The sequence below is a fragment of the Dendrobates tinctorius genome, unplaced genomic scaffold (assembly GCF_039654945.1).
Source record: "Dendrobates tinctorius isolate UK_male_01 unplaced genomic scaffold, ASM3965494v1 ptg000037l, whole genome shotgun sequence".
NCBI lineage: Eukaryota > Metazoa > Chordata > Amphibia > Anura > Dendrobatidae > Dendrobates > Dendrobates tinctorius.
The window spans coordinates 30788617-30858262 of NW_027361705.1; the positions used below are offsets into that span (position 1 = coordinate 30788617).

General features: G+C 45.5%; 1 long non-coding RNA gene across 1 annotated transcript; it reads right to left on the minus strand.

The window, feature by feature from the left end:
* Positions 1-5427: 5427 nt before the first annotated feature.
* Positions 5428-47870, minus strand: LOC141088142 (uncharacterized). The gene is made up of 3 exons (XR_012231847.1): positions 47607-47870; positions 18477-18599; positions 5428-5564 (listed from the first exon to the last, which is right to left on the minus strand). It is a non-coding gene; the product is annotated as an uncharacterized lncRNA (long non-coding RNA).
* Between the last annotated feature and the right edge of the window lie 21776 nt (positions 47871-69646).

Sequence of the window (69646 nt, forward strand, 5' to 3'; positions counted from 1 at the left end):
GGATATGGTGTTGAACTCCTTTTGCCTTCCCAAAGTCTAGGGGGTGTTTACTGAATACCCGCTCATACTCCTGAGTCACTCGGTAAACCCCACTCTTTTGGTATGAAGGGGTGGAGTCAGTTCCCACATGCAGCTGCTGACACCACTCCTCTATCTGCTTTACAGAGCCATTGTCATCCACCTGGTCGGATAAGACCAAGAGCTCTGCTGCCTGAATTGCGTTGTTACTGACAGTAAGCAGCTTAGCAACTGTGGCATACCGAGGTATTGTGGCCTCCTCCCCACAATTCAAGAGGCGTACAGGTACTCTCCCTTTGCGGACATCAACTACCCCTCTGGCTGTTAGGACAGTGGGCCGGCTATCAGAGTACACTGGCTCTACCAATGCTTGGTAATCTTTTCCTCTGAGGCCTATAGCTGCCCGACACAAAATTAATATTTCGCATCTGGGGGGTATCGCAATGGGGAAAGAATCACTCACTATGACGCTGCCAATTTCTCCGCCAGACAGTTCTACCTGCTGTCTTTGCATCAGGGCCTTGATCTCCTTCGGCAGGACTCGTTGTTCACTGGAACCAGCAGTCTCAGCCACCTGTTGCAACAAAACAATAACCTCCGCAAGACAATTTTCAATCACATTAGTACCTAAGGTCATCATTGGGTTACATTCTCGTCGATCAATGTCTACAACTATCAGATCTTGAGATTTTAACTCTACTTGCTCCACTTTAATGGTAATCACTTTACATCCTACTTGCGGCAAAGACTGACAATTGCTGGCAACTACTGTCAGTTCATCACTTGGGCCGCGAGTAAGTTCAGAGTCAGCCCAATACCGCTTGTAAAAGAAATATGGTATAGTTGTCACCTGAAAGCCAGTGTCCAGCAAAGTGTTCATGGGGATGCCGTCAATCACCACTGGGAGGACCGGTCGCCCTCCAACATACTTGGCTCGCCAGTTCTTTGGGCCTTGTGGTCCTAATCCTGGGGGTTGGCCCTCTGCCCCAGGGGTTGCTCGTTTAAATAACAGAACCTTGCGATGTGGCCTGCCTTGTGACAGTGACGACAGATGGGACGTCCGTTCTGGTCATAGCGATCATTGTCTCTACCTCGGCGTGGCGGGATCCTCTTCTTCTGTAGCCACGGGACATCCTCTGGACTGATGACACCTGCATGGATTGCACAGTTTTAGCAAGTGCAGCCATATTTTTGGTTAGCTCTTGGACCTGAAGGTGCAATTCTGTATATGGATCATTATCCAGAGTCTGTGCATCAGCCCCCACAGGGCTGGGAGGGAAAGATGCTGCTTCTTGGTGGTATGTGATCTCTGGGCGCCTAGGGGGCGCTGGACGGCTGACATTTGGTTCATGCAGCACCCGAATAGCCCTGTCTTTGAAGTCTGCAAAGTCTAGATCAGGGTTTTGTAGGGCTATGATGCGCAGCTGTGCTCTGTGGGTACTGGATTGGAGTCCCTCAATAAATTGCTCCTTTAACAGTCTGTCTCCATCTTTCACACTGTCTGGGTCGATCTGCTTTATGGCTCGCAGCGCCTCCTGCAGGTTAAGAGCATAGTCCTGGATACTGTCCTGCGCTCTCTGCTTACACCCAGAGAATCTCATTTTATTTTCAGCTGCAGGGCGAGTGTCAAAGGTGCTTCTTAGCTTAGCCAGAATCTTTTTAACACTCTCTTTATCAGTCTCCTGCCAGGCTTTTACTTCCCTTTGTGCTGCACCAGTTAGCTGCCCAATAAGGATGTTCACTTTTTGTTTTTCAGACAGAGGATACACCTCAAACAAACTGCACAGTCTCTCTTTAAATTCACTCAGGGTATGTGACTCCCCTGAGTACTGCGGTAGCCAAGCTGTTCCCGGTATATAGGGCATGGACAGCGGCATTATGGGGACTGCTGCAGTGGGCGCTGATTCTTGTGGTGCTCTGGAGGCAGCGCTGGCTGCTGGATTCTGCGGTGCCATTGGAGCCGCAGCTGCGCTGGCCCCTGCATCTTGCGGCGCTGTGGGGGGTGCGGTGGCGTCCACCGCTGCATCTGCTCTTGCCTCGGACTAGACTTGCTTCTCCTCCCCCCTAGTTAACGTTGGCCAGGCCCTGGGTTGCGCTGGCTTACCGGTTACCACTTTGCAGGCTGGATGATCGGGGGGACGCCGGGACTGCAGGCCTCTGCTTCTCATTTCCCACGCGCTGGCCTCTTCCCACGCAGCACTTCACTTTTTCGCGCTTTTTGGCTGGCTCCGCCCACGATTGCCCTCCCCTTTGGCTTCCCGCGCGCGCCAAGCGGCGGGGTAATGGCAGCAACTGCGCAGATAGTCTATGGCACACAACACAGTCTCTGGCACACAGGACCCGGGGACAATGGGCTCCGTAAATCCTGTTCGTGACGCCAAAATGGATCGCCCGCCAGGGCAGTGGGGTACTCGGTACCGGGCCGGTATCTCAGAGGGAAGTGTCACAGTAGCGGTGACCCGGTCCGTGGCCCTGGGCGTCCATGTAAAAGGGGTTAAGAGTGGCTGGTTAAAGTTTATAAGTGGATGATACGTGACGCCACCTGTGGTGCTCGGCAATATAGGGGTTAAGCCGACGCTGCAAACAGATCCTTTGGGACAGATGGTGTGGTGCAGCAATGATGTTGTAGCCCTCCACATGTAGGGCTGCAGGCCCAGGGCAGAGTAGATGAAGAGGATAGGTGTTGAGGAAGAGGGTGTAGTGTCTGGCACAGAGATGTAGCAGTGCTGGAGAGCTTGCAGGAAGAAGGCAAGGACACAATAGGGTGCAGTTTCTTTTACCTTTACTTTGCTTGGTAAATGCAGTCCAGAATTCCAGATTACAGATGGAACAGAGGCTGGCCGGCCTGGAAGCAACTTAGGAATCTCTCTATGCAGATGGGTTGTGTAGTCTCCTTTCTAGCGCTTATTTGAGGTACTTGCAGTACTGTGTTACACTGAAGTTCCACTTGCTTGTTCTCTTTTAGAACTCCCTCGTATGGCAGACAGCTGTAGCCTTCTACAGTATCTCTTCTGGCTCACACGTTGCTGTTGTGCCTCCGAGTCTTAAGTGGGAACAGAGCATTTACAGCTTCCTATTCCTCTGGTTTCTGCTGCAGGAACATCAGTATCCATACAACCTTGGAGACAGGGCTCCAGATCATGCACTATAGCTAGAAGTGAGCTCACAACTTTGCTCAATCTTCCAGCTCCTCTCCTCCACGTCCACACACGTTGCCCTCCTCACACAAGCTAACTAATTTCCCCTTCCTGGCCCCCAGAGAGCAGCTCTTCCCCCAGTTTTGGTTCAGAGCTCCCTCTGCTGGCCTGGAGTGGGAACTGTGCTGTGTGTTGTATTTAACTGATAGAGAGACCCTTCATTGCTTCCAAGCATGACATCACACTCCCTAGGAGGAAGGTAATGCCACTGTGGCGACCATACTCGTGGGGGCGCCACAAGTGGACCTCCTGGACCTCTGTGTGTGCACCAATGATATGTCCGCCCCTGGGTGGCAGCATCTTGGCGGGGTGGTTTCACTGTTGCTATACCACGTGTCCTCCCGGTACAGGGCAAAGACAGGTACATCCACAGGAAACACTCCATGTAGCTTCCCTCTCCGACACTGATCCTAAACTCAGCTATAGGTATAAGCTTTAAACAAGTCTTCTAAGTAGGTCACACCTAACGCGACATCAGACTGCACAAGAGAGTACAAGACCTATGCCTCCATGTCATGTGGCTGACACATGGCTTTTACCATTCTTTAATGGTTCTTGTCACCATCTTTTGAGACCAATAATTTTAAAAAATGTTAATGACCATTTTTTGGGGTACATATAATTTTTTTATCTCTTTTAAATTTTTTTTTGGGGAGAAGTGCTGTGACCAAAAAAAATGGAACTTCTTCATTTCTTTTTTTCTCTCTTACAGAGTTTACTTCACAGTTAGATTTTGCTAGATTGGATTTTTGCAGGCTTGGAAATACTAAATCTTAAAAATATGGCAATTGGCAATATCACAGTATTGCAATATATAGTCATGGTCTCCTATGAAGGCCAGCCTGTGATTAAGACTATTTTCTGCGAAGGGGGTCTTCTGCAGACACCTGGTATAACGTGATCGCGTCACTAGCTAGCTCTGATCGATGTTGTTAGAGGCAGATGCCGGCTGTGTAGCACCGCCATCATCTGCCATGTTAGAGAGATTACGGATTAAACAATACGAGTATTATATATAAGTTATTATAAGTGTATAAAGTGAGTATGGCTGACCCCACATTGATAATGCTCAGGGTAGTGGGGGGTCACAAACTTTTTGTTTTTGAAAGGGAACCTGTCATGTAGAAAATAATATAGAATGTGAAAGAGTAGGAGGAGTTGATCAGATTCATATACAATTCTATAGGAAAAGTTTCAGTAAAACTTTTGTTTGTATGCATGAGTCCAATGGGCAGTCCTATGACAGTGCATGGACCGCCCACTAGACTCCTACATACAAACACCAGGGATTTTAATGAATAAAATACAAGTTTTATTGAATCTTTTCCTACAAACCTATGTAATTCTGATCAGCTTTTCCTCCTCTGTATTGTCCTGTCCACAGATTGAACTACACATGACAGGATCACTTTAAAACTGGCTTCTTTCAGTGTCTGTAAATCATTGCACAGAGAATTATTATGATTTATGCCATAATGATAGAGACATACACAGAACTACGATACCACAATCATTTCCCACCCAATCTTCATATAGTCTATGCCCCCCAGAGTGGTCAGAATAAAATACTGATTAATTGATAGATTATATCATTTATGTCATATAGCGTAGAGTGGAAGGTTGAGGAGCAGACAAGAATCGTGGTGATAGAGGACAAGGGGGAAGAGGAGGACGAGGTGGAAAAGGCACCGTAAGTACATAGGACAAATAGGATTGAATTTACACTACACCACTTGGAAGGGGGTCACATACTTTTCTGCTTTGCGCGCCCTCTAATTCACTGTCAACCTAATTTGACACAAGACAATCTCAGTGTAAAAGACCTGATAGACTGATGCACTAGTGAGATTGAGCTGATCTGATCACAATGCAGATGGTGGAGACCCCACGAAAAAGAACATGAGACTGAGAGCTTTTGATCTACCTGAAGCTGCCACTAGGGGGAGCTCACTGCACAGGGATGTATACAACTCAGCTCCCACTGCACCTGATGTATGCAGTATGCAGTGAACTCCTCCAAGTGGCAGCAGAAATAATTTTTGTATTATTATTTAACCCATTTAGGACCGGGCCATTTTTCCCTACTCCTGACCAGGCACCCTTTTGGGTCTTACTATACATGGAAGTCACAACTCAAGATATGTCTATGAGAGCCAGAACAAGGCCAGTACAAGGCTCTGGTAGATTGACATTGAGAGCTCGTGACTGTTACCTTTGACTTCCAGTCAGTCAGATGTTGCCGTTACAAGATGGCAGATCATGACCGGAGCGGCGTCGGGAAAAGCTGAAGACGGCACTTCAGTATTATACAAGAGTCAAGGAACATAGATTAGCTGAAACACTCCAGCGCTGAAATAAACAAAAAAAATGCTTTAAGAAAAATAGAAAATTTGTCTCTATTTTTACATTATTTTATTTTTATTTATTTTATATGACCACAAAACATTTTAAATTATTATCCCCTTTTCATATAAATTATTTTTATATATTATACTTAGAGATATTTTTTTCAACTGGTTGAAGCTAGAAATAATGATTTTGTTTGGCAGTGTTTCTTTTTTTTAAATGTTGCCTTATTTATTTTATTTGCTTTTTTAAATATTTATTTTCTCATTTGTTGTACACACTGTGCCCACATATGGTCTTAAAAGACTTATGGGCGAATTTTAAAATACATTATTTTTATTGCTGATTTCTCTTGGAATTTGGGGTTGGTATGATATCTCCAGTTACAGGGAAAATTCAGCCTCCTGCCTCTATAGCGGAGCTGACTTTGTGTCCTAAGACCCAGCAGTTCCTATTCTCTCCTTTTATCCAGCTATCAAATGATCACTGGGTCTAGAGAAGGAGGCACTGTCAGTGCATCCTAATCTGTATATACTGTACATTCCTGGTGCTGATGAGGTTCACCCTACTTTTCTTGGGTTGCCTTTGGCCTTGGGTGAATGATCAGAAACACAGCCGTAGTATAATTCAAAATACAAAACTTTGCACTCGGAACTTCGCAACACATCCAGATCCAGTACAGCATTTACAGCAGTATTCACATCATACAACACTTCTTCCTTCCCTTCCTTTCTTGCTCTGTTACATGGCTCGAGATCGATTCTGCCGTTCTGGACGTTTTCTCGGTACCATCCCTGTGCAGCCCGGCTTCCTTTAAGAGTTCCCCCGGCCGTTTGGCCCCGGCCCTGAGGGCATCTGCCCATGCTAGGAACTGCCACATGTTGAGTGAACTGCCCGTCTGTCCTGCCGTGTACTCAGTGTAGTTTTCTCTCTAGAAAACGTCTGTAGCTATAGTTTTGTTACTTGTACTTCAGCTGTAACTTTACTGCTTCTTTGTTATGCGAGGCTTAGGTCGAAGGAGGCTGACAAAACCCGGGCCCCTGCGGAGTCCCTCAAACTAGGGAAAACCCTGTCTGACCCTCAACCCAGGGTTTTTGCTAAAGGTGCAAATGCCTGAGCCTCCAGCCTCTCCTTATCTCCTGCTCAGCCCTAAGCTGAACCCTCCACCCTCCACCCAGTGAGTTGTCAAACCACCAAAACCCACACAGTAATGACAGACAGGGAGAACTCAAACCACACCGCGCCGCAACCACACAGGACAATACTATAATGTGAACAGGGCAAAACAAAGCACAAATATAGGAAGACGAAAAGGTAACAACGGATCATACGACACCAGCTATGAATTTCTCTCTCCAACACCTCCACTCCAGACCGGAACCACTTGGCACAAAACACAAGCTATAATCGGCGACGCCCACAGGCCAGCACAACTATTTAAAGACCGTGGGCGTGACCAAACATCCCACCTGATTTCCAGCTAGATTAACCCCAGATAACCTGAGTAAAATCAAGCCGGCGCCACTGAGGCTATAGTGGACGGAGATGGAACTACCGCTGCCTGCCGGACGCTGTGGTGTGAACAGCGTCCGACATGACATTCTTGCTCTGGCTGTAGTGATGCTGTTCCCCACGTTCTGGATGACTGGGCTCTCACTTTAGATAACGTTGCGGGGTATCTAACTTGCCCGGGCCAGAGGCCACCCGAGCTCTATGGGCGTCCTCGCCCTCACTGTCCCTAACCAGGAAGCTCCCTTCCCTTAGGCTAAGTGACCCCTCCTAAATTAGCTATCTACATTCCCACTAAACCCTTTGTGGAAGTATGTACACTTCAGTGTCCCATCTAGTGGCCCATTAACAATATTTCATTAAATAACCTGTTATACACATACAAGACACAGCATAATAATGAAATTACGTAGCAACGAAATACACATGCATATTTACAGCAATTAGCAGAATAGGGAACTTAAAGGGGTAAAACTCAACCCTACCTTTCCCTATCAGTCTGGTGCTCCCAAAAACAAATCTCCCTGACAGAACCTCTCCCTCTAAATGCTTTACCCCCTTAAAGCCCTAATTTCTTACTGCCTCTTTACTTTAGTGCTTTCTTCATTTAGCTCCTCTTCCTCTTATTGCTTCTTCATTTTATTGGCTCTTAGGTGTCATTCAGATGATTTTATTTGTACACTAGTTCTGTGTTATTATACCCTACTCACCAGGCTGGTGTTATTATATCCTACTCACCAGGCCTGTATTATACCCTACTTACAGGCCTGTGCTATTATACCCTACTCACCAGGCCTGTGTTTTTATACCCTACTCACCAGGCTTGTGTTTTTATACCCGACTCACCAGGCCTGTGCTATTACATCCATCTCACTAGGTCTGTGTTATTATACTCTACTCACCAGGCCTGTGTTATTATACCCTACTCACCAGGCCTGTGTTATTATACCCTACTTACCAGGCTTGCGTTTTTATACCCTACTCACCAGGCCTGTGTTATTATATGCTACTCACCAGGCCTGTGTTATTATACCCTACTTACCAGGCTTGTGTTTTTATACCCTACTCACCAGGCCTGTGTTATTACATCCATCTCACTAGGTTTGTGTTATTATACCCTAGTCACCAGACCTGTGTTATTATACCCTACTTACAGGCCTGTGTTATTATACCCTACTCACCAGGCCTGTGTTATTATACCCTACTCACCAGACCTGTGTTATTATATCCCACTCACCAGGCCTGTGTTATTATACCCTACTTGCCAGGCTTGTGTTTTCATACCTTACTCACCAGGCCTGTGTTATTATATCCTTTGTGGGAGGAACGGCCCCCGTCGAGTGTCCGGGCCGGAACCAAAGGAGCCGTCATCCGGGTTCCGGGGGAAACTGTTCCCGGGGGACAGAATTCGAGGACAGACATATGGGCTGGGGGAGGGACCAGTATAAAGGAGGCGGGGATTCCCTGGACGATGAGCCAGCAGACCGGGACAGAGACTGCAGGAGAGCGTGGGAGCGACGGGGAGCTAGAGCGACTAACCAGTGCGAGAAAGGACGCTCACTGAGGACTCCAGAGGGACGGTGCCAAGGGGATCGTCCAAGACTCGCTGCCCTGCTCCAGCCCGCGGCCGTTGCCACCTCCTCTCAGCCCGCGGCTGCGGCCTGTTCCCCGCCACCCGCAGCCGCCCCGTGCTCGCCCGTGGCCGCATCAAGTACCGTGCCTTCGGTGGTCACCACCGTCCCGCTCAGGCCCGCAGCAGGAGCCGGGCCTCTGCTGACTGCGGACTCCCCGTCGCAGCCGTTAGCTGCGCAGGTGGCCTGTCATCCGCCACCGCACATCGCCGCCGCTGGCCCCAGTCCCGGGGCTGCAGTCCACCCGTTCAAGGACTTCGTCGGGCCCTGCGGGGCCCCAGTGTTGCCTGCGCGCTGGAGGGTGAGAAGACTCCGACAACGCCTCAGCAACTGGGCCCAGCAACTACTACGCCGAAAGACCACCAACCCGAACGGCGAGGGACGTCTGGACAGCAGCTAAGTTGACTTTCCAATTAAGGACCCGTAGTTGGCCAAACCGCGGCCCTATAATGACTGGCTATTGCCGGAAATAGTCATGTTCAACTCTTTGGTGTTTGCTTGTCTAGAGCCCCTGCGAGCCCCTTTATCAGGAGAGCATATAAGAATACAGTTATCACTTTGGCTAGTGCTCACATATAGTGTTGAGCGACTTTTGTTTTTTTAGGGTCGAGTTTCGTTTCATGAAACCCGACTTTTCCAAAAGTCAGGTCGAGCAAAATCGGCCGACTATAGGGAAAAGTCGGGGTCGTCCCGAAACACGAAACCCAATGTAAGTCAATGGAGAATTAAAGTCGGCAGTGAGAGGAGGAGAGGAAACACACCAACAGTGCCCATTTGAATGCCAAAAGCATAAATTCTTGTTACTGAAGCTTGTCAACCTTAATTAACTTCATAATACTAGTTACGCACTGAAAAATGGGGGTTATTTGGCTACAGTTGTGGGGGGGGGAGGGCTGGCTCCAGGTTGGCCTAGGGCCGCGGGCTGGAGCAGGGCAGCGAGTCTTGGACGATCCCCTTGGCACCGTCCCTCTGGAGTCCTCAGTGAGCGTCCTTTCTCGCACTGGTTAGTCGCTCTAGCTCCCTGTCGCTCCCACGCTCTCCTGCAGTCTCTGTCCCGGTCTGCGAACTAAGCGCTGGCCATAATACTGTATGGAGTTATATACTGTCCGTTTTTGGAGGTATTGGAGAATTTAAAATGGATATCAGTCATGAGATGTAAGAAGTGAAGTATTTTTCATTGTACTATACTGCTATTTCTCTGCCGTATCGGAGCATCATGAGTTGTGGTATGTGTTAAAGGGGCGCTCTTTGGCCCTGGGCCTAAGAAAACCTGGAGCCAGCCCTCCCCCCCACAACTGTAGCTAAATAACCCCCATTTTTCAGTGCGTAACTAGTATTATGAAGTTAATTAAGGTTGAAAAGCTTCAGTAACAAGAATTTATGCTTTTGGCATTCAAATGGGCACTGTAGGTGTGTTTCCTGTCCTCCTCTCACTGACGACTTTAATTCTCCATTGACTTACATTGGGTTTCGTGTTTCGGGACGACCCCGACTTTTCCCTATAGTCGGCCGATTTTGCTCGACCTGACTTTTGGAAAAGTCGGGTTTCATGAAACGAAACTCGACCCTAAAAAAACAAAAGTCGCTCAACACTATATGTGAGCACTAGCCAAAGTGATAACTGTATTCTTATATGCTCTCCTGATCAAGGGGCTCGCAGGGGCTCTAGACAAGCAAACACCAAGTACCGAGTACCCCACAGCCCTGGGAGGGCGACCCATATGCCGACTGCTGATGGGGCGGCGTTATTCCCACGAACCTCCAAACAGCGTCCCTGAAGGCAAAGTTTTTGGTTTCCGGGGGCAGTATGATTGCAAAGCTGAACCTTAAAGGAATGTCCAAAAGGGCACCACCAGGAGTGGAGCCTGTGGCTTAATTGGACTGCACCCGGGAAACCACTACCATACAAGCTACAGAAAAGATGGACAGATTGCAAGCTTTGTCGATTCTGTGTGTGGTGTGGTATGTCCGTTTGTAGTTGTGCTAGCGATTTCTCAGCTTTATTCTGTTAACGACCGAGACTCCGGCATGGCCCCGCGGTACGCGTCAAGCTTACTAGAGGGATACGCGAGGCTGTGGCACATGAGATCGAGCAATAACAGGTCTAGCATTCCAGTACATGTCCGGGGCTGCATGCACGCTACACTGAAAGGACCAGCTTTTGTCGCTTACAGGTGCAGATAACCTGCTGAACTCCGTTAGTGATGGGGATCTGGGATTCAGATTATTCCCCGCGAACGATGATTTCCCAGTAAGTTCAGGTCAACCACAATTCCGGAGTTAGGCCTAACAGTCATTCCTGAAAAAATTACGTGTCCAAACCACAGGTGCTGTAGCTTGCTTAACAGCTCGGCAGCCATTCTCAGGCCCAGTATGGATTCAACAACATTGTAGAAAGTTGATAAAGGGTACAGTTTCACCGGATAACACGTAAATATGTAGCCTAGTTTACACATTAAAAATATATGTCTATAGATCAGGAGGCAGACTCAGATGTTCTCAGGCCCAGTATGGATTTGACCAGATTGTACAAAGTTGAGAAAGGGTACTTTATCACTGGATAGCAGGTATATAGTATAGTTTAAACATGTAAAATCTCCGTGTTCTCAGTATGGATTACACAGCAATCTAAAAAGTGGAAAAAAGGAAATGCATTTGAGGCGTACACAACTACATACTTTTGGTGTTATTTTTAAATCTTCATATATATTTCTGTCTCAGTAATACAGTCCAGCCTCTCCGCAATAGGAAATGAGATGCATACAATTAGTGACATAAAGGCTATTGATTGCAGAAATCTATGAATTATTGTTCACGGGAAAAACTTCCATCACAATTCTCATAGGCGATGCTGACCCTCAATTAATTTGTGTGTTGAGACAGTGAAAACTTTTTTTGTGAATAAAGTCTTGCTGTATCGCACTTCCATTGATTCCATCACTGTTACTCATCTCAATCCAATTTTTATCACAGGGAGCGATGTAAACATGGTGCTCACTGGCTGTCATGATCTGTCACGTAACTTTGGAGTGCAAAAGACAGAAGCCACAGGCGATTCTATTTGATTGGCATGAGAGGGCACATTTTGAAATGTGCGCCGGAATGTCACACGTTTGTGAGTAGGAAAACTGTGAAAGCTGATGATACACCACCACTGCATGTAATTGTGAGTCGACGTCCATAAGAAATGGAAGCCACTGATCATCTGGAGCTAGAGCCCGGCCAGCAGGACAGGGCATAGCTACATCTTAACCATCATCTTTCAGTTCAATCAATTTGTAGTGGCAGTCCCAGTGAAGGATTTGACAGCCCAGACTACACAGCGGAGGAGCAGGGAGAGGTAAACATTGCAAATGCTGGGGCCCTGCCCAAGCAAGGGGGCACACTTGTGGGCGTCGGTACTGGCACTGGGCCCCTCATAGTACGGCGGTGTGTCTGATGGCGGGTGTGTACCACCACTGTCAGAGACACTTTATTGCACTATGAGGGACCCTATGCCAGTGCCCGCGCCCAAGAGTCGGCCTACCCACCTGTCCAGGGCAACGGCACTCGCACGGTTTTGTGCGCTAGGTGGTGACCCCGGCCATGGGGGGGGCCGCCTACTTAGGGAGGTTTACAAAGTGGCATATGTAGATGTGGGTCATTCAGCTGCTGCAAAAGGCGAAATAGGTCAAGTTCGCGGAATAGGAGGCGGACCAAAGCAAGCCATTTTTCTGGCAACCTATGTGTCATCAAGGGAAGGTGGGACAAAATCCTTGGAAACCCATGCATGGTTCATTTTAATGAAGGTTAGATCATCCACATTTTGGGTTGACAGACGGGTCCTTTTTTCTGTCAGGATTGATCCAGCTGCACTGAAGACTCTTTCCGATAGCACACTTGCAGCTGGGCAAGCAAGCTCCTGTAAGGCATATTGTGCCAATTCAGGCCAGGTGTCCAGTTTAGCGGCCCAATAGTCAAAGGGGAATGACCTGTACGGGAGAACATCGATATGGGAGGAAAAGTAGTTGTTAACCATAGTTGACAACTGCTGTCTCCTGTCACTTTCCATCGATGCAGTATTACCAGTTGTGTGAGTGGTCCGTGAAAAATCAGTCCACAACATTGTCATGAAACCCCTGTCTCCAACGCCACTTCTGCTGTGTGCACCACGAACACCTCTGCCAAGCTGCCCCCCGGCCCGTGTGAGAACCATCACCGCTGTGCTGGGAATGCCTCAACCAACCGGTTAACCAGAGTTGCTTGTTTAGTAGCCAATATTAGGTCAAGGTTCTCGTGTGGCATGATGTTTTGTAATTTGCCTTTATAGCGTGGATCCAGGATGCTGGCCAACCAGTAGTCATCATCGTTCATCATTTTGGCAATGCGTGGGTCCCTTTTTAGGATCTGCAAGGCATAATCTGACATGTGGGCCAATGTTCCCGGTGTCAATGATGCACTGCGAGTGCTGGGTGGAGGAGCACTTTCTGGCAAATCCACATCCCTCCAGTCACGCACAAACCCTGTACCAGACTTTGCCACGCCAACATTTTCACTTGCCCCACGAGATGCATCCTCCTCCCCTAAGTAATCATCCCCATCATCATCCTCCTCCTCCTCTTCTTCCTCCACCTCATCCAGGTGAGGTCCCTGAGCAGACAATGGCTGAATGTCATCAAGGATTCCCTCCACCTCTTCCTCCTCGTCAACATTGGCTGCAGACGCCTGCTCCTTAAGATGTGTCAAAGTTTGCTTGAGCAGACGCATAAGTGGGATGCTCATGCTTAGGATGGCGTCATCTGTGCTTACCATCCGTGTGCATTCCTCAAAACACTGAAGGACTTTACAGAGGTCTTTCAGCTTCGACCACTGCACACCTGTCAACTCCATGTCTGCTCTCAAAGTGCCTGGCCGTGTATCCTCCCACAAATGCATTATGGCCTGCCTCTGCTCGCACAGCCGCTCAACCATGTGCAGGGTGGAGTTCCACTTTGTTGCAATGTCGATAATGAGGGAAGGTGGAGCAATCGCTGCAGCTTCTGCATACGAATGGAGTGTACAGGCGACCGGCGGATGTGCGCGCACTGTCTTCGCACCTTCTGGAGCAGAGCTGTTAACTCCAGATAATTATTGAGGAAGCACTGCACCACCAGGTTCAAGGTGTGAGCCACGCAATGTATGTAGCTGAGTTTTGAAAGGGCTATGGCTGCCACAAAATTACGGCCATTATCACTAACTACCTTGCCTGCCTCAAGATGTACACTGCCCAGCCATGACTCAGTTTGTCGCTGAAAGTACTCGGCCAGCACCTCGGCGGTGTGTCTGTCGCCCAAACACATCATCTGCAACACAGCCTGCTGACGCTTTCCACTAGCTGCTCGATAGGGGGAGACCTCGTGTGCAACAGTGGCAGCTGCAGATGGAGTGCTCATACGACTGCGCTCTGTGGACGAGCTTTCGCTTCTGGAGGAGGAGGAGGAGGGTCGAATGCCTACAGCCAACTGTTTCCTATACCGTGGGCTAGGCAGCACTGTCCCACCACCGCTGTCCCCTGTGGACCCTGCATCCACCACATTAACCCAGTGCGCAGTGATGGACACGTAATGGCCCTGGCCATGCCGACTGGACCATGCATCAGTTGTGAGGTGCACCTTTCCACTCACTGACTGCTTGAGTGCATGGACAATGCGGTCTTTCACATGATGGTGGAGGGCTGGGATGGCTTTGCGAGAGAAGAAGTGGCGACTGGGTAGGTCATAGCGTGGTACTGCATAGGCCATGAGTTCGCAGAAAGCTGCGCTTTCCACCAACTGATAGGGCATCATCTCTAACGAGATTAGTTTGGCAATGTGGGCGTTCAAACCCAGTGTACGCGGATGAGAGACTGAGTACTTTCTTGACCTACTCATAGTGTCTGGGAGGGTGAGCTGGACTTGAGAGCTACATATGGTGGAAGTAGCAGTGGACAGGGCGGACTGAGAGAGGGTTGATGATGGTGATGGAGTTGGTGTTCTTTCTGATGGCCTAGAATCAGTCTTTCGTTGATATAACAGTGGGATTCCCTGACTGCTGTGGCCTTGCAACGACACCTCAACATTTGCTGCTGTGCTAACCGGTGGGCTTACAGTGGGGGAAACAATGTAGCGTTGCTGACTACCTTCTTTGTGATCAGTTGCACATGTGGTACTTGAGGTTTGGTGTTGTGTCCACGCTTGCAAGTGCATGCTGGTTAAATGTCTAAGCATGCAACTGGTATTCAAATTTTTCAGATTTTTCCCTCGGCTAAAGGTCTTTGTGCACTTCTTACAGATAACCTTGGCCTGATCATGAGGATTTTGTTCAAAAAAGTGCCACACTGCACTCTTCCTACTTTGGCAGACATTTTGCGGCCTAGCACGCTGTAATATTTTGACCCTCTGGACAAGCTGTCCAGCAACTCTTTTGATTTTTGGAACCTGTCTTTGGAGTGCTCCGGGCCTGCCAGATAACAGCTGTTGCGATGTCGATGTCTGCTGTGGATGCTCCTCCTCCTCATCTGAGCTATTGGAAGCAGCACCCTCTTCCCCCAATGGATGCCAATCTGGGTCAACAACTGGGTCATCCATCACCTCCTCTTCAATGTCATGTGCACCTTCCTCTGTGTCACCGTGTATGGTGGTATAGTGTGCGGGAAGGGGCACCTGAGTCTCATCAGGGTCAGAATCTGCCTCTGTACACTGCGAGGACAATGTAGTGCTCTGAGTGAATGTACCAGCAGAATCATCTATCAGTGGCTGTGCATCAGTGCACTCCATGTCAGTTTCATCTTGGCCTGGGTAATTCACCATTTCACTTGATAATCCAGGCATGGTATGTGAAAACAGCTCCATGGAGTAATCAGTAGTATGGCTTGCGTCATCCTTCAATCTTGGTTGGGGTGAAGGACACAAGGAAAGGTGTGGTTCATGAACATGAGCCTCCAATGACGACTCAGTGCTTTTATTTTTTACAACTTCAGAAGAGGAGGCGATAGAGCTGGAGGCTGAGTCAGCAATGTAAGACAAAACTTTTTCCTGAAGATCTGGCTTTAAAAGCGGTTTGCCAACTCATAGAAAACTAAGCCTTCAAGGCCTTGTGGAGCCAGACGATGACGCAGGCTCAACACCTCCTGCATTCGGTCCTATTTTGCTTTTGCCACTACCATCAGATCCACCACCAACACCATCATTACCAGCTGCCAACCCCCGCCCAATTCCACGGCCTCTTCCACCAGCCTTCCTCATTTTTGGTAGAAATGTAGACAAAATCCAACAAACTATATAGTAATGTAAAACAAGGTACAAGGTGTCTATAGGACAGGGGAGATTTTGAATTTCTGCACACACTTGTGGACACTGGACACTTTTGGATTGTGTGAGGCCCACTGAATATCACAGCGCTATGTCACAGGCTCGATGTCGCAGGTGTGAAAAATGTCACTAGAGGATAACGGAGATTTTGAATTTCTACACACACTTGTGGACACTGGACACTTTTGGATTGTGTGAGGCCCACTGAATATCACAGCGCTATGTCACAGGTTCGATGTCGCAGGTGTGAAAAATGTCACTAGAGCATAACGGAGATTTTGAATTTCTGCACACACTTGTGGACACTGGACACTTTTGGATTGTGTGAGGCCCACTGAATATCACAGCGCTATGTCATAGGCTCGATGTCGCAGGTGTGAAAAATGTCACTAGAGGATAACTGAGATTTTGAATTTCTGCACACACTTGTGGACACTGGACACTTTTGGATTGTGTGAGGCCCACAGAATATCACAGCGCTATGTCACAGGCAGAAATTGGCTAGTGTATGACAAACTACAAGGTGTATATAGAATTGGGCAGAATAGGAATCTCCCTAGAGTGTAGGTCTGTAAGAACGGAACATGTCCTTGACTTATCCTTACAGAGCGACACACAGATAGCTTCACTGTGGCCGTGATAACAGCCATTACACGGTACTGAGAGAGGAGCGTGCACGTACACGGCTGTCCGGTGTACGTAAAATTGTCAAGCTCCGTGTTTTTTAAGTATACAGACTGACACACGCTGTCTCTCTATAGTTTTGAATGTGATCAAACAGCAAATATATTTAACTGTTTGAAAACTAGACAAAACTAGAAGGTGCAGATCTGTAAGAACGGAACATGTCCTCGACTTATCCTTACAGAGCGACACACAGATAGCTTCACTGTGGCCGTGATAACAGCCGTTACACGGTACTGAGAGGAGCGTGCACGTACATGGCTGTCCGGTGTACGTAAAATTGTCAAGCTCCGTGTTTTTTAAGTATACGGACTGACACGCTGTCTCTCTATAGTTTTGAATGTGATCAAACAGCAAATATATTTAACTGTTTGAAAGCTAGACAAAACTAGAAGGTGCAGGTCTGTAGGAACGGAACATGTCCTCGACTTATCCTTACAGAGTGACACACAGATAGCTTCACTGTGGCTGTGATAACAGCCATTACACGGTACTGTGTGAGGAGTGTGCACCGCTGTATGGTGTGAAAAAATGCACGCTCAGTACCTCACCAGGACAAAAAAAAAAAATTGGGATTGCTTTTAAAAAAGCAGTTTGCAGAGCAGTGGGTAAACAGCAATGCAGCCGTCAGGAAGCCTTAGAAGGCAGCCTAACAACCAACACCGCTGATCCAGCAAAATATAGCCTCCACTTGTACTGCACACACAGTGACTGGTGTGTTGTACAGGCAAAATCGCTAGCAGCAGAAGCAGTTTTTGGTGTCTTCTTCCCTGCCTAACGCTCTCCCTACAAAATCATCATCAGCAGCAGCTTTCCCTATTCTGAGATCAGCATGAGTAACATGGCGGTCGGCGTGCACGCCCTTTTATAACCCCTGTGACGCCCACCAAAGCAAGCCAATCACTTGCATGCCCTTCTGAAAGATGGTGGTGACCCCTGCCTATGTCATCACGTTGCCCACAGTGTCCGTGGATCCTGATTGGCTGAAAAAGAGCGCAAAACAAACTTTTGAAACGCGACTTTGGCGCTTAAGTCGCCGACCTCGTGGCCGACCTCATCCTAGGGTCGGGTTTCGTTTCATGAAACCCGACTTTGCCAAAAGTCAGCGACTTTTGAAATTTTTCGACCCGTTTCGCTCAACTCTACTCACAGATCTAATGTTGCTCATCAATACCACCAATATATGACTGCTGACATCAGGCTAAGAATTAGATCTCCAGCACATGAAACAATATAACAGTCATTTGTCATTTCTAGACAAGACTTTGGCACTATGAGCTGATCCATCAAAGCTATTGCGTCAGTATTCTGGCATAAAAAGCTTTAAAAAGTCGCAACATTTTGGCGTAATTCGAGGATGCACTAACATTTATCAACTTTTTGTGTATTCATGCCATCTTCGTGAGACAGGTGTGTGGGGGCGTCGGCATGACAAATTCATGAGGAGACGGTGTTCATTTTGCCAGTACCTTATTCCAGCAGGAACTGGAGTAGGATATGTGGCAAGGCGCAGACGCACGCCATTCATCACAAGCTCTTGATTCATTCAATCAGGCATGTCTGAATCCATCATGGGTAATGCTGGTCTTCATGATGGGGCCTTTGTGTAGTGGAGAAAACATCACTTCTAGATTTCTAGTTACATTAGCTGAGATTGCATCTGTGAGTCTTTTCACTCCGTGTAGTAGCACAGAAAATACTTTAAGTAGAAATACTTTATGTAGTCACATGGAAATAATCTGAATATATTTTGTGACCCACTGGGGTCGAAGGCTGAATCATACCTTCACATTGGTCCCCAGCCGAAGATAACTTATAGCCATCATTACATATACATGTAAAAGATCCCCTTGTATTTCTGCACCGACCATGACCACATAGGCTTGTATCTTGGCATTCATCAATATCTGTAGAAGACAAGACGGCAATGAGAGGACATTTTTTGACCACACATTTCATTTTTGGTAAATATGTGTAATATATCATTAACTGTGTAAATATACCTTGGCACGTGAGGGTATAGATAGCAGGTAATGTGAATGTCCTCCTGTGCATGAAGTTGCTGTGTTATTCACGTCTGTCAGGTAGGTAAAGATTTTTCATCTAAATGGGATGGTTTTTTATTTGTATCGAAAATTCCATTTTTCTTCTGCTTTTATTGGGTATTTCAGTTCAGTCCCCTTTTGAGTGAATGACTCTGAGGCTACGTTCCCACGTAGTTTTTGGTGATTTTTTTATGCTATACTTTTCAAAACAAAGGCAATTAACTTATTTTATTTAATGGGTGCAGAATTGGGGCTGTAAACCTGCAACATCAAAAACTTACCAAATGTTCATTGTGGGAACGTGGCCTAAAAGTGACTTTGTATGGTCAATTCTCCTAATGCAGTTCTATATTTATAGTAGTGGGTGCACTCACGTTAAGTTTATCATGCTACTTTTTATTGTTTTATTTCATGATATCATAAACATTTATCATTTTAAATTATTTTATTCAACATTTAATATTCATATTTAATAATACTATATGGCTGAACCGATAGAGATTAGATTCCCAAATGAAGTCAGTCATTCTCTAATGTATGGGGCCAATGTTAATTAGCCATTCTGGGGAAGAAAGCATCACACCAATATGTAATATAAGTACTAAACAGATGGCAATATTAAAGGGAACCTGTCAGCAGGATTGTGCACAGTAACCTACACACAGTGTCAGGTCAGCGCTGTTATACTGATTACAATGATACCTGGTGATGAAATCCATCTTGTGGTTGTTGTTTAATCTTTATTTGTAGTTTTCAGTTAATAATATGCCCATGCCCCGCGACGGCCTGTGGGGGTCTTCATGTGGTGCTCTGATTACATATTCATAATGCAGACTGCTGACAGGTCACTGATCCCTCAATGATCTGCTCCCTAGTTTACATACTGAATATAATTCTTTTATTTGGTGATATACATACATTCAGCCAATCGTCTCAAGTATGCTCGTAGTCTGACCCTAAGGCTAAGGGTCCCTAGCTATTCCTGTACTCAGGATTACTCCTGAAGGTGGAGATGCTTGGGCCTCGTTCCTTACTGTACTCCTAAGCAGCACCAATCTGAAACGTGTATGGGGAAACACAAAGGAAGACAGACAGAGCAGAACTTAAACAGTCACACAACACACTCTCTGGGAAATACACAAAGGTACATAAAGTTTAAAGCCCAAGAGGCAGTAAAGTAATTTAAAGACCACAAGGGGACAAGGAAAGGCTTAACCAAACACCGCTTGCAACAACTTTGGTAATAACCACCAGACCAGAACGTGTCCACCTCTCCTAGAACAGTATAAATAAACCATTGCCAGCATCCCCTAGCCAGTGGAGCCAGCTTAAGTAGGGAAAGAGAAGACACAACTGGTTCTCTTAAAGCATGTGACCAAGGGCAATCAACAAGATAAGTCCCGTAAAGACTTAACTCCTTCTAACCTGCCTTGGAGCTGCAGCCCTAGAAGTCGACGCCTGAGTCACTACGTGCTGACCAAAGCTATCTATGGAGTCACAAGGAGGATTGTCTGAACCTGTGGAATCCACAGACCCTGACGCCACCATGACAGTTGGAGATGTTTGAGAAAACCTCCTTGTGACAGCTTCTATGCACACAGAAACAATCTTTAATATGGTTATTTGGCACAGAAAATATAATTGTTCTCGGCAACATCCCCCCAGTTTTCAGAGGCTGATGTGCTGCCAAAAATGGTGATTTCTAAGCAAACTTAAAAATAATTTTACCAAACAAATGTATGTTTTTCCAGTTCATCAGGTGGCTGGCAACCTGTTTACAAAGCACGAATACAAGGAAACTAGAGATGTTAGGAACGCTCATAGCTCATTGCTAGCCAGTGTAAATGAGAACACGGGATCACACTGACCCGTGTATACAACAAACTCAAAACAATCTAAACATACGCACAATAAAATGTGCAATAACGTATCCAGAAAATCACATTATCGCACAGAAAACCCCCCGAAGATAAGGTGTAATAACTGTGAGAAGGGGCAGTGGTATCAGCTGATGAGAATTCTGGGACTGAATAAGTGACAGCATAACATTTTCCAAAAATAACATTATTGGGCTTGCCATTTACACCTGAGGACAAGGGATGCCAATGTGATTGAGGGCAGCCAGAGATCAATGCAAAACAAGTAAATGGCAGGGTGTACTGAACTGCCTGGCCACTACAAGGGTGCACCGATCGCCTGTACTTGGATGGAACACCTCATTTTGTGCAGACCTTAAAATAATGGTAACCATTTTGGAGGAAGGTCTTCTATAAAATCCTTGGGACAAACATAATAGATTTTCATTTTTTTCTGGCCACAAGATGTATGATCTATAGTGACAACACCATATACTGCAGATAGTTGATCTATGTTTTGATCTAAAGTTTACTTTGTTCAAAAAAAGAAAAAAACATGACACTAAACATACAGACTAAATAATATGTTTCAGAATAAGATGTATCTACACTCAGCAATATAATGTGGTCTTCTGCTTTTGTACAATGTCTTGGTGGTCAACCAGTACTCGATTTTTACATCTCAAGCCTAAGATCCCAATAAATAAAATTAGATACAAGCCCTGCACTAAATAGACTGTTGAAATTTTAACCATGTAAATCACAGGTACTATATACAAGTATTTCATAGAAATGACAGGACAGGCAGTCACTAAATGAGCTCAAATCCAACCATGTGCCCTCAGGGCCAGCCATAGACTTGGAAGATCTAGCGCTGTGATGGCCTATGACTCAGTGATACTATATTGTAGCAAATACATTAACTAATACAAAATTCAGAGCCTTTCAATGTCACATAGTTTTCTGCAGCTCCATTTACATCCAATGGAGTGCTTCCCCAGGGTACAAACAGTGCGACTTAGGCCTGTTTCACACACCCGTTTGCCTCCATCAGTCAAAATCAGCCGTTTTGCAAAAAAACGGATCCGCCATTTTTGTTGGCGGATCCGTTTTTTTTTCCCATTGACTTGCATTATTGGCGGATCTTGACGGATGGTAATCTGTTGGATCCGTTTTTTTACGGATCCACCAAAATTTTTTTGCGTCCGCTGATATGATAGGACGGACACTGAAACGTTTTTTTGGTGGCCGCATCCGCATTTGTACACTGTGCATGCCCAGAAGAATTGCCTTTCCCGGACATTTAACCCTAAATATCTCTCTCTCTCTCGCCCCCGGATCCGTCAAAGCAACGGTCCGGTAGCACACGTTGCTTCCAAAACAGTTGCGGATCCATGTCCCGTCATTTTCGTGGATTACAACTGATGCAAAAAACGTATGTGTGAAACAGGCCTTAGTGTTGGTGTCCCCAGAGATTGTCATGTTTTCGTCTTCCATAATGAATTGCTAAAGTCATTTATTTTCAGATCTGGAAACCATTATGAAATATCATCACATCTGATCATGATTTATATGACTTTTTTACAATGCATTAATGACTTTACTATAATATAATGTGAACCTAAACATTGATGTGCATATATCATTGCATGCATGCACGTGTAGGAAAGCGGACAGGAGATAAAACCCTGCGGAACTGATCTGAAGGAGAAAAGTTACAGGAGGGACAGAGATAGGCAGTACTCTGGGTCAGGAACTGTGATAAAATCAGTCTTTGATATAAAGGGCCAAAACAGGAAGAGATTTGGTGCCAAGGGAAGTAGCAGGTGCAGCACTCCCTCTGCAGCTTCAGTGGCCGAGACGCCTGTCCGCAGCAAAGCCCTGACTCAGATGATGATGACCAAGCACTGAAGACCAGAGGCTATGCTAGTCAAGGTCCAGACTTCACCCGTCGACGGTAAAGTACAGAAGGCCAGAACGACACTGGTCAAGGTCCCTGATCCAGACAATGCCGGTCAACAGTCAATGACCAGCCCCATCAATACGGACCAAGAAGACACTCGTTGGCGGTCAAGTACCGAAGAGGCATGAGGATAGCCGGCCAGAGAAACAAGTGATCGGGGAAGACATGTGAGGCAGGCCGTCACTTTCAGCATATACTTACGGTACAGGGCGTGGGCAGTGGGAAGGCTGCAGGTCAGACGAGGTTTGGCTGACACTAAAGTTGCCCAGAGAGTGCCGATAGACTTAGGTTCGGAAAACGTGCAACTAGTGAGACAAATCAGCAGCCTTTGTCAGGGCCCAGAAATCCGTTGACGTGTCAAATACGATGTTTGCCACCCTCCCTACTAGAACTGGGTTGGACTGTAGATCCCGAGCTAATACTGAGATTGTTTATTGTATACTAACCAACATATCTCAATATATATAACTGTTTTACCAGTAATTCTGTGAATATTGATCCTGTGTGACTTGCAACACCCAGCACCCCCAAATATCAGCTCTTCACAATGTTGGCAGCCACCCGAACTTCTCAGTTACGGAGCGGCACAGTACAGCTCTGTCAAAAGAATAGTGACCATGGCTTTGTGCTGAATTGAATAAGTGGCGGGTGTGCAATATTCAACAGCAGCCACTATACAGTCAAAGGAGCTGTGCCACTCCGTAACAGAGCAGTTCCGGCCACTGCCGACACCGGGAACAGGTGATCGGCGGAGGTACCAGGTAGTACACCCTCACCGATCAGACATTGATGACCTATCTTGAGGATAGGCCATCAATGGTAAAGTCCTGGACAACCTTTCAAGTATACAAAGATGGAAACCATCACAAAACCACCTGGCTTAGGCCGCCTTCACATTTGCGGATGGGCGAGCTACGGACGTCTGCGGACTTCCTTCGTGAAGCTCCGCCCTCTGCCGCACCTCCTCCGGTAATCTCCGCCTACATCCGCATACTATTGCATGCGGCCTGCGTACCCTATCTTTAACATTGGGTACGCAGGTTGTGCGGATGTATGCGGATGCCTCCGCGTGCGTCGTTTTGACGATGCGGCGACCTGCGTCAAACGCATCATGTTGGAATTTTATGCGGTCGCCGCATCGTCAAAACGACATCTGCAGCTCGCCAATCCGCAAATGTGAACCTAGCCTTAGAGCCTCACTAATCATAAAACACATGAAAGGATAGTTCAAAGTTTTTATTTTGTTTTCCATGTATAGTGACAGATTTGTGACCTCTTGGCCCTGTTGGTGGTAATTGTTCATTTCTCTAGACAAATAATACATGCTTATTTTGATTATAAAACTAAGTACACTGATATATAAATATATTATAAGGCAGCAGCTTTTGTGTCCTTGCGGCAATGAGGCAGTGACCAAGAAAGTTCAACTTAAACGTTTTTATTTTCAAAACCCACAAAATAAATCCACAACTCTTATCCTCTGGTTCACAGCCAGAAAACATCCGTATCAGCATCCGTATCAGTTTGTTGCTGTGGGCGACTGCACCACTATCAGGCATGGGTGCGTCAGTAGCTTTCCCTTCTCTGGCCTGAGTTCAGACTCTCACAGACCTGTACTGAATAGAGCCTCCTGCTCTGCTACTTGCAAGCCAAACACTGATACACCAAAACCTCAAATCAAAGTTTAAATGGGCTTTGTAGACATGGACCACTCCCAAACCAAGGAGAGGAGGGAGAGATCCATCCCACTACCAAGATCCATCCCACTACCAATCCTACTGAACTCTCCAAAAATAAAACCCATGTCAAGTTTTCTTAAATTTCACTTGGTCAAATAGTTTGACCAAATCCACTTTCTCTTTTATTTTGCATTGTAACCACAGACGTGGCTGTAATTACAATGCTCTCTAGCGGGTTCTGTATGCCTCTATGTGCATACTGGGGGATACATAACGGCCCTTGTATATGATTCCCCTCGCTGCCTCACAAAATATAATTATATATATATATATATATATATATATATATATATATATATATATACACACAGATACACACGTTTGCAAAATTGTTGGTACCCCTCGTTTAATGACATAAAAAAAACACAATTGTCACTGAAATAACTTGAATCTGGCAAAAGTAATAATAAATAAAAAATCTACGAAAATTAACAAATGAAAGTCAGACATTGCTTTTTAACCATGCTTCCAGAGAATTAAATAAAAATAAAACTCATGAAATAGGCCTGGACAGAAATGATGGTTCCCTTAACTTAATATTTTGTTGCACAACCTTTTGAGGCAATCACTGCAATCAAACGATTCCTGTAACTGTCAATGAGACTTCTGCACCTCTCCACAGGTATTTTGGCCCACTCCTCAAGAGCAAACTGCTCCAGTTGTCTCGTGTTTGAAGGTTGCCTTTTCCAGACAGCATGTTTCAGCTCTTTCCAAAGATGCTCAATAGGATTTAGGTCAGGGCTCATAGAAGGCCACTTCAGAATAATCCAATGTTTTCCTTTTAGCTGTGTGTTTTGGGTCATTATTCTTTTGCAAGACCCATGACCTGCGACTGAGACCAAGCTTTCTGACACTGGGCAGCACATTTCTCTCTAGAATCCCTTGATAGTCTTGAGATTTCAATGTACCCTGCACAGATTCTAGATACCCTGTGCCAGATGCAGCAAAGCAGCCTCCATTTTTGTCTCATCTGTCCATAGGAAATTCTCCCAGAAGCTTTGTGGCTTGTCAACATGTAGTTTGGCAAATTCCAGTCTGGCTTTTTTATGATTTTTTCAACAATGGTGTCCTCCTTGGTCGTCTGCCATGAAGTCCACTTTGGCTCATACAATGACGGATGGTGCGATCTGACCCTGATCTTCCTTGAGCTTGAAGTTCACCTTTAATCTGTTTAGAAGTTTTCTGGGCTCTTTTGTTACCATTCGTATTATCCGTCTCTTTGATTTGTCATCAATTTTCCTCCTGCGGCCACATCCAGGGAGGTTGGCTATAGTCCCATGGAGTTAAATTTCTGAATATATGTGCAACTGTAGTCACAGGAATTATCAAGCTGCTTGGAGATGGTCTTAGGCTAAGTTCACACTTGCATTTGGGTGCTCTGCTTACGGCTGCGTACTTCTTCCCTTCAGATCCACATAGATGCGCATGTGTCCTGCGTACCTATCGTTAACATTGAGTACGCAGGGACATGCGTTGTATGCGTATGCGTCCGCATTTGTTGTACCCAATGTTAAAGATAGGTACACAGGACACATGCGCATCTATGCAGATCTGAAGGGATGAAGTACGCAGCCCTACATGCAAGCAAGTGTGAACTTAGCCTTATAACTTTTACCTTTAACATGTTTGTCTATAATTTTCTTTCCAATCTCCTGAGACAGCTCTTTCCTTTGCTTCCTCTGGTCCATGTTGAGTGTGATACACACCATGTCACCAAACAGCACAGTGAGTATCTGTAGCCCTCTATACAGGCCCACTCACGGATTCCAAGATTGTAGACACCTGTGATGCTGATTAGTGGACACACCGTGATTTCACATGTCCCTTTTGTCACATTATTTTCAAGGGTACCATCATTTCTGTCCAGGCCTATTTCATGAGCTTTATTTTTTCAACAATTCTGTGGAAGCATGGTTGAAAAGCAATGTCTGACTTTCATTTGTTCATTATCATAGATTTTTTTTAGTTATTATTACTTTTGTCAGATTTAAGTTATTTCTGTGACCATTTTGGGTTTTTCTGTCGTTAAATGAGGGGTACCAAAAATTTTGACCACGTGTGCATATATTTATATATATATATATATATATATATACACACAGTATATATATATATATATATATATATATATATATATATATATATATATATATATATATATATATATATATATATATATATATATCTGTCTATGACTCATTCTGAGATTAGAAGTCCAGTGGGCAGTCCTAATCTACAATTGCCAGCCTTCAATATATAATTGTGCACCTAGAGAGATAACTATTAGTAGTTGATGAGGACCGACCATTTGTAAGCTAAGCCAAGAATGAGCAGGGATTTCAATAAATAGTGCACACAAGTATTTTTCCAACAAAATTATATATCAATGTGGTCAGCCTCCCCTGCTCTGTAAAGTACATCTGACAGATGAGACTATTTGCTTGATGTGACGGGTTGCATTTAGATAATTTAAACCTTCTTACTTTTTTTTTAATTCACCAGATTCTCCACGAATGACCCATTGCAGACTTACAGATGTACTCAATGACACCGCCCCAGCAACAGCCCACACAGAGCCTTGCAAGCTACTCACCTTCATGGCTCAGACCAACCTACCACACTACTTTTAATGTGGCATCGATTTCCCAGAACCGCTCGCCATACTCCCAAGGCCTCACTCCACAATGCAGCAATAACAGCTCTTACTTGTGGGTCTCCAAATGAAATCCTAATAACCCACTGCTGACTGCTCTGAAGGTTTAATGGACACTTTTCAGATTGTAGACATGCACCTTGTCTGCTATGGACAAGCCGCTTCCTCAGGAAACAAGCCCACTTGTCTCCAGCTCACTAATGCTTCCCGCAATTGACAGGCCACTCGATCTCTCAAGCCATTCACAGATCCACTTAGCTTCAGACATACAGTGCCTTGCAAAAGTATTCGTCCCCCTGGAACTTTTCAACTTTTTCCCACATATCATGCTTACTTGAAGCGGTCCTGGATGTACCGGAGGCACTGTCTCTTGGCAGTGGCGAAGAGTCTGAGAACTTTTTGTAGACCGCTGTATGTCTGGGTGCCAGTGGCTGTTGTTCTGGCGTATGAGGAGGAAGGATCCCAAACATAAAGCAAAATCTACAATGGAATGGTTCACAAATAAATGCATCCAGGTGTTAGAATGGCCAAGTCAAAGTCCAGACCTGAATCCAATTGAGAATCTGGGGAAAGAGCTGAAAACTGCTGTTCACAAACGATCTCCATCCAACCTCACTGAGCTCGACCTGTTTGCCAAGGAAGAATGGGCAAGAAGTTCAGTCTCTCGATGTGCAAAACTGATAGAGACATACCCCAAGCGACTTGCAGCTGTAATCGCAGCAAAAGGTGGCGCAACAAAGTATTAAGTTAAAGGGGCTGAATAATATTGCACGCCCCACTTTTCAGTTTTTGAATTTCCACAAAAATTTAAAATAATCAATTCAACTTCACAATTGTGTCCCACTTGTTGTTGATTCTTCACCAAAAATTTACATTTGGTATCTTTTTGTTTGAAGCATGATATGTGGAAAAAGGTTGAAAAGTTCCAGGGGGGCCGAATACTTTCGCAAGGCACTGTATATCATCCTCACTCAGCCTTAGCACCGAAACACAGATTTTAATAGCGACTTCTTAGTGCTCCCTAAGCTCTGTGGCACCTTGACACTTATGTTCCACATTGACATCTGGCTCTTCCTTGGTCTACATGTATGCTGGCACTTTCTCCTTTTGCAGATTTACAGTCAAAAAACAAATATTCTTGCTTTCAGCTAATACGAACGTGCTTGGCGGTGTGTGAGGAAGGACCAGAACAATAGAGGCAACGGTGTCTCTGGGCCGGAACCATTGGAACTGCCACTGGTGTTGCATGGGTACAGAGAACCTGACCGGGACCGACCTGTGACCCCTGCTGTCAAGGGCAGGCCTGGTATAAAAGGGGCTGAGTGTGGGAACCCGGGGCTTTTGGCGGGAAGACAGGAGCTGCGGCAGGTGAAGGTTTTCTCCCTCCCTGCGGGCAACTCTCGAAGGCAGACTACGGTTGAGTGTGTACTACCCTGCCCCCAGCAACAGCACCAGTGACCACTTACTGCTGCCGGACGCCGACCCTACGCGACCCCCTGGAACTCCAGATTATAGATTATCTCACCATCGGACCAGCTCACCAGGGATATGAGCATTGCCTAATAATGATTGACCACTTCACAAAGTTTGCCATGGTAACTCCCACTTATGATCAAACCGCAGAGTCCGCCGCTTATGCCATCTGCAAGAACTTTATTCAAATCTGCGGCTGTCCCAAACGGATTCATTCAGATCAAGGTGCCTGCTTCTTGGGGAAGGTAATGGAGGAGTTGCATTGCCTGTATGGCATAGACAAGTTTCGGACCACGCCGTACCACCCGCAGGGGAATGGAGCCTGTGAGAGATTCAAAAATACTCTGATTCAAATGTTATGAACCCTAGAAGAAGACCGGAAAGCCCATAGGCCCGAATATGTCTCTGAACTGGTTTGGGTGTACAATAATCGTGTACATCGAGTTACTGGCTATACCCCCTACTCACTGCTGTTCGGTCGGGAAGGAAGAGGGATCACCGAGCTGGAGTTGGATCCTGAAGAGAAATGTCCAGGAGCGGGGGTCTCCTCTTGGGTCCGAGATTACCGGCACCGTTTAGAGACTCTGCATCGGCTGGTGCAGACCAGGCTATGAGAGCTGGAACACTCTGATAGCCCCCTTCCCGAGCGGCTAAGCTTCAGGTAGGAGATCAAGTACTGGTGAGAGAGAGAAACGTCCTCAGAACAAACTGGAACATCGTTGGGAGAAGGAACCTTATCGAATAAATCGATGAGTCAGTTCTGAGGGATCTGTCTACGAAATCCAGTCTGAGGAACAAAGGAGTCGCATTACTTGGATTGTGCACCGAAATATGCTACAGCCCTGCTTGTCTGAAGACCCGTCACGACCAGTGGAAGTTCCCGAAACCCCGGAGCCCATTGATTCCAGCAGTTCTAGAAGAAGAAGAGGAAGAAGAGAACATCCTCACACCAAAGAACGGCCCTTCAGAAGAGTACATCTCCGGATCCTCCACAATACAGCCAGATTCTACCCCCCCAGGGAGCTTCACTACTCCTTCCAGCTTACGACGCTCCGAACGATCGACAGCTAGCAAACCCCCCGAATGTTATGAGCAAGACCAATTCGTATGGCAGAAGCAAATCCAGAAAAGGCAAATCCTCGCCTGTGGAATGCCAATGAAAAAGAGTAGGGGAATGTGGGAGGAAAGACCAGAATAATAAAGGCAACGGTGTCTCTGGGCCAGAACCATTGGGACTGCCACTAGTGTTGCAGGAGGACAGAGAACCTGACCAGGACAGACCTGTGACCCCTGCTGCCAAGGGTGGGTCTGGTATAAAAGGGGCTGAGCGCGGGAACCTGGGGCTTTTTTGCGGGAAGACAGGAGCTGCGGCAGGTGAAGGTTTGCTCCGTCCCTGCGGGCAACCCTCCAGACGGTAGACTACACTTGAGTGTGTACTCCCCTGCCCCCCAGCAACAGTGCCAGTAGCCACTTACTGCTACTGGACGCCGACCCTATGCGACCGCAGACCAGAAACGCTGACCGGACTACACAACCCTTGACCACTGACAGCTTGGGGTGCACGGCCCCCGTCTGAGACTTCAACTCCTCAGCCGCGGCTGCGGCCTTGAGACCGGATCCCTCCTCCTCATACGCCGGAACACCAAAAGTTCTGAGACTCTTTGCCGCTGCCAAGAGACAGTGCCTCCGGTACATCCAGGACCGCTTCATCAACGTGACGCGCTGCCTGCGGCGCCATCGTGGGATCTTCCAGCCACCTTCCTCCGGATGTCAGAGTCTGATAAGTTGAACTTTACATTTTCCCTTTCCCGCCGTTAGCTATTTTTTGTTTATCATTGGTGACATCTGAAATCAGGCTGTCACCATGTTATACTGTATTTTTCATATTTCTGCCCACGTAATACCGCTGTGTGACTTGTACATATCAACTCCCTGTGTGGAGAAAGCTTTGTCATATTTTTTCCTCTTAAAAACTCCCTTTAGCACTTGATCTGCCTCCTGCTCGTCACTGCATCCTACGCACCTGCTAGTATCTTACAGCGGCACCATTGACTTCCCTGGTCTGTCAGTCGAGCAACCAGATATACTACAGTGCCACATCACAAAGGTATAGTGCAACAGGTATATTGTTCATGAAATGCCAAGCAAGACAACAATGATCTGCACCACAAATGCTGGATTAATTGTACAAATCCAATCCGCTATATTGGCTGCGCAAATCAGACTCCTGGGTGCCCACTCATGAAAAACACAATAATGCAGTCCATGCAACAGGTATATTGTATTCACACACATAAGTAAAAGTAATGAATCAATATACAGATGAGTAATGTCTTAGGCAACCAATATCTATTTTAAAGTATATTTACATACTTAAAAGCATTTTAAGTCCCCTTTGCTGCTGCTAAGACAGGTTCTGAGCTGAATTAATCTCCTTCCCCTTCTGGCAGCCAACAATATATTTCATTTTTACTTCGAAAGAAGAGAGGGTCTCCATCTCCAGCTTTACTTCCTTACTATTATAGATACCCTGCTCGTTTCCAGACAAAAGCAGGACCTAAAGCTATTTCTATTGGCATATCTGCAGTGATCAGAGGATCCCTATGCATTGATTGGACTGTGAAGAGAGTAACTGAGCATGTGTGTCCACCATTGGTGTCATCACTGGCTCTCCTGGGGCTCACATGACAATATTATGTCACACAATCCCTGAGGCCACTCAGCGCTGGCTATACTCTCCTATCCTGCAGATATAATTGATATACTGAAGAAGTGAGAGAACAGCAGCAACTCTCACTTCCTCCAGATGTCTTGATTTAACTGAAAAATAGGATAGCAAAGCCAGGGCTGGGAAGCCACAGGGATCACGTGACATAATGCTGTCTTCCAGGTGCAAAAATTAAAGATGTGTCTGACAGGATATCAGGACTATTCACAGACGACCACCCATTCCTGCTGATACATGTGGGGACAAATGACACCACAAGAAAGGACTTGAAAACAATCTGCAATGACTTTGAAAACTTAGGTAAAAAAGTGAAAGAACTGGGAGCGCAGGTGGTCTTCTCTTCCATCCTCCCAGTGGATGGCCATGGAACAAGGAGGTGGAATAAGATTCTGCAGGTGAACAACTGGCTACGTCAATGGTGCCGTCAGCAAGGATTTGGATTGCTGGATCACGGAGTGAATTACCTATACGATGGACTACTTGATAGAGATGGGGTGCACCTTACGAAGACTGGAAAGCATGTATTTGGAAGTCGCCTTGCTACACTTGTAAGGAGAGCTTTAAACTAGAACAATGTGGGAAGGGAAACAAAAGGCCAGAAAAAGCCACACACCTGACAAATGCTATTGAGAACTCTGCTATTAGAAGTGGAAAGGAAGAACAAAGACAAAAGAATCTAATTAATAAAAATATTGGAGAAAGAGAAACCAATCATAAACTAAAATGTTTCTATACTAATGCACAAAGCATGGGCAACAAACAAGGAGAATTGGAACTACTAACACAGGAAAAGAAATATGATGTCATTGGAATCACTGAAACTTGGTGGGACGATACACATGATTGGAATACAAGGCTAGAAGGATACAACTTATTTGCGAGAAACAGACTTGATAAACGAGGAGGAGGTGTCGCATTGTATGTTAGAAACGCGTATATCTGCACAGAGATTGAAGCTTCAATGACTGGGAGTTCTGTGGAAACTGTTTGGGTAAGAATACAAGGACAGAACAATGGAAAGGACACCATTGTAGGCATTTACGACAGGCCGCCTGTGCAAGCTGAAGATATGGATGAACTCTTTATGCATCAAATGGCCAAGTTCTCCAAAAAGTATAACACAAAGATCATGGGAGATTTCAACTATCCAGACATTTGTTGGGAATCTCTCTCAGGCAAAACTAACAGGTCAAGGAAATTCTTATCCTCTCTTGCTGACAACTTTATCTTCCAAAAGGTAGGGGAGAAAACAAGGGGAACTGCTACCTTGGATCTATTCCTTATAAACAGGGAGGAAATGGTTGAGGAGGTAAAAGTGGCTGGGACCCTAGGAGGTAGCGACCATGCTATTTTAGAATTTTGGATAACTAGAAGAGGAAGACCTGTGAAGACTCAAACTTCATGGTGAGATTCAGAAAGGCAGATTTTAAGGGATTCAGAAAGAGAATCGGAGGGATCCAATGGCTGGATATCCTTAAGGACAAAGATGTCCAGGAAGGATGGGAAATTTTGAAAAATGAGATTCTCAAAGCACAATCGTTAACATTTCTGAAAAAAGGGAAGAATAGGAAGCATTTAAGGAAACCAGGATGGATGAACACAGAACTTAAGCACATGCTAAAAAGGAAGAAATAAATATTTAGCAAATGGAAAGAGGGAGGCATATCTAAAGAAGAATATAATGCTGTCTGCAGAACCTGCAGGGGATGCATCAGATTATCTAAAGCTGACAATGTATTAAGGCTTGCAAGAGACGTCAAAAGCAATAATAAAGGATTTTGGGGATATGTCAAAAGCAAAAGAAAAGTCAAAGATGCTATATGATTTTTACAAGATGAAAATGATGAAATGGTAAGACAGGATGTTGAGAAGGCCGAACTTTTAAATTCCTATTTTGCATCTGTTTTCTCTCAGAAAGGAAATGTAACATCAACTGTCCTTCACTGTCCTATTAAAGAAATAGAAGAATCCAGGATATCTATAAACACAAAGATAATGAGGGAATACTTAGCTAACATAAATGAATTCAAGTCTCCAGGTCCAGATGAATTACACCCCAGTGGACTGAAGGAGATAGCAGAAGAAATTTTTGAACCACTCTTCATAATCTTTGAAAATTCTTGGACATCAGAAGAAGTCTCAGAAGATTGGAAAAGAGCAAATGTTGTTCCTGTCTTCAAAAAGGGGAAGAATGTGGACCCAGGCAACTATAGGCCGGTGAGTCGGACTTCTATACCAGGAAAGTATCTTTGACCAAATTATTAAACAACAACAACTCGACTTGGCATCCGCTATCTATTCAAGCCAATTTTGCATTTCAAAAGTCAAATGGTGCTCCTTTCCTTCTGAGTACTGCCGTGCGCCCAAACAGTAGATTTCCACCACATATGGGGTATCGGCATACTCAAGAAAAATTGCATAAATTATATGGTCCATTTTATCATGTCACCCAATCAACAGTTTTGTGAGGAAAAGTAAAATTTTCATTTTTTCCTGCCACATTGCTTTAATTCCTGTGAAGCACCTTAAAGGCTAACCTTTTTGAATGCAATTTTGAGCACATTTAGGGGTGCCGTTTTTAGAATGGTGTATTTTCTGTCACACAGGCACCTCAATGTCACTTCAAATGTGATGTGGTCCCTTAAAAAATTAGTTTTGTAAATTTTGCTGGAAAATTGAGATATTGCTTTTCAACTTTTAACCCTTTTAACTTCCTAACAAAAAAAACTATGTTTAAAAAATGAAGCTGATGTAAAAAAAGACGTGTGAAATGTTATTTATTAACTATTTTGTGTAATATAACTATCTGGGTTAAGGGTCTAAAATTTAGAAAATTGCGAAAGTTTCAAAATTTTTCGCCAATATTTTCACAAATAAATGCAAAAAAATATAGGCCTGAATTTACCACCAACATGAAGTACAATGTGTGGCAGAAATACAAATCTCAGAATCACCAGGATCCGTTGAAGCCCTAGTCAGGAAGGTGAAAACAGGCTCAGGGGTGAAGGGGTTAATGGAGAGACGTGGTGTTGGCCAATCTGTTGAGTCAGTTACGATTGATTACCTAATACCAAATACTTCTTGTTTCAGATCCTGATTTTGAAAATACGTTGAGTAATTTGGATGTCCTGCACTCACGTGCATCGAGGTTTTTGTGCTGAAGTCTAAAACCAGCAGATTACTGACTGTACAGCCATATTCTCATTTTCTAGTGACACATATGACAGATGCAAATTTGCTTCCATCTCCATAGATGGATTTGGAAAAAGTGGAGGAATCTAGGTAAAAAAATTTGAGATTTTTGTTTTCTTCCAATTTGTTGATGGAGGACAGAGGATTAAAAGTAGTAGGTGGATGTACCTCTCAATGATTACTACCAATCTTACTACTGTCTAATGTTCTGTATCACAGAATTGGAACTTACATCATAATGTAATATTCTTTGTCTGTGACGTCCGCCTGCGGGTCTGGGCTGCAGCCAGGCAACACCCCGAGAAACACTGATACCCTTTACCCCTATACAGGGATCTGGATTTATAGCAGAGCCCAGGAGGCGCTGTCTGAATAGGAGCAGTGACCAGAGCAGGACGGTCGCCAGAAAGGTGTTCCAATACAGGACACAAACGTGGAGATATGCGAGTCTAAACCAGTCGGGCAGCAATGGTACAAAAACGGTAGACAGAAGCAGAGTCAGATTCAGGCCGAGAGTCAAACCAGGAGAGTAGCAGAGGTACAGAATCGTTAGGCAGAAGCAGAGTCAGATTCAGGCCGAGAGTCATAAACCAAGAGAGTAGCAGAGGCACAGAATCGTTAGGCAGAAGGGAGAGTCAGAAGTCCAGGCCAAAGTCAGTCAGTCAGAAAGCAATTCACACAGTAACACACAGGGGAACCAAGAATATATCCGGCGGCTTGCAAGACCAGTCCCAAGGTATTTCAGGGATCAGGTCACCCCTCATAGGTTCCTGGACTGATGATGTCATCAGTACCGCCCCCAGGACCAGGCCAGATGGAGATGCAGTAACCTCTTGATGACTGACAGAGGGGTGGAGCCTGCGTCCACCAGATGCCTGCGCAGGTGCCCTTACTCTGTCAGCACCATAACTCCCGGGCGAGCTATGGTGCCTCCTAGTGACCGCGACAGGAGCAGCAGACCCAGAATTTAACGGCGACGTGACAGACCGGCACCTCCTAGAGGCTAAAGCCGGGACAGTAGGCTCTGAGCCTGACGTGACAGAACCACGGCCCTGTCCAGTGGCCGAGGCAGGAACAGCCGTCCCTGAGTCTGACGATAAAGTGGCGGTCCGGCGCCTCCTAGAGGCCGCGACCGGAGCAGCAGGCCCTAAGTCTGGCGGAAACGTGACAGTACCCCCCCCTCCAAGAGGGGCCTCCGGACCCTCAAAACCCGGTTTATCAGGGTGAAGGAGGCGAAACCTTCTAATCAACCCCTTGGCATGAATGTCACTAGCGGTGACCCAGGACCTCTCCTCTGGGCCATAGCCTTTCCAATTAACTAAATATTGCACAGACTTTCTCACTAAACGGGAATCAAGGATGCCCTGGACTTCGTACTCCAAGGCACCCTTGACCAAAACTGGAGGAGGAGGGGACTGGACGGGATGAATTGGGGAGCGGTACACCTTGAGAAGGGATTTGTGGAAAACATTAGGAATTTTAAAAGACTGAGGGAGCCTTAAACGAAAGGCTACCGGGTTAATTACTTCTAATATCTCGTAGGGACCAATAAACCTGGGCCCCAGTTTGGCAGATGGCACCTTAAGCTTAATGTTTCTGGTAGACAGCCAAACTTTGTCCCCAACTCCTAGGTGCGGCCCCGTGGACCTCCGTTTATTTGCGGCCGAAGCCTGCCTGACCTGGGACCCTTTCAAGTTTGTGTTCACCTCCGACCAGATTGTCCTTAAGTGACGTATGGAATTCTCTACTCCCGGAAGCTCCGACATCTTGGCCGAAAATGAACCAAAACGTGGGTGCAAACCATGATTGCAGAAGAACGGGGTGGTTTTGATAGATTCCTGGTACTGGTTATTTAGAGCGAACTCAGCTAATGGGAGATGTTCCGCCCAATCAGACTGATGTTCCGAGACATAGCAGCGAAGATATTGCTCTAGAGCCTGGTTGGTACGCTCCGTTTGACCATTGGTCTCAGGGTGGTAAGCGGAGGAGAAGGATAATTCAATACCAATACGTTTGCAGAATGCTTTCCAGAATTTGGAAACAAACTGGGTACCTCGGTCGGACACGATATTCTCTGGAGCGCCATGCAGCCTTATTACATGAACAATAAACAACTTACTCAGAGTTTCTGAATTAGGTAATCCAGAGAGGGGAACAAAATGACATTGCTTACTGAACCTGTCCACCACCACCCAGATACATGTCTTCCCCTCTGAGGGTGGTAGGTCAGTAATGAAGTCCATGGAGATGTGGGTCCATGGACTCTCTGGAGCGGGCAAGGACTGGAGCCAGCCGGCAGGCCGATTGTGAGGGGACTTGGCGCGAGCACAGATTTCACAAGCTAGTACATAATCCTTGCAGTCCTTAACTACCGTTGGCCACCAAAAACTCCTAGTCACAAGTCTGGCGGTATTATTGACCCCAGGATGGCCTGCCAGGACGGAGTCGTGCGATTCCTTCAGAACTTGTAGGCGAAACGGCGCTGGAACAAACAATTTCTGGGGGGGCGTCGAGTCAGGGGCTGGTTCTGGGGACCTACGGATCTCCTCCAGAAGGTCCAGAGACACAGCCGACACCAATACCATTGGCCAGTATTGGAACTGGCTCCGAGTCCTCAGCCTGTGAGGGGCAGAAACTTCGAGAGAGAGCATCAGCCCTCACATTTTTGGTACCAGGACGAAAGGTTATTAAGAAATCAAACCTAGAGAAGAACAAGGCCCACCTCGCTTGTCTAGGATTTAATCTTTTTGCTGACTCCAGGCAAGTCAGATTCTTGTGATCTGTAATCACAGTGATCTTATGTTTGGCCCCTTCGAGGAAGTGGCGCCATTCCTCGAAGGCCCATTTGATCGCCAATAACTCCCGATTACCTATATCGTAATTCTTCTCAGTGGCAGAGAATTTGCGGGAGAAAAAGGCACATGGGCGAAGCTGAGTGAGTGATGCAGTGCCTTGCGACAGCACTGCTCCCACTCCGACCTCAGAGGCGTCCACCTCTACAATAAAGGGGCGGTCCAGATCAGGCTGAACCAAAACTGGGTTGGCTACAAAGCACTCTTTTAACGTAGCAAAAGCCTGAATTGCCTCAGGGTTCCAATTGGTCACGTCTGCCCCTTTTCGGGTCAAATCCGTGAGTGGTTTAGCAATTTCGGAGAAACCCCTGATGAATTTTCGGTAATAATTTGCAAACCCTAAAAATCGCTGCAGCGCTTTTAGCGACTTGGGTTGCACCCAAGTTTTAATAGGTTGGATCTTGGCAGGATCCATACGGAAGCCTGTGCTTGAAACCACATATCCTAAAAATTGTACCTCCTCCGCAAAAAAAAACACATTTCTCCAGTTTAGCAAACAGGGAGTGTTCTCGCAGTCTCTGCAGTACAGAGCGAACGTGCTGAGCGTGTGTCACAGGATCAGCAGAATAAATCAAAATGTCATCTAAATACACGACGACATACACCCCACAAATGTCCCTGAAAATGTCATTTACAAAGTGCTGGAACACGGCAGGTGCGTTACTGAGTCCGAAGGGCATTACCAGGTACTCAAAGTGGCCAAGAGGGGTATTAAAGGCTGTTTTCCACTCATCCCCGTCTCTTATGCGGACTAGATTGTATGCCCCCCGGAGGTCCAGTTTAGTAAACCAACGGGCTCCCATTAGCTGATTAAAAAGATCAGGGATGAGTGGAAGCGGGTACTGGTTCTTTATAGTGATTGCATTCAATTCCCGGTAGTCAATGCAGGGTCTGAGACCACCATCTTTCTTTTCTACAAAGAAGAAGCCAGCTCCAACTGGTGAAATGGACGGTCTAATAAACCCCTTTTTTAAGCTATCAGCTATGTACTCGTTCATAGCCTGACGCTCTGGACCTGAGAGATTAAATATTCTCCCTTTTGGGAGACGGGCATCTGGAATCAGATCTATAGGGCAATCATACTTTCTGTGAGGGGGTAGCTTTTCAGATTTTGCAATAGAAAAGACATCCTCAAAATCTCTGAAGGCAAACGGTATGTGGAGGGGTTTAACTTTAACTTGGTTTACTGTTAGCGACATGCAGTTTTCCTGACAGTGTGAACTCCAGCGTATAACATCGCCTAGGTGCCAGTCGATGACTGGATTATGCTGGCGTAGCCATGGCATCCCCAAAATGACTGCAGCAGACAAATTATCCATCACAAAAAATGACATAACCTCGGTATGCAATGCTCCCACCGACATAGTGATTTTGTCAGTAACAAATTTAACCCCCTCCTGGACAATAGATGTGCCATTAATAGCCGTAGTTTTTATAGGGGCATTAAGTCTTAATAGGGGTACACCGAGACTTTTAGCAACCAAAGAATCCATAAAATTCCCTTCAGATCCACAATCCACATATGCATTCACACACTGAGATTTCTGACCAAAAGAAAGGGCAATAGGCAATAAAACTTTAGCCGCATCTGCAGGCAATACCTGTGCCCCTGGGCAACCATAGCCAGAGTTGCCCAGAGGCCGATGTCTCAGTAGTATGGATCTCTGAAGGCTCCAGACTGCAGCATACTGGTGCAGGAAGATGAAAGTGCTCCTTCAGGCTGTGCACTGAACCAGGTGTTTAGGCCAGAAATCAGCTCAGTCAGAAGAAGGGAGAGAAAAAAAAAGTTCAGGGAGACTGCTTTTGTATATGCTGGATATATACACAAGAAGCAGTTTTTTTTATATGGCCGGATATAATGTGACGTCCGCCTGCGGGTCTGGGCTGCAGCCAGGCAACACCCCGAGAAACACTGATACCCTTTACCCCTATACAGGGATCTGGATTTATAGCAGAGCCCAGGAGGCGCTGTCTGAATAGGAGCAGTGACCAGAGCAGGACGGTCGCCAGAAAGGTGTTCCAATACAGGACACAAACGTGGAGATATGCGAGTCTAAACCAGTCGGGCAGCAATGGTACAAAAACAGTAGACAGAAGCAGAGTCAGATTCAGGCCAAGAGTCATAAACCAGGAGAGTAGCAGAGGTACAGAATCGTTAGGCAGAAGCAGAGTCAGATTCAGGCCGAGAGTCATAAACCAGGAGAGTAGCAGAGGTACAGAATCGTTAGGCAGAAGCAGAGTCAGATTCAGGCCGAGAGTCATAAACCAGGAGAGTAGCAGAGGCACAGAATCGTTAGGCAGAAGGGAGAGTCAGAAGTCCAGGCCAAAGTCAGTCAGTCAGAAAGCAATTCACACAGTAACACACAGGGGAACCAAGAATATATCCAGCGGCTTGCAAGACCAGTCCCAAGGTATTTCAGGGATCAGGTCACCCCTCATAGGTTCCTGGACTGATGATGTCATCAGTACCGCCCCCAGGACCAGGCCAGATGGAGATGCAGTAACCTCTTGATGACTGACAGAGGGGTGGAGCCTGCGTCCACCAGATGCCTGCGCAGGTGCCCTTACTCTGTCAGCACCATAACTCCCGGGCGAGCTATGGTGCCTCCTAGTGACCGCGACAGGAGCAGCAGACCCAGAATTTAACGGCGACGTGACAGACCGGCGCCTCCTAGAGGCTAAAGCCGGGACAGTAGGCTCTGAGCCTGACGTGACAGAACCACGGCCCTGTCCAGTGGCCGAGGCAGGAACAGCCGTCCCTGAGTCTGACGATAAAGTGGCGGTCCGGCGCCTCCTAGAGGCCGCGACCGGAGCAGCAGGCCCTAAGTCTGGCGGAAACGTGACATTGTCACACTTTACCAATATAACAAAGCAAAATGTTTTTCTAAAATATTTAGAACATGGGATAGACCAGTGTTCCCCAACTCCAGTCCTCAAGGCCCACCAACAAGTCATTTTTTCAGGATTTCCTTTATATTGTGCAGGTGATGGAATTATCGCCTGGGCCATACTAAGGAAATCCTGAAAACATGACCTGTTGGTGGACCTTGAGGACTGGAGTTGGGGAACCCTGGGATAGACAATGGGTTGGTTTCTTCATGCTCTTAAAGGCGTTGTCCAGTCTTAAAGGGGTTGTCCATAGTGATGAGTGAACGTGCTCGGATAACATCTTATCCGAGAATGCTCGGGTGTTATCCGAGCATCTGGGTGTGCTCGTATATTATGTAGCTGCATAATTTGTGACTGTTAGACAGACACAACACATGTGAGGATTGCATAACAAACAGGCAACCCTCACACGTGTTGTGTCTGTCTAACAGCCGCAAATCATGCAGCCGCAGAGACTCTGACATCATACAGGAGCACGCCCAGATGCTCAGATAACAGACGTTATCCAAGCACGTTCGCTCATCACTAGTTGTCCACTGCTCTGACAACCCCTCCTCAATTGCTATATTGTAAAATAAAAGCAGCCTGTTCTCACTGCTGGCTCAGGTGCCGTTCCTGCAGTGTTGGCGCCGAGTCTCTCGCTGCTCTAGTGACGTTTCTATACCAAATGAGTCCTGCAGCCAAGCATTGTCCACTAATGGGTTGCTTCCCTATCACTTCCTTTGGATGTAACTGACATCTGGTGGAAGCAAAGAGTCACAGCAGCTCTATTCTTCCAGATGTCAGTTTTGGTGGAAGAAAGTCAAAATGAAGCAACCCATGATTGGCCGCTGATTGGCTGCAGGGTTCACATGGCATAGGAACATCATACAATGCATGGGAGACCCGGGGCTGACATATCTGGAAGTGCACCAGTACCTGAGGTGAGTAAAGACTGCTTTTATTTTGCACGGTGGAATATAGCGATTGGCCAGTAGTGAAAAACCCCTTTAAGAAGAAAATCCTGCACTCACTCTATGTGACAGCATACTGCCAAATGTGTGCTGCTCACATTGTCACGATTCCCCTCTACTCCCCATGTGACTGGGTAGTTACGCATGTATACTTGCAGTCCTCAATGTTCTAGGGGAGGAAAGTCTAGTCGGCACATGACTGCAAGTATACAAATCACACACACCGTTACGCGATTGCCCATAGGGAATACAGGAGAATCATGACAGTGTGCACGTCACATACTTGGCAGTTTGCAGATATATAAAGTGAGCGCTGGCTTTTATTCTTGGATTTGATAACCCCTTTAACCCCGCCTTCCTTTACTGTTAAGCATAGTACAAATACGTGAAATGGGAGAGAAGAATCGGAGAACCTTTTTATCAGTTTGTATGATAGAAAGGATGGAGCCCATGATTTTCTCTTGGAGACAGAGAGTGCTCTTTAGCTGCAAGGAGACTTTTGTGTGGCCCATCCCAAAGAGCTTTATTTTTTAGGTCTGGCTTGCAAGGTTGTGGAGTCAAAGTTGTGGAGTCGGTGTCCACTTTGGTGGAGTAGGAGTCGGTATAAAATGGACTGACTGACTCCTAAAATATATAATACATTGGGTACAGTAGCACAATGCAGGGTGTGCTCTAAATGTTTTCTTAAGAATTTAGGAAAGTTATGAAATGTCTTATAAGGGTATGTTCATACTAGGCGTTTTTGCTATTTTTGCTGTGTTTTTTTATGCTAATTTTCAGCTGCTTTTTACAGTACCAGCCTATGCGATTTCAGAAATCTCATGCACACACATTGGTCTTTTGTATCATCAGGATTTTGTGCTTTGCTGCGTTTTTTTTTACATAGATGCACGTCACTTCTTTCAGCGTTTTTTCAGTGTTTTTCATCCATTGGCTTGAATGGGTGTTGAAAAAAAATGCTTCAAAAATGCAGGTATCATTATTTGCAGCGTTTTTGCTGCTGAAAAGTCAAGGACATTAGCATGGACAAAGAGAAAAAAAACGCACCAAATCCGCACCTAAACCTGCTTTTTTGCCGCAGATTCTTTGCTGCCAAGATGATCAGGTTTTGCTGCAGAAAAAAAGCAGCAGAAAAAAAGCAGCAAAAACGCCCTGTGTGAACTTACCCTAAATGTCTGTTCTGTTCATGATCTAAGGATCTCGGCTTCTAGGAATCTACCAGCAACATTTTAATCCCCCCTTCCAAGTATTTATATGTGCATGTAGCTCTTTCAAAGACAAGCCCAGCTATACCTTTACATGACCAGTTCGTTCTTCTGTTACTGAAAAATCAGTATTTTAATTGATACACAAAGAACTATTTGTAGATCTGAAGCGTCTGTCACTCCAGCTCTATTACCTGCATAGCACCGCCTCCTCCTGTTTGACTGACAGCCTCTATGCTGTGCGACTTCAGGCAAAGGAACTTTCAGTGAAGCAGGAGGAGGCGGCACTGCGTGGGGAATAGAGTTGCTGACAGAATCCTGCGGACAGATTCCCTTTAAAGATACACTTCAGATTTTACACACCTTTCTATATCTTAGAGAAAATACCTCTTCAGCGCCACTTTACCAGTTAACTATGGTAATTTGTAACCATATCTAAAAACGCCAGCATAAAGGGAAAAAATGTAAAGAATTGCATTTTTACTGTGCTTTTATCTGAGTCACATGAACACTATACAATGACAAGGCAATTTTTTTTTTAGTAATTCTGTATTGAAGAGAAAGACACAAATACGAAGTCAGCAGACAAGCAGCTGCTTATAGACCCCAGATTGGAACATTGATAGTCTGTAATTAACCTATGAATATAGTAGCAATATTAGATTTGAAGGGTCCGGCTTCCGCGACGCCCTACAAATTAGCGCAATCAGGGGCCACCAGGTGCTGTACCAATGTAAGCAATGACGGGGCTGTGACAACCTCAATGTGCTGGACAGGGGTCCTCAAACTGTGTTTTATCGGAAATACCTTTTTGAGAAAAATACACCTTGCTGCAGTTGTGCTGCCAGCCTCTGATTCATGTTCTAGTGGCTTGGGCAACATGAATCGACTGACAGGTTTCAATTAATTTAGGGAATCTAATAGGAAAATCATCTCCCACAGACTTCATGTTATGATCAACCGTGGTGCATGTGGATTTGTGGACCTACTGTACCACAGGACTGGGCCTAGCCAGGAAGGGGCATAACTAAGCGGCTACCTTGGTGTTCACTGGAGCCTCTAGTGGTGAGGTCACACTTGTGCGTCAGGTAGCCACCAGGTACCACTCCTGGGCAAAATCCAGTACTGCAGCTGCTGCCCCAAGGGGCACTGACAGTACTTTAAGGCTTAGTTCAGGCATGCCGGTCTAGTGTTCAGGATCAGGGTTAGGCCACTTATGGACCGGAAAAAAGTGTTCGTGCACTAGCCGCACTGAAACTTCAGGAACAGGACTGGCCGCCCCAGACCAGGCGATGAGTTTTAGGCAATGGCAGCTCCGGGTCGAAGGGACAGGATTCAGGTACTGGCTGCTTTGGGACCAAGGATGAGGTTCATGCACTGGCCGCTCCAGGACCAGTGGACTACGGACACAAGACTGGATGACATTCATGCTCTGGCCACACCAGGACTAGGAGACCTCACAACTCACTAGCAGTGAACCTTTCTAACTAATCATTTTACACATTGCTTGGCGACTCCCTAGGGAAGATGGAGTCTTTTATACAAGATGCATCCCAGCTATTGGCTGGCAGCCATCTTGCTGATGTACTACTTATGCTAAATGCCTCTCAGCAACAGGCTGAGAGCCTTTAGCATAATGCGTGTACTGTCCCTTTAAGTATGGGGAAGCGCGGGCACATACAAGGCGTGCCGCCGGACTGTTTCGTGCACACACAGACCAGGAAGTTAAAGGGAAGCAGTAGGACACTGGGACCATGCCACGGGGCTGAGGTGGTGAGTAATTCTACTTGGAGGGGGAAGAGGATACCGTGCAGGGGCGCTGGCAATAGCGCTACATTTCACATGCGTAGATCAGCAGATTTGTTTTCCAGCACCATCTTTCAGCTGATGACAGGCAATTATACTTCTCTTGTTCCTCCAACTATTAACCTACCAACCTACTTTTACTCAATATTGCAATTGCCTTGAGTGGTTCAACCATAACTCCTAAGCAGTACGCTCACTGTCTTGTCATATTTGACACAAAAGTTTCCTTTATTACCTATATCCATTCACTCACTCGCTCATGTTTCCTGCATCTCAAAAATATCTCCAGAATCTGACCTTTTATCACCTTTGAAACTGTAAAAACTCTTACTGACGCTCTTATTCATTCTCATCTGGACTACTGCAACTCTCTACTTATTGGGCTCCCTCTTACAAAACTTTCCTGAATGTGGCAGTTAGGTTCAAACAATTGTGAAAAAAGTGTTTGCCTCTTCCTGATTTCCTATTCTTTTGCATGTTTGATACACTTAAATGTTTCACATCACCAAACAAATGTAAATATTACACAAAGATAAGACAAATAAACACAAAGGAAACACAAAATGCAGTTTTTAAATGAAGGTTTTTATTATTATTATAGGAAAAAGAAATCCAAACCTACAGGGCCCTGCGTGAAAAAGTGATTGCCCCCAAAACCTAATAACTGATAGGGCCACCCTTATCAGCAACAACTGCAATCAAGAGGCAATGAGTCTTTTACAATGCTTTGGAGGAATTTTCACCCACTCATCTTTGCAGAATTGTTGTAATTCAGCCACATTGAAGTGTTTCCAAGCATGAACCGCCTGTTTAAGGTCATGCTACAGCATCCCAATTGGATTAAGGTCAGGACTTTGACTAGGCCACTTCAAAGTCTTAATTCTGTTTTTCTTAGGCCATTCAGAGGTGGACTTGCTGATGTGTTTTAAATCATTGTCCTGCTACATAACCTAAGTGGGCTTCAGCTTGAGGTCACAAACAGATGGCCGGACATTCTCATTCATGATTTTTTGGTAGACAGCAGAATTCATAGTTCCATTTATCATAGCATGTCTTCAAGGTCCTAAAGCAGCAAACTATCCCCAGACAATCACACTACCAACACCATATTTTATTGTTGGTATGATGTTCCTTTTCTGAAATGCTGTGTTACTTCTACACCAGAAGGAATGGGATATACACCTTCCAAAAAGTTAAACTTTTGTCTCATTAGTCCACAGAGTATTCTCCCAAAAGTTTTGGGGATCATCAAGATGTTTTCTAGGAAAACTAAGATAAGCCTTTATGTTCTTATTGCTCAGCCATGTTTTTTTGTCTTGGAACTCTGCCATGCAGGCTAATTTTTCCCAGTCTTTTTCTTATGGTGGAGTCATGAACACTCATCTTAAATGAGGCAGCTCTTTGGATGTTGTTGTGGGGTTCTTTGTAACCTCTTGGATGAGTCTCATCGCTGTGCTCTTGGGGCAATTTTGGTCAGTCGGTCACTCCTGGGAAGGTTCATCACTGTTCAATATTTTCACCCTTTGTAGATAATGGCTCTCATTGTGGTTCACTGGAGTCCAAAAGTTTTAGAAATGGCTTTATAACCTTTTCCAGACTGATAGAAAATTAGTTTGTTTCTTCTTTGCTCCAGAATTTCTTTGGATCGCGGAATGATGTCTATTATTTGAGGTTCTTTTGGTCTACTTCACTTTGTTAATCGGGTCCTATTTAAGTGATTTCTTGATTGAGAACAGGTGTGGGAGTTATCAGGACTGGGTATGGCTAGGAAAATTGAACTCAGATTCCCGAAGATGTGAAAAACCACAGTTATTTTATGTTTAAAGTGTGGGGGGCAATCACTTTTTCACAAAGATTTCTGTAGGTTTGGATTTCTTTTTCCCTTAATAATAAGGACCTTCATTTAAAAACTATATTTTGTGTTTACCTGTGTTATCTTTGTCTAATATTTACATTTGTTTGATGATCTGAAACATTTAAGCATGACAAATATGCAAAAGAATAGGAAGTCGGGAAGGGGCAAACACTTTACCACACAACTGTATTTCTGACCAGCCCCTTCACCAATGCCTCCACCTTGTGCCAGTCATTGCACTGGTTGCCCATTTGCTACAGAACACAATACAAACTTATCTTTTACCCACAAAGCTCTCCACAGTTCTGCACCACCCTATATCTCCCCCTCATTTCTATCACCCTACCCATGCTCTCCGCTCCATAACTGATTTAAGACTAACATCTTCAATAACCTGAATTTCCCAATTCTGTCTCTAAGACTTCTCTCATGACTTTATGGTGGAAAAACAAGTCCTCATACAGCTCCAGTGGCTTGCAAAAGTATTCAACCCCTTGGCTTTTTAGCTGCTGTGTGAAATTACAATCTGTGTTTAAATATTTTTGTAATCCGATTTGTGTGTTATATATCAGCACTAAATAATTTAAGGTGGTGAAGTGAAATGAGAAAAATATAGGCTTAAATTAAATGTATAGGAGCATAGAACTAAAAATTGACATGTGCATATGTATTCACCCCCTTTGCTTTGAATCCCCTAATAATTTATGGGGCAAGCAACTACCTTCATAGGTCACATGCTGACCGGAAAGTCCACCTATGTGCAATCTAAGTGTCACATGTCTGTCAGCATATGAACACTTTTCTGAAAGGCCACAGAGGCTGCAACACCACTAAGCAAGAGGAACCACTGACTAAATACCATGAAGACCAAGGAGGTCTCCAAACAAGTCAGAGACAAAGTTGTTGAGAAGTACAAGTCAGGGTTGGGTTATTAAAAAATATCCCAATCTCTGATGATCCCCCGGAGCACCATTAATTCCATTATCATCAAATGGAAAGAACATGGTACCACAATAAACCTGTCAAGAGAGGGCTGCCCACCAAAAGTCCTAGCCTGGGCAAGGAGGGCCTTAATCAGAGAGGCAGCACAGAGATAAAAGGTAACCCTGAAGGAGCTACAGAGTTCCCAAGCAGAGACTGGAGTATATCTATACAAACACAATAAACCGTAGACTCCATAGAGGTGGCCTTTATGGAAGAGTGGGCATAATAAAACCTTTACTTACACAAAAACATTTTAAGGCTCATTTTGAGTTTGCCAAAAGACATTTGGAAAACTATCCCCCACTGCTCCTCCTTGGTCATGCCACATCTGGAATACTGTGTCCACTTCTGGGCACCACATTTTAAAAAAGATGTAGAAAAACTGGAGCAAGTTCAGAGAAGAGCTACCAGGATGGTGAGCAGAATGAAAACTATGTCCTATGAGGAACGGTTAAAGGATCTGGGAATGTTTAGATTGCAAAACAGAAGGCTAAGAGGAGACTTAATAGCTGTCTACAAATATCTGAAGGGATGTCAAATTGTAGAGGGATCATCTTTATTCTCTTTTGCACATGGAAACACGAGAAGCAATGGAATGAAACTGAAAGGGAGAAGATACAGATTAGATATTAGAAAAACTTATTAAAAAAAGGGGAGACAGAAGCGAACAATAGGGTCTTATCCAGTGATATAAACGTTTCACAGATATGGATCCACTCACCTGGTTCAGTTGTGTGAAACACCACATCCATAAGCACAAATGGGTAGGATCCGATGAACTGCAGCAATCAGCCGGTCACTAGAATTGCATATATAGGAAGGAGAGAAATCCGGCTTTCAGGATCACGCTGTTCCAGTCCAAAGTTCACAAGGAGTTAATCCAAGGACCATTTATTCCATAAACTAAAGTTTATGGAATAAAAAGGAAGTTATAATCACTGCTTGGTCCTTGGATTAACTCCCCGATTCCAAGGCGATCCTGCTGTCTGCGCTGTCGGAGAAGGACACGGTGATGGATCTGAAGCATTCCTGGTTCCGTCACAATCTCCTACTGAAATTACCTCATTTCCGGTCAGCTTCCAGCACATCACTTCAGGTGAAACATCATGTGCGAGTTTTAAAATGCTCCTCGGGGCTCTGCCGTGTACTCCTGGGTCCGTGGGGAAAGCCCGCTTTGTATGCTTCGTACACACTTGGCTCCACTCTGTACACACACGGCTCCTCTCCGTACACCTCGTACACACACGACTCCTCTAGGAACCCCACATACTGTATCAGACAAATGCCTCATATGTAGGAACACCACATACTATATCAGACAGACCCCTCATATATAGGAACACCACATACTGTATCAGACAGACCCCTCATATATAGGAACACCACATACTATATCAGACAGACCCCTCCATATGTAGTAACACCACATACTATATCAGACAGACCCCTCGTGTATAGGAACACCACTAACTGTATCAGACAGACCCCTCATATATAGGAACACCACATACTGTATCAGACAGACCCCTCATATATAGGAACACCACATACTGTATCAGACAGACCCCTCATATATAGGAACACCACAAACTGTATCAGACAGACCCCTCATATATAGGAACACCACATACTGTATCAGACAGACCCCTCCATATGTAGGAACACCACAAACTATATCAGACAGACCCCTCATATATAGGAACACCACAAACTGTATAAGACAGACCCCTCGTATATAGGAACACCACATACTGTATCAGACAGACCCCTCCATATGTAGTAACACCACATACTATATCAGACAGACCCCTCATATATAGGAACACCACATACTGTATCAGACAGACCCCTCATATATAGGAACACCACAAACTGTATCAGACAGACCCCTCATATATAGGAACACCACATACTGTATCAGACAGACCCCTCCATATGTAGTAACACCACAAACTGTATCAGACAGACCCCTCGTATATAGGAACACCACATACTGTATCAGACAGACCCCTCCATATGTAGTAACACCACATACTATATCAGACAGACCCCTCATATATAGGAACACCACAAACTGTATCAGACAGACCCCTCATATATAGGAACACCACATACTGTGTCAGACAGACCCCTCATATATAGGAACACCACAAACTGTATCAGACAGACCCCTCATATATAGGAACACCACATACTGTATCAGACAGACCCCTCCATATGTAGTAACTAGAGTTGAGCGACTTTTGGTTTTTTAGGGTCGCGTTTCGTTTCGTGAAACCCGACTTTTCCAAAAGTCGGGTCGAGCAAGATCGTCCGATTATAGGGAAAAGTCGGGGTCGTCCCGAAACACGAAACCCAATGTAAGTCAATGGGGAATAAAAGTCGGCAGTGAGAGGAGGACAGGAAACACACCTACAGTGCCCATTTGAATGCCAAAAGCATCAATTCTTCTTTCTTAAGCTTGTCAACCTTAATTAACTTCATAATACAAGTTACGCACTGAAAAATGGGGGTTATTTGGCTACAAACTGTGGGGGGGGAGGGCTGGCTCCAGGTTTTCATGTGCCCTGGGCGAAAGAGCGCCCCTTTAACACATACCACAACTCATCATGCTCCGATACGGCAGATAAATAGCGGTATAGTACAATGAAAAATACCTCACTTTTTACATCTCATGACGAGGCCCATCTATTTCTCCATACAAAATCATTGGTCCCATATAATGTTTGAAACAGTATATGATGAGCTCCACATAATGCTACAGTATATGTTGGTCCCCATGGATGAAGCTCCACTGTCTTATGGGCCCAAATAATGCTCCAAACATAATGGGCCCCATTTCTAATGCTCTAGTGTATAATGGGCCCTGTAAATGCTGCTCCAGTGTCTGATGTCCACCTTTGGAATGTTCCAGTGTATGGTGGGCCCCATCTATCATTCTCCAGAGTATAGTGCTCCCCAAAAATTGCTGTCCCAACATTGAAAACAATCAAATAAGTCTCCTCGCTAGGGAATCCCTGTACTTATCTGGACAGGTGCTGTAGCTAGCTTAACAGCTCGCCAGCCGTTCTCACGCCCAGTATGGATTACACGTGATTGCACAAAGGTGAGAAAGGGTACCGTATCCCCAGATAACATGTATGGATAGCGTACACATTCAAAATATATGTCTCAGGAGGCAGGCTCAGACGGTGTTAGACCCAGTATGGATTGCACGTGATAGCACAAAGGTTAGAAAGGGTACCGCATCCCCGGATAACATGTATGGATAGCGTACACATTCAAAATATATGTCTATACAGCATGAGGCAGGCTCAGACGGTGTTAGGCCCAGTATGGATTGCACGTGATTGCACAAAGGTTAGAAAGGGTACCGTATCCCCGGATAACATGTATGGATAGCGTACACATTCAAAATATATGTCTATACAGCATGAGGCAGGCTCAGACGGTGTTAGGCCCAGTATGGATTGCAAGTGATTGCACAAAGGTTAGAAAGGGTACCGTATCCCCGGATAACATGTATGGATAGCGTACACATTCAAAATATATGTCTATACAGCATGAGGCAGGCTCAGACGGTGTTAGGCCCAGTATGGATTGCACGTGATTGCACAAAGGTTAGAAAGGGTACCGTATCCCTGGATAACATGTATGGATAGCGTACACATTCAAAATATATGTCTATACAGCATGAGGCAGGCTCAGACGGTGTTAGGCCCAGTATGGATTGCACGTGATTGCACAAATGTTAGAAAGGGTACCGTATCCCTGGATAACATGTATGGATAGCGTACACATTCAAAATATATGTCTCAGGAGGCAGGCTCAGACGGTGTTAGGCCCAGTATGGATTGCACGTGATTGCACAAAGGTTAGAAAGGGTACCGTATCCCCGGATAACATGTATGGATAGCGTACACATTCAAAATATATGTCTATACAGCATGAGGCAGGCTCAGACGGTGTTAGGCCCAGTATGGATTGCACGTGATTGCACAAAGGTTAGAAAGGGTACCGTATCCCTGGATAACATGTATGGATAGCGTACACATTCAAAATATATGTCTATACAGCATGAGGCAGGCTCAGACGGTGTTAGGCCCAGTATGGATTGCACGTGATTGCACAAAGGTTAGAAAGGGTACCGTATCCCTGGATAACATGTATGGATAACGTACACATTCAAAATATATGTCTATACAGCATGAAGCAGGCTCAGACGGTGTTAGGCCCAGTATGGATTGCACGTGATTGCACAAAGGTTAGAAAGGGTACCGTATCCCTGGATAACATGTATGGATAGCGTACACATTCAAAATATATGTCTCAGGAGGCAGGCTCAGACGGTGTCAGGCACAGTATGGATTTGACGGCCCAGATTACACAGCGGAGGAGCAGGGAGAGGTAAAGATTGCAAATGCTGGGGCCCTGCCCAGCAAGGGGGGCCCACTCGTGGGCGTCGGTACTGGCACTGGGCCCCTCATAGTACAGCGGTGTGTCTGACGGCGGGTGTGCACCACCACCGTCAGAGACACTTGATTGCACTATGAGGGACCCTGTGCCAGTGCCCGCGCCCAAGAGTCGGCCTACCCACCTGTCCAGGGCAACGGCACTCGCACGGTGTCGTGCGGTAGGTGGTGACCCCGGCCATGGGGGGGAGGCAGCACAGTTAGGGAGTTTTAGAAAGTGGCATATGTTGATGTTGGACATTCAGCTGATGCAAAAGGCGAAATAGGTGAAGTACCAGGAAGAGGTGGACCAAAGCAAGCCATTTTTCTGTCACCCTATGTGTCATCAGGGGAAGGTGGGACAAAATCCTTGGAAACCCATGCGTGGTTCATTTTAATGAAGGTTAGATCATCCACATTTTGGGTTGACAGACGGGTCCTTTTTTCTGTCAGGATTGATCCAGCTGCACTGAAGACTCTTTCCGATAGCACACTTGCAGCTGGGCAAGCGAGCTCCTGTAAGGCATATTGTGCCAATTCAGGCCAGGTGTCCAGTTTAGCGGCCCAATAGTCAAAGGGGAATGACCTGTGTGGGAGAACATCGATATGGGAGGAAAAGTAGTTTGTTACCATAGTTGACAACTGCTGTCTCCAGTCACTTTCCATCGATGCAGTATTACCAGTTGTGTGAGCGGTATTTGAAAAATCAGTCCACAACATTGTCATGAAACCCCTGTCTCCAACGCCACTTCTGCTGTGTGCACCACGAACACCTCTGCCAAGCTGCCCCCGGCCCGTACGGCTCGTGTGAGAACCATCACCGCTGCTGTGTGCTGGGAATGCCTCAAGCAACCGATTTACCAGAGTTGCTTGTTTATTAGCCAATATTAGGTCAAGGTTCTCCTGTGGCATGATGTTTTGTAATTTGCCTTTATAGCGTGGATCCAGGATGCTGGCCAACCAGTAGTCGTCATCGTTCATCATTTTGGCAATGCGGGGGTCCCTTTTTAGGATCTGCAAGGCATAATCTGACATGTGGGCCAATGTTCCCGGTGTCAATGATGCACTGCGAGTGCTGGGTGGAGGAGCACTTTCTGGCAAATCCACATCCCTCCAGTCACGCACAAACCCTGTACCAGACCTTGCCATGCCAACATTTTCACTTGCCCCACGAGATGCATCCTCCTCCCCTAAGTAATCATCCCCATCATCCTCCTCCTCCTCCTCTTCTTCCTCCACCTCGTCCAGGAGAGGTCCCTGAGCAGACAATGGCTGAATGTCATCAAGGATTCCCTCCTCCTCTTCCTCCTCATCAACATTGACTGCAGAAGCCTGCTCCTTAAGGTGCGTCAAAGTTTGCATGAGCAGACGCATAAGTGGGATGCTCATGCTTAGGATGGCGTCGTCTGCGCTTACCAGCCTTGTGCATTCCTCAAAACACTGAAGGACTTTACAAAGGTCTTTCAGCTTCGACCACTGCACACCTGTCAACTCCATGTCTGCTCTCAAAGTGCCTGGCCGTGTATCCTCCCACAAATGCATTATGGCCTGCCTCTGCTCGCACAGCCGCTCCACCATGTGCAGGGTGGAGTTCCACCTTGTTGCAATGTCGATAATGAGGCGGTGGTTGGGAAGGTGGAGCAATCGCTGCAGCTTCTGCATACGAACGGAGTGTACAGGCGACCGGCGGATGTGCGCGCACAGTCTTCGCACCTTCTGGAGCAGGGCTGTTAACTCCGGATAATTTTTGAGAAAGCACTGCACCACCAGGTTCAAGGTGTGAGCCAAGCAAGGTATGTGGCTGAGTTTTGAAAGGGCTATGGCTGCCACAAAATTACGGCCGTTATCACTAACTACCTTGCCTGCCTCAAGATGTACACTGCCCAGCCATGACTCAGTTTGTCGCTTCAAGTACTCGGCCAGCACCTCGGCGGTGTGTCTGTCGCCCAAACACATCATCTGCAACACAGCCTGCTGACGCTTTCCACTAGCTGCTCGATAGGGGGACACATCGTGTGCAACAGTGGCAGCTGCAGATGGAGTGCTCGTACGACTGCGCTCTGTGGACGAGCTTTCGCTTCTGGAGGAGGTGGAGGAGGAGGAGGGACGAACGCCTACAGCCAACTGTTTCCTATACCGTGGGCTAGGCAGCACTGTCCCACCACCGCTGTCCCCTGTGGACCCTGCATCCACCACATTAACCCAGTGCGCAGTGATGGACACGTAACGGCCCTGGCCATGCCGACTGGACCATGCATCAGTTGTGAGGTGCACCTTTCCGCTCACTGACTGCTTGAGTGCATGGACAATGCGGTCTTTCACATGATGGTGGAGGGCTGGGATGGCTTTGCGAGAGAAGAAGTGGCGACTGGGTAGGTCATAGCGTGGTACTGCATAGGCCATGAGTTCGCGGAAAGCTGTGCTTTCCACCAACCGAATGGGCATCATCTCAAACGAGATTAGTTTGGCAATGTGGGCGTTCAAACCCAGTGTACGCGGATGAGAGACTGAGTACTTTCTTGACCTACTCATAGTGTCTGGGAGGGTGAGCTGGACTTGAGAGCTGCATATGGTGGAAGTAGCGGTGGACAGGGCGGACTGAGAGAGGGTTGATGATGGTGATGGAGTTGGTGTTCTTTCTGATGGCCTAGAATCAGTCTTTCGTTGATATAACAGTGGGATTCCCTGACTGCTGTGGCCTTGCAACGACACCTCAACATTTGCTGCTGTGCTAACCGGTGGGCTTACAGTGGTGGAAACAATGTAGCGTTGCTGACTACCTTCGTTGTGATCAGTTGCACATGTGGCACTTGAGGTTTGGTGTTGTGTCCACGCTTGCAAGTGCATGCTGGTTAAATGTCTAAGCATGCAACTGGTATTCAAATTTTTCAGATTTTTCCCTCGGCTAAAGGTCTTTGCGCACTTCTTACAGATAACCTTGGCCTGATCATGAGGATTTTGTTCAAAAAAGTGCCACACTGCACTCTTCCTAGTTTGGCAGACATTTTGCGGCCTAGCACGCTGTGATCTTTTGACCCTCTGGACAAGCTGTCCAGCAACTCTTTTGATGTTTGGAACCTGTCTTTGGAGTGCTCCGGGCCTGCCAGATAACAGCTGTTGCGATGTCGATGTCTGCTGTGGATGCTCCTCATCTGAGCTATTGGAAGCAGCACCCTCTTCCCCCAATGGATGCCAATCTGGGTCAACAACTGGGTCATCCATCACCTCCTCTTCTATGTCATGTGCACCTTCCTCTGTGTCACCGTGTATGGTGGTATAGTGTGCGGGAAGGGGCACCTGAGTCTCATCAGGGTCAGAATCTGGCTCTGTACACTGCGAGGACAATGTAGTGCTCTGAGTGAATGTACCAGCAGAATCATCCATCAGCGGCTGTGCATCAGTGCACTCCATGTCAGATTCATCTTGGCCTGGGTAATTCACCATTTCACTTGATAATCCAGGCATGGTATGTGAAAACAGCTCCATGGAGTAATCAGTAGTATGGCCTGCGTCATCCTTCAATCTTGGTTGGGGTGAAGGACACAAGGAAAGGTGTGGTTCATGAACATGAGCCTCCAATGACGACTCAGTGCTTTTACTTTTTACAACTGAAGAAGAGGAGGCGATAGAGCTGGAGGCTGAGTCAGCAATGTAAGACAAAACTTTTTCCTGATGCTCTGGCTTTAAAAGCGGTTTGCCAACTCCTAGAAAACTAAGCGTTCGAGGCCTTATATAGCCAGACGATGACGCAGGCTCAACACCTCCTGCATTCGGTCCTATTTTGCTTTTGCCACTACCATCAGATCCACCACCAACACCATCATTACCAGCTGCCAACCCCCGCCCAATTCCACGGCCTCTTCCACCAGCCTTCCTCATTTTTGGCAGAAATGTAGACAAAATCCAACAAACTATATAGTATGTAAAACAAGGTGTCTATAGGACAGGGGAGATTTTGAATTTCTGCACACACTTTTGGACACTGGACACTTTTGGATTGTGTGAGGCCCACTGATATCTGAGCGCTATGTGACAGGCTCGATGGCACAGCTGTGACCTAAGTGACTAGAGAATAAGTGAGATTTTGAATCTCTGCACACACTTTTGGACACTGGACACTTTTGGATTGTGTGAGGCCCACTGATATCTGAGCGCTATATGACAGGCTCGATGGCACAGCTGTGACCTAAGTGACTAGAGAATAAGTGAGATTTTGAATCTCTGCACACACTTTTGGACACTGGACACTTTTGGATTGTGTGAGGCCCAATGAATATCTGAGCGCTATGTGACAAGCTCGATGGCACAGCTGTGACCTAAGTGACTAGAGGATAAGTGAGAATTTGAATCTCTGCACACACTTTTGGACACTGGACACTTTTGGATTGTGTGAGGCCCAATGAATATCTGAGCGCTATGTGACAAGCTCGATGGCACAGCTGTGGCCTAAGTGACTAGAGGATAAGTGAGAGTTTGAATCTCTGCACACACTTTTGGACACTGGACACTTTTGGATTGTGTGAGGCCCAATGAATATCTGAGCGCTATGTGACAGGCTCGATGGCACAGCTGTGACCTAAGTGACTAGAGAATAAGTGAGATTTTGAATCTCTGCACACACTTTTGGACACTGGACACTTTTGGATTGTGTGAGGCCCAATGAATATCTGAGCGCTATGTGACAAGCTCGATGGCACAGCTGTGGCCTAAGTGACTAGAGGATAAGTGAGAGTTTGAATCTCTGCACACACTTTTGGACACTGGACACTTTTGGATTGTGTGAGGCCCAATGAATATCTGAGCGCTATGTGACAAGCTCGATGGCACAGCTGTGACCTAAGTGACTAGAGGATAAGGGAGATTGGATTGCTTTTAAAAAAGCAGTTTGCGGAGCAGTGGGTAAACAGCAATGCCAGCCTGTCAGGAAGCCTTAAAAGGCAGCCCAACAACCAACACCACTGATACACCACTATATAGCCTCCCCTTGCACTGCACACAGTGACTGGTGTGTTGTGCAGGCCAAATTGCTATCAGCAGCAGAAGCAGTTTTTTTTTCTTCTCAGCAGGACAAAAAAAAAAAATTGGGATTGCTTTTAAAAAAGCAGTTTGAGGCCCAATGAATATCTGAGCGCTATGTGACAGGCTCGATGGCACAGCTGTGACCAAAGTGACTAGAGGATAAGGGAGATTGGATTGCTTTTAAAAAAGCAGTTTGCGGAGCAGTGGGTAAACAGCAATGCCAGCCTGTCAGGAAGCCTTAGAAGGCAGCCCAACAACCAACACCACTGATACACCACTATATAGCCTCCCCTTGCACTGCACACACAGTGACTGGTGTGTTGTGCAGGCCAAATCGCTAGCAGCAGAAGTAGTTTTTTGGTCTTCTTCCCTGCCTAACGCTCTCCCTACAGAATCAGCAGCAACCTCTCCCTATACTGAGATCGGCAGAAGTAAGATGGCGGTCGGCGTGCACGCCCTTTTATACCCCCTGTGACGCCCACCAAAGCAAGCCAATCACTTGCATGCCCTTCTGAAAGATGGTGGTGACCCGTGCCTATGTCATCACGTTGCCCACAGTGTACGTGGATCCTGATTGGCTGAAAAAGAGCGCAAAACAAACTTTTGAAACGCGACTTTGGCGCGTAAGTTGCCGACCTCGTGGCCGACCTCATCCTAGGGTCGGGTTTCGTTTCATGAAACCCGACTTTGCCAAAAGTCGGTGACTTTTGAATTTTTTCGACCCGTTTCGCTCAACTCTAGTAGTAACACCACAAACTGTATCAGACAGACCCCTCGTGTATAGGAACACCACTAACTGTATCAGACAGACCCCTCCATATGTAGTAACACCACATACTATATCAGACAGACCCCTCATATATAGGAACACCACATACTATATCAGACAGACCCCTCATATATAGGAACACCACAAACTGTATCAGACAGACCCCTCGTATATAGGAACACCACATACTGTATCAGACAGACCCCTCCATATGTAGTAACACCACATACTATATCAGACAGACCCCTCATATATAGGAACACCACAAACTGTATCAGACAGACCCCTCATATATAGGAACACCACATACTGTATCAGACAGACCCCTCCATATGTAGTAACACCACATACTATATCAGACAGACCGCTTGTATATAGGAACACCACATACTGTATCAGACAGACCCCTCATATATAGGAACACCACATACTGTGTCAGACAGACCCCTCGTATATAGGAACACCACATACTGTATCAGACAGACCCCTCGTGTATAGGAACACCACATACTGTATCAGACAGACCCCTCATATATAGGAACACCACATACTGTGTCAGACAGACCAATCGTATATAGGAACACCACATACTGTATCAGTCAGACCCCTCGTATATAGGAACACCACATACTGTATCAGACAGACCCCTCATATATAGGAACACCACATACTGTGTCAGACAGACCCCTCGTGTATAGGAACACCACATACTGTGTCAGACAGACCCCTCATATATAGGAACACCACATACTGTGTCAGACAGACCCCTCATATATAGGAACACCACATACTGTGTCAGACACACCCCTCATATATAGGAACACCACATACTGTGTCAGTCAGACCCCTCATATATAGGAACACCACATACTGTATCAGACAGACCCCTCATATATAGGAACACCACATACTGTATCAGACAGACCCCTCGTGTATAGGAACACCACATACTGTATCAGACAGACCCCTCGTGTATAGGAACACCACATACTGTATCAGACAGACCCCTCATATATAGGAACACCACATACTGTATCAGACAGACCCCTCATATATAGGAACACCACATACTGTATCAGACAGACCCCTCGTATATAGGAACACCACATACTGTATCAGTCAGACCCCTCATATATAGGAACACCACATACTGTATCAGACACACCCCTCATATATAGGAACACCACATACTGTGTCAGACAGACCCCTCATATATAGGAACACCACATACTGTGTCAGACAGACCCCTCATATATAGGAACACCACATACTGTATCAGACAGACCCCTCATATATAGGAACACCACATACTGTATCAGACAGACCCCTCGTGTATAGGAACACCACATACTGTATCAGACAGACCCCTCGTGTATAGGAACACCACATACTGTATCAGACAGACCCCTCATATATAGGAACACCACATACTGTATCAGACAGACCCCTCATATATAGGAACACCACATACTGTATCAGACAGACCCCTCATATATAGGAACACCACATACTGTGTCAGACAGACCCCTCGTGTATAGGAACACCACATACTGTATCAGTCAGACTCCTCATATATAGGAACACCACATACTGTATCAGACAGACCCCTCATATATAGGAACACCACATACTGTATCAGACAGACCCCTCATATATAGGAACACCACATACTGTATCAGACAGACCCCTCATATATAGGAACACCACATACTGCATAAGACAGACCCCTCATATATAGGAACACCACGTACTGTATCAGTCAGACCCCTCATATATAGGAACACCACATACTGTATCAGACAGACCCCTCATATATAGGAACACCACATACTGTATCAGACAGACCCCTCATATACAGGAACACCACATACTGTATCAGACAGACCCCTCATATATAGGAACACCACATACTGTATCAGACAGACCCCTCATATATAGGAACACCACATACTGTATCAGACAGACCCCTCATATATAGGAACACCACATACTGTATCAGTCAGACCCCTCATATATAGGAACACCACATACTGTATCAGACAGACCCCTCATATATAGGAACACCACATACTGTATCAGACAGACCCCTCATATATAGGAACACCACATACTGTATCAGACAGACCCCTCATATATAGGAACACCACATACTGTATCAGACAGACCCCTCATATATAGGAACACCACAAACTGTATCAGACAGACCCCTCATATATAGGAACACCACATACTGTATCAGACAGACCCCTCATATATAGGAACACCACATACTGTATCAGACAGACCCCTCATATATAGGAACACCACAAACTGTATCAGACAGACCCCTCATATATAGTAACACCAAATACTGTGTCAGAGAGACCCCTCATATATAGTAACACCACATACTGTATCAGACAGACCCCTCATATATAGGAACACCACATACTGTATCAGACAGACCCCTCATATATAGGAACACCACATACTGTGTCAGACAGACCCCTCGTGTATAGGAACACCACATACTGTATCAGTCAGACCCCTCATATATAGGAACACCACATACTGTATCAGACAGACCCCTCATATATAGGAACATCACATACTGTATCAGACAGACCCCTCATATATAGGAACACCACAAACTGTATCAGACAGACCCCTCATATATAGGAACACCACATACTGTATCAGACAGACCCCTCGTGTATAGGAACACCACATACTGTGTCAGACAGACCCCTCATATATAGCAACACCACATACTGTGTCAGAGAGACCCCTCATATATAGTAACACCACATACTGTATCAGACAGACCCCTCATATATAGGAACACCACATACTGTATCAGACAGACCCCTCATATATAGGAACACCACATACTGTGTCAGACAGACCCCTCGTGTATAGGAACACCACATACTGTATCAGTCAGACCCCTCATATATAGGAACACCACATACTGTATCAGACAGACCCCTCATATATAGGAACACCACATACTGTATCAGACAGACCCCTCATATATAGGAACACCACAAACTGTATCAGACAGACCCCTCATATATAGGAACACCACATACTGTATCAGACAGACCCCTCGTGTATAGGAACACCACATACTGTATCAGACAGACCCCTCATATATAGGAACACCACAAACTGTATCAGACAGACCCCTCATATATAGGAACACCACATACTGTATCAGACAGACCCCTCATATATAGGAACACCACATACTGTATCAGACAGACCCCTCATATATAGGAACACCACATACTGTATCAGACAGACCCCTCGTGTATAGGAACACCACATACTGTATCAGACAGACCCCTCATATATAGGAACACCACAAACTGTATCAGACAGACCCCTCATATATAGGAACACCACATACTGTATCAGACAGACCCCTCGTGTATAGGAACACCACATACTGTGTCAGACAGACCCCTCGTGTATAGGAACACCACATACTGTATCAGTCAGACCCCTCATATATAGGAACACCACATACTGTATCAGACAGACCCCTCATATATAGGAACACCACATACTGTATCAGACAGACCCCTCATATATAGGAACACCACAAACTGTATCAGACAGACCCCTCATATATAGGAACACCACATACTGTATCAGACAGACCCCTCGTGTATAGGAACACCACATACTGTGTCAGACAGACCCCTCATATATAGCAACACCACATACTGTGTCAGAGAGACCCCTCATATATAGTAACACCACATACTGTATCAGACAGACCCCTCATATATAGGAACACCACATACTGTATCAGACAGACCCCTCATATATAGGAACACCACATACTGTGTCAGACAGACCCCTCGTGTATAGGAACACCACATACTGTATCAGTCAGACCCCTCATATATAGGAACACCACATACTGTATCAGACAGACCCCTCATATATAGGAACACCACATACTGTATCAGACAGACCCCTCATATATAGGAACACCACAAACTGTATCAGACAGACCCCTCATATATAGGAACACCACATACTGTATCAGACAGACCCCTCGTGTATAGGAACACCATGTACTGTATCAGACAGACCCCTCATATATAGGAACACCACATACTGTATCAGACAGACCCCTCATATATAGGAACACCACATACTGTATCAGACAGACCCCTCATATATAGGAACACCACATACTGTATCAGACAGACCCCTCATATATAGGAACACCACATACTGTATCAGACAGACCCCTCATATATAGGAACACCACATACTGTATCAGACAGACCCCTCATATATAGGAACACCACATACTGTGTCAGACAGACCCCTCGTGTATAGGAACACCATGTACTGTATCAGACAGACCCCTCATATATAGGAACACCACAAACTGTTTCAGACAGACCCCTCATATATAGTAACACCACATACTGTGTCAGACAGACCCCTCGTGTATAGGAACACCACATACTGTGTCAGACAGACCCCTCATATATAGCAACACCACATACTGTGTCAGACAGACCCCTCATATATAGTAACACCACATACTGTATCAGACAGACCCCTCATATATAGGAACACCACATACTGTATCAGACAGACCCCTCATATATAGGAACACCACATACTGTATCAGACAGACCCCTCATATATAGGAACACCACAAACTGTATCAGACAGACCCCTCATATATAGGAACACCACATACTGTATCAGACAGACCCCTCGTGTATAGGAACACCATGTACTGTATCAGACAGACCCCTCATTTATAGGAACACCACATACTGTATCAGACAGACCCCTCATATATAGGAACACCACATACTGTATCAGACAGACCCCTCATATATAGGAACACCACATACTGTATCAGACAGACCCCTCATATATAGGAACACCACATACTGTATCAGACAGACCCCTCATATATAGGAACACCACATACTGTATCAGACAGACCCCTCATATATAGGAACACCACATACTGTGTCAGACAGACCCCTCGTGTATAGGAACACCATGTACTGTATCAGACAGACCCCTCATATATAGGAACACCACAAACTGTTTCAGACAGACCCATCATATATAGTAACACCACATACTGTGTCAGACAGACCCCTCGTGTATAGGAACACCACATACTGTGTCAGACAGACCCCTCATATATAGCAACACCACATACTGTGTCAGACAGACCCCTCATATATAGTAACACCACATACTGTATCAGACAGACCCCTCATATATAGGAACACCACATACTGTATCAGACAGACCCCTCATATATAGGAACACCACATACTGTGTCAGACAGACCCCTCGTGTATAGGAACACCACATACTGTATCAGTCAGACCCCTCATATATAGGAACACCACATACTGTATCAGGCAGACCCCTCATATATAGGAACACCACATACTGTATCAGACAGACCCCTCATATATAGGAACACCACATACTGTATCAGACAGACCCCTCATATATAGGAACACCACATACTGTATCAGACAGACCCCTCATATATAGGAACACCACATACTGTATCAGACTGACCCCTCATATATAGGAACACCACATACTGTATCAGACAGACCCCTCATATATAGGAATACCACATACTGTATCAGACAGACCCCTCATATATAGGAACACCACATACTGTATCAGACAGACCCCTCATATATAGGAACACCACATACTGTATCAGACAGACCCCTCATATATAGGAACACCACATACTGTATCAGACAGACCCCTCATATATAGGAACACCACATACTGTATCAGACAGACCCCTCATATATAGGAACACCACATACTGTATCAGACAGACCCCTCATATATAGGAACACCACATACTGTATCAGACAGACCCCTCATATATAGGAACACCACATACTGTATCAGACAGACCCCTCATATATAGGAACACCACATACTGTATCAGACAGACCCCTCATATATAGGAACACCACATACTGTATCAGACAGACCCCTCATATATAGGAACACCACATACTGTATCAGACAGACCCCTCATATATAGGAACACCACATACTGTATCAGACAGACCCCTCATATATAGGAACACCACATACTGTATCAGTCAGACCCCTCATATATAGGAACACCACATACTGTATCAGACAGACCCCTCATATATAGGAACACCACATACTGTATCAGACAGACCCCTCATATATAGGAACACCACATACTGTATCAGACAGACCCCTCATATATAGGAACACCACATACTGTATCAGACAGACCCCTCATATATAGGAACACCACATACTGTATCAGACAGACCCCTCATATATAGGAACACCACATACTGTATCAGACTGACCCCTCATATATAGGAACACCACATACTGTATCAGACAGACCCCTCATATATAGGAACACCACATACTGTATCAGTCAGACCCCTCATATATAGGAACACCACATACTGTATCAGACAGACCCCTCATATATAGGAACACCACATACTGTATCAGACTGACCCCTCATATATAGGAACACCACATACTGTATCTGTCAGACCCCTCATATATAGGAACACCACATACTGTATCAGACAGACCCCTCATATATAGGAACACCACATACTGTATCAGACAGACCCCTCATATATAGGAACACCACATACTGTATCAGACAGACCCCTCATATATAGGAACACCACATACTGTATCAGACAGACCCCTCATATATAGGAACACCACATACTGTATCAGACAGACCCCTCATATATAGGAACACCACATACTGTATCAGTCAGACCCCTCATATATAGGAACACCACATACTGTATCAGACAGACCCCTCATATATAGGAACACCACATACTGTATCAGACAGACCCCTCATATATAGGAACACCACATACTGTATCAGACAGACCCCTCATATATAGGAACACCACAAACTGTATCAGACAGACCCCTCATATATAGGAATACCACATACTGTATCAGACAGACCCCTCATATATAGGAACACCACATACTGTATCAGACAGACCCCTCATATATAGGAACACCACATACTGTATCAGACAGACCCCTCATATACAGGAACACCACATACTGTATCAGACAGACCCCTCATATATAGGAACACCACATACTGTATCAGACAGACCCCTCATATATAGGAACACCACATACTGTATCAGACAGACCCCTCATATATAGGAACACCACATACTGTATCAGTCAGACCCCTCATATATAGGAACACCACATACTGTATCAGACAGACCCCTCATATATAGGAACACCACATACTGTATCAGACAGACCCCTCATATATAGGAACACCACATACTGTATCAGACAGACCCCTCATATATAGGAACACCACATACTGTATCAGACAGACCCCTCATATATAGGAACACCACATACTGTATCAGACAGACCCCTCATATATAGGAACACCACATACTGTATCAGACAGACCCCTCATATATAGGAACACCACATACTGTATCAGACAGACCCCTCATATATAGGAACACCACATACTGTATCAGACAGACCCCTCATATATAGGAACACCACATACTGTGTCAGACAGACCCCTCGTGTATAGGAACACCACATACTGTATCAGTCAGACCCCTTATATATAGGAACACCACATACTGTGTCAGACAGACCCCTCGTGTATAGGAACACCACATAATGTATCAGTCAGACCCCTCATATATAGGAACACCACATACTGTATCAGACAGACCCCTCATATATAGGAACACCACATACTGTATCAGACAGATCCCTCATATATAGGAACACCACATACTGTATCAGACAGACCCCTCATATATAGGAACACCACATACTGTGTCAGACAGACCCCTCGTGTATAGGAACACCACATACTGTATCAGTCAGACCCCTTATATATAGGAACACCACATACTGTGTCAGACAGACCCCTCGTGTATAGGAACACCACATAATGTATCAGTCAGACCCCTCATATATAGGAACACCACATACTGTATCAGACAGACCCCTCATATATAGGAACACCATATACTGTATCTGACAGACCCCTCATATATAGGAACACCACATACTGTATCAGACAGACCCCTCATATATAGGAACACCACATACTGTATCAGACAGACCCCTCATATATAGGAACACCACATACTGTATCAGACAGACCCCTCATATATAGGAACACCATATACTGTATCTGACAGACCCCTCATATATAGGAACACCACATACTGTATCAGACAGACCCCTCATATATAGGAACACCACAAACTGTATCAGACAGACCCCTCATATATAGGAACACCACATACTGTATCAGACAGACCCCTCATATATAGGAACACCACATACTGTATCAGACAGACCCCTCATATATAGGAACACCACATACTGTATCAGACAGACCCCTCATATATAGGAACACCACATACTGTATCAGACAGACCCCTCATATATAGGAACACCACATACTGTATCAGACAGACCCCTCATATATAGGAACACCACATACTGTGTCAGACAGACCCCTCGTGTATAGGAACACCACATACTGTATCAGTCAGACCCCTCATATATAGGAACACCACATACTGTATCAGACAGACCCCTCATATATAGGAACACCACATACTGTATCAGACAGACCCCTCATATATAGGAACACCACATACTGTATCAGACAGACCCCTCATATATAGGAACACCACAAACTGTATCAGACAGACCCCTCATATATAGGAACACCACATACTGTATCAGACAGACCCCTCATATATAGGAACACCACATACTGTATCAGACAGACCCCTCATATATAGGAACACCACATACTGTATCAGACAGACCCCTCATATATAGGAACACCACATACTGTGTCAGACAGACCCCTCGTGTATAGGAACACCACATACTGTATCAGTCAGACCCCTCATATATAGGAACACCACATACTGTGTCAGACAGACCCCTCATATATAGGAACACCACATACTGTGTCAGACAGACCCCTCGTGTATAGGAACACCACATATTGTATCAGACAGACCCCTCATATATAGGAACACCACATACTGTGTCAGACAGACCCCTCGTGTATAGGAACACCACATATTGTATCAGACAGACCCCTCGTGTATAGGAACACCATGTACTGTATCAGACAGACCCCTCATATATAGGAACACCACATACTATATCAGACAGACCCCTCGTGTATAGGAACACCACATACTATATCAGACAGACCCATCGTGTATAGGAACACCACATACTGTGTCAGACAGACCCCTCATATATAGGAACACCACATACTGTGTCAGACAGACCCCTCATATATAGGAACACCACATACTGTGTCAGACAGACCCCTCATATATAGGAACACCACATACTGTATCAGTCAGACCCCTCATATATAGGAACACCACATACTGTATCAGACAGACCCCTCATATATAGGAACACCACATACTGTATCAGACAGACCCCTCGTGTATAGGAACACCACATACTGTATCAGACAGACCCCTCGTGTATAGGAACACCACATACTGTATCAGACAGACCCCTCATATATAGGAACACCACATACTGTATCAGACAGACCCCTCATATATAGGAACACCACATACTGTATCAGACAGACCCCTCATATATAGGAACACCACATACTGTGTCAGACAGACCCCTCGTGTATAGTAACACCACATACTGTATCAGTCAGACCCCTCATATATAGGAACACCACATACTGTATCAAACAGACCCCTCATATATAGGAACACCACATACTGTATCAGACAGACCCCTCATATATAGGAACACCACATACTGTATCAGACAGACCCCTCATATATAGGAACACCACAAACTGTATCAGACAGACCCCTCATATATAGGAACACCACATACTGTATCAGACAGACCCCTCATATATAGGAACACCACATACTGTATCAGACAGACCCCTCATATATAGGAACACCACATACTGTATCAGACAGACCCCTCATATATAGGAACACCACATACTGTATCAGACAGACCCCTCATATATAGGAACACCACATACTGTATCAGACAGACCCCTCATATATAGGAACACCACATACTGTATCAGACAGACCCCTCATATATAGGAACACCACATACTGTATCAGACAGACCCCTCATATATAGGAACACCACATACTGTGTCAGACAGACCCCTCGTGTATAGGAACACCACATACTGTATCAGTCAGACCCCTTATATATAGGAACACCACATACTGTGTCAGACAGACCCCTCGTGTATAGGAACACCACATAATGTATCAGTCAGACCCCTCATATATAGGAACACCACATACTGTATCAGACAGACCCCTCATATATAGGAACACCACATACTGTATCAGACAGATCCCTCATATATAGGAACACCACATACTGTATCAGACAGACCCCTCATATATAGGAACACCACATACTGTGTCAGACAGACCCCTCGTGTATAGGAACACCACATACTGTATCAGTCAGACCCCTTATATATAGGAACACCACATACTGTGTCAGACAGACCCCTCGTGTATAGGAACACCACATAATGTATCAGTCAGACCCCTCATATATAGGAACACCACATACTGTATCAGACAGACCCCTCATATATAGGAACACCATATACTGTATCAGACAGACCCCTCATATATAGGAACACCACATACTGTATCAGACAGACCCCTCATATATAGGAACACCATATACTGTATCTGACAGACCCCTCATATATAGGAACACCACATACTGTATCAGACAGACCCCTCATATATAGGAACACCACAAACTGTATCAGACAGACCCCTCATATATAGGAACACCACATACTGTATCAGACAGACCCCTCATATATAGGAACACCACATACTGTATCAGACAGACCCCTCATATATAGGAACACCACATACTGTATCAGACAGACCCCTCATATATAGGAACACCACATACTGTATCAGACAGACCCCTCATATATAGGAACACCACATACTGTATCAGACAGACCCCTCATATATAGGAACACCACATACTGTGTCAGACAGACCCCTCGTGTATAGGAACACCACATACTGTATCAGTCAGACCCCTCATATATAGGAACACCACATACTGTATCAGACAGACCCCTCATATATAGGAACACCACATACTGTATCAGACAGACCCCTCATATATAGGAACACCACATACTGTATCAGACAGACCCCTCATATATAGGAACACCACAAACTGTATCAGACAGACCCCTCATATATAGGAACACCACATACTGTATCAGACAGACCCCTCATATATAGGAACACCACATACTGTATCAGACAGACCCCTCATATATAGGAACACCACATACTGTATCAGACAGACCCCTCATATATAGGAACACCACATACTGTGTCAGACAGACCCCTCGTGTATAGGAACACCACATACTGTATCAGTCAGACCCCTCATATATAGGAACACCACATACTGTGTCAGACAGACCCCTCATATATAGGAACACCACATACTGTGTCAGACAGACCCCTCGTGTATAGGAACACCACATATTGTATCAGACAGACCCCTCATATATAGGAACACCACATACTGTGTCAGACAGACCCCTCGTGTATAGGAACACCACATATTGTATCAGACAGACCCCTCGTGTATAGGAACACCATGTACTGTATCAGACAGACCCCTCATATATAGGAACACCACATACTATATCAGACAGACCCCTCGTGTATAGGAACACCACATACTATATCAGACAGACCCATCGTGTATAGGAACACCACATACTGTGTCAGACAGACCCCTCATATATAGGAACACCACATACTGTGTCAGACAGACCCCTCATATATAGGAACACCACATACTGTGTCAGACAGACCCCTCATATATAGGAACACCACATACTGTATCAGTCAGACCCCTCATATATAGGAACACCACATACTGTATCAGACAGACCCCTCATATATAGGAACACCACATACTGTATCAGACAGACCCCTCGTGTATAGGAACACCACATACTGTATCAGACAGACCCCTCGTGTATAGGAACACCACATACTGTATCAGACAGACCCCTCATATATAGGAACACCACATACTGTATCAGACAGACCCCTCATATATAGGAACACCACATACTGTATCAGACAGACCCCTCATATATAGGAACACCACATACTGTGTCAGACAGACCCCTCGTGTATAGTAACACCACATACTGTATCAGTCAGACCCCTCATATATAGGAACACCACATACTGTATCAAACAGACCCCTCATATATAGGAACACCACATACTGTATCAGACAGACCCCTCATATATAGGAACACCACATACTGTATCAGACAGACCCCTCATATATAGGAACACCACAAACTGTATCAGACAGACCCCTCATATATAGGAACACCACATACTGTAGCAGACA